Here is a 68,972-nt window from a genome sequence, read left to right as displayed (position 1 = left end):
CGAATGGGGGCCCCTCTTTGCAGCTGGGCTTGGCGGCCCCTCAACGTGCCTGGGCCCTGCCCCATGGACTTTTTCTTTCGAGGTGCCTTTGGGTGTCTGGCAGCCATGACTTTCTGTTGGGCTGCCTTTCTGGCCAGCTTCCTGCTGCAACGGTCCCGGAGCCCTCTCCCCAAGCTCTGCAGGCCTGGTCTGAGAGTGTCAGATGCATGTGGCTGATCGCCGGGGTGCACATGGCTGTTTTGCTGGTGTCTGGAGGCGCTGGGTTTGGCCGGGACATGGCCGAGAGCTCCCTGTCGGGCCATCGGGTAGCAGAGGTGACAGCTCTGTGGGTTCGCCTGTTGGCCAGATATGTGAGGACCACGGGCCGCAACGGAGCTGACTCCATGCCTTGTAAGCTGCCCCTTCCGGGATCTGCAGGGGAGAACACAGCCAGAGGGGAGGCAGAGCAGCTGTCTGCAGAAGATCCCTCCAGGCCGCCTGGGGCAGCGGCCGGCTTCCCGATGTCCCAGGAACCAGCAGACCCCTCCCAGAAAAATGCATCCCCCACAGTCCCTCTCCACCTGCAGGACCCATTCTGGCTGCCCTCGGGCCCCAGAATACAACCCCTGTGGGGCTGCTGGGCACAGGGATGTTTCTCTGGGGGCACCTGCAGCCCACTGGCCGCTCTGCACCGTCCTGGCACACAGGGAAGCGTGTGAGTGTGTGTTGCTCACAGGGCGGGGGGAGAGGGGGACCAGGCAGGCTAAGGGGCCTGAGGGCAGCAGCCCCGGCGGGGGACCCTTTCATAGCACGAGGGTGGGGGGAAGGCAGGGGGAGGAAGGGCAGGGGGTGGGGAGGCTCACCCCACCCATGGCAGGGGGAGAGCCTTGGAGGGGACCAGACTTCTCACCTCCCTTCTGTCACCTCCGGTCACCCCACAAAGCCAGGGCACCAGGGCCTGCAGACGTCCTGGGGACAGGAGTGGGGGCAACAGATGCTTCCTGAGCTAATGAGTTTGACCTCTGGCCCCGGCTCCGGCCTGATGAGGGGTCACCCTAGGAGGGGCTTTTTATCGGCTCCATGCGAACGTCCATTATTCCTGACTGTTTGGAGCCAGACACGGCCCAGAGGGGCAGGGGCGGGGGAAGCCCCGTCCCAGCCCACACCAGGGGCTGATAGATTAGCAAGGCCACGGCCCACTCCCAGCAGGCAGGCGGGGCGCAGGGAAGCATGGTGGCCGCCCCTGCGGATGCTGCCCGTGAGTCGGGAGAGGGACCCAGGTGGAGGCGGGAGCCCGGCCTCAGGGAGGAGAAGTGACTCGCCCAAGTCACACAGCGGACAGGGGCTGCGCCTGCCCCCGCCTCCTCCGGCCTTGCCCCCACAGCCTGGTGTCCCCACACCCGGGAAGAAAACCCGGGCTGTGCTGTCGAGACCCGCCTTAAGACCCCTCTCTCACCTCTGAGCCTGGGAGCTGGGAGTTCCCGGAATTTGCTTCCAAGGCGTCTGTTCCTGAGGCCCACGGGGAACTTGGGAGCAAAGGCCTGAGCCCTCACCCCACCGTGACCCTCGCCGGGGGTTTCGAGGTATCTGAGCAAACTTCTGCTTCTGCAAATTCCCCGGCAAAGGAGGGACGTGGGGTTTTCCTGGCTGGAATGATGCGCTCGGCGGCGGAGGTGGCCCTGCCTGCCTGGTGGGGCTGCCGTGGAGGGCATGGCAGGGCCGCAGGGGCGCGGTCCGGGTGGAGCCGGAGCCTGCCTTGGGCTCGCAGCAGTGCTTGGACACAGAGAGGGGACGGGGAGTCTCTCTGGAGCAGCTGAGAGCCAACGACAGGCCACAGGAGGACGCTGGGGTCCACCTGCCTTTGAGCCGTCCCCACCCTGGCCAGCGGCCCAGCCCTTCCTGGCCCAAGTCCTGGAATTGGACTCACAGTGGCTTCGACCCCTTGGCTGGGTCCTGGACCCCGTCAGCACCTTGCTCACCCCGGGTCCCTGTCCATCACTAGGGAGTGGGGGTCTCCACACGTCAGCGGCTTGCTCACCCCAGGTCCCTGTCTTCCCTACAGAGTGGGGGTCTCCACACGTCCCCCGGGGGTCTGGCACCTCAAGTGTAAGCACCCCCTGTAATCCGGCCCCTCCCACACCTGCGCACAGCCCCAGCTGCTCCTGCACCCTCGTGGCGCCCGTTCCTGTCCCCTCCCCAGCTGAGGTGGGTCCCGGGCTTGTCCGGAGGCCCTGGGCACCTGTGGCCGGACTGTGAGGGCTGCAGGCTCGGAGTCCAGCTGTCAGGGACCCTGGTGAAGTATGAGCTGGTTTTTCTTTTCTGAGGAGCTGGCCAGGGCTGGTTGACCAGGGGAGGAAGGCCTGAGTGCTGCTCTGTGGGACCTGCAGCTGGGGGCGTTCGGTTCTCTCACGGGGAGGGAGCCAGGTGGGGCCCTCCTGGGGGCTGGATGAAGGCGCCGATCCCACTTCCTGATTTGCCTGGAAAACACCCTTGGAATCCGCTTGGCCAGCAGCCGAGCTACCTCTGCAAGGAGCTTCCTTCCGATTCCAGCGTGATGGGTCCACCCGGCCCACCCAGGCACACAGGCGGGATCCCTGGGGCAACGTCTGTAGTCCCTGAGAAGCTACGCGGCGTCTCCCTATCGGGATGGCCAGACGGAGCTGGGACGGGCTGAGGACCCAGGTGCCCGAGGCCAGGACACGCTGGTTCCTGCTTCCTGGGGGACGACAGTGCGGCTGGGGGAGCCTCCACCTGAGGGAGCCTGGGTCTGACGGGTGCCAAGTCTCACATAGGCACAGAGGCTCAGGTTCAGGCCGCCGCCTGGGCCTGGTGGGCGGGCTGCCTGGAGAGTCTTGGGCCCTGGCCCAAGCGCGGGCAGAGAGAGGGCTAGGTGTGGTGGGGCTGCCGGGGGCTGCAGGCTGAGCGGCACCAGCTGAGGCTTGGTGGGGAGTGACTTAGAGCAGGCCACGCCCTCCCCTGTGCCTCAGTTTCCTGGTCCCCATGGGGTCCTTCCCGTCACAATGAGGGGAAGTCCCCGTCAACCAAGTCCATTCCCGACACAGGGGCCAGGAGTGGGGTGCGGTTGGAACCCGCCTCCAAGCTGGTGTCCTCGGCAGACCCCTTCCTGCTCCTCCGAGTCCCAGCACCTACGTCTGTGAAGTGGGCAGAGCCACTACTTCGGCCTCCCGGAGGGCAGCGACACGGGGCGGTGCCAGACCGGGGGGTTGGCCAGGGCACATGGGGCAGTGCCGGCCTAGGGAGGGGGGCAGGGGACATGGGGCAGTGCCGGCCTAGGGCGGGAGGCAGGGGACACGGGGCGGTGCTGGCCTGGGGGGGCCAGGGCAGTGATGTTACGCATATTGATTAGCAGGCAGAGAAGACCTGGCTGGGAGAACCCTGGGTCCAAGTCCCATCCCCACGATGCCAGGCTGGGGAGACCCTGCGGCAGCGGCCAGGCCTCTGTACCTCAGTTTCCCGTCTGTGAAAGGCGGGGGAAACATCTGGGCCAGGGCGGGAGAAACCATCTTGGGCACCACACCCACTCCCCCCTGTCCGTCAGGTCACAGCAAGATGCTGCAGGTTCCAGCAAGAAAGGCCTTTGCTGGTTGGAGTTACACTTACGGCCCCTCCAGAGAAGTCGGGGTCCGGGCTTCTGGCACCCGTGTGGCCGGCGTGGGCTTTGGCTCTGAGGTCTGCTGGACAGGTTTAGGAGGCGGTTGGATGTGTGTTCAGGCGGGAGCTGCCAGGCACGTTCTCTGCGCACGTCTATCCCCAGAGCACAGTCTCCCCGAGTCCCAGGGTCCTGGCTCCTCCTCCCGTTCTGGGTGCTGTCCCGTGGTCGGGTGGCCCTTGAGAGAGGCAGCCTAGGAGGAAGGTGCGTCTGGGACCCAACTGGGGTGGTCAGAAATCTCTAAGTCCCTGGAGCTAATCCCAGTCTCGTGGTCTGAGTCCTCCCGGCTCCACAGCGTAGGTTCTTCTAACCATGAGCAGAGGCTGAAAAGAGGACCTGACTTTCCCGAGCCTGGCCGTCCGGCCAGTCCACTCTGGCCACGGAAGCAGGAGGAGCGCCCTTGGGGTTCAGGCCCTCGAGGTACCCCATGTGTGATGAACCGTCACACTTGTGAAGTTGGAGTGGGAGAGCCCCAGCCCTGCCCTTTCAGGCGGGGTGACCCTAAACAATGGTTTGTTCCTCCATGCCTCAGTTTCCCTGTCTGGAAAGGAGGCGGCATCTACAATCTGAAAGGACTACGGGGATGTCAGCCGAGTCAGCTCCTGCCCAGGCTGGCCCCCACTGGCAGCCACACACATCACTGGGGGTCAGGGAGATGGTAATTCCTCAAGGCCTTCATGTTCTGGGGGTCCGGCTGCAGGCTCGGAGGAGGCAGTGCACGGCTGCCAGCCATTGTCGGTGGAGACGCGGCTCCGGCCTGACTACCACCACTGCCCCTTCTTTGCTCCCTGGCAGGGCCCCAGGAGACGAGCGGGCACCAACCGATAGGTGATGTTGTCCCATCACAGGTGGGGCTCAGCTGACAGCAGCTCCCAGCCCTGGACGCCTGATACCCCTGAGAAGGTCCCCTTTGCCCTGTCGTCACCATGGAGATGGCCACTGCCCAGCACAGAAGGAACCTGGGGAGGGGACAGCGAGGGCAGAGGGGGCAAGCCAAGGATGCAGCCAGTCCCCACACTGGGCCCTGCACCACGGTAGCTAACGGGACTGGTGTTTATGCCACCCCAGAAGATCCAGAATGTTTCCTCCTGTGCTTCCCAGAAACCTTACAGCTTGTTCTGTTTCGAAAACTGCACACAAGTCCAGGTGCACTGGCTCACACCCGTAACCCAGCACTTCAGGAGGCCAAGGTGGGCGGATTGCCTGAGGTCAGGAGTTCGAGACCGGTCTGGCCAACACAGTGAACCACCCCTGTCTCTACTGAAAATACAAAAATTAGCCAGGCGTGGTGGCGGGCGCCTGTAGTCCCAGCTACTCAGGAGGCTGAGGCAGAAGAACTGCTTGAACCTGGGAGGCAGAGCTTGCGGTGAGCCGAGATCACACCACTGCACTCCAGCCTGGGCAACAGAGCAAGACTCCGTCTAAAAAAAAAAAAAAACTACACATGAGTAGCCGGTTAGAAAACGTCCCTGCAGGGCAGCGAGCTTTCTTTCCTCTTGGAAGCCAGAGGCTTTGACTCTTCCTGGCTGCAATACGATCTCCTCAAGGTACTGCTGGGGTCAGCCGTCGCCTGCTGAGGCTCGGGCTGGAGCCCCGTGCTGCCTGGGTGTTCACAGAGCTCCAGCTCCACCACGATGCTGAGACCAGGCAATGTGGCCGGCCAGTGTCTCCACGAACTCTCAAAATGCAAAAAAAAAACAAAAAACAAAAAACAAAAAACAAAAAATACGGCGGCATCCATCGTCCCTCAGTATCCGTTTCAGACCCAGGAGGACACCAGGGTCCACAGGTGCTGAGGTCCCCGACTTGGAGGGTGCTGAAGTCCCTGGTGTGGAAGGTGCTGAGGTCCCCACTGCAGTGGGTGCTGAGGTCCCTGCTATGAAGGGTGCTGAGGTCCCTGGTGTGGAGGGTGCGACTGCGCGTGCAACTGGCACTTTGCATCATCTGTGGACCGTGATGCCAGGCACACATGCAGACGCCGTTTTCACACTGTGTGGCTTGGGAAACAGCAACAATAAAAATGTCTGTCCGTGTTCAGCACAGACGCAGCCATCCACCAAAAGATATATTTTCCATCTGAGGTTGGTGGAATCCCCAAAAGTGGAACCCATGGACGCGGCCGACCGGCTGTATCACGCAGCCATAAAAGGGAAAGACGTACGGACACCCCCGGATGAGTCCTGGAAACAGGGCACGCGGTGACATGAGCCAGACACAAAAGGACGCACATGGCGCCTCCATTTACACGACAGGTGCAGAGCAGGGAAGTCCGGAGACGGAACGGAGCCTGCTGGTTGGTGGGGGCTGGGGAGGGGTGGGAGTGACTGGTGGTTGGGGGGACTGTCTTTGTGGTGATAAAAATGTTCTGAAAGCAACTGTGAAGACGTTTGCACAGCCCCACGAATACGGCAAAGGCCCCTCCAGCTGCGTGCTTCCGTGGCTGGGCGGCGTGCTGTGTGCATCACATCTCAACAGAGCTGCTGTTTGAAGAATGTGAGCGTCTCATTCATGATTTTTATATTGATGGCACATCGCCATGATAACATTGTGGATAAATTGGGCGAAGTGAAATATTAGCATGAACTTGAATTTCACGTCTTCTATTTCATCCTCTTCGGTGTGGACACCAGAACATTCGCAGTTGCCCGTGGAGCTCGGATTCGTGGCTGGAGTTCTGTTCCCGGAGCTGCTCCAGGCCCTGACAGCGCTCAGGCAATGTGGGGGCGCTCCCTCGTTGCCGTGGTGACAGGCCCCCGCCCCACAGGCTGCCAGCGCCACTCCCAGGCTGGAGTCTGTCTGCAAGGCAGTGGTAAGGGGGTCCTGCCCAGCGGGCCAAGGACGCAGCTGGTCCCCACGCCAGGTCCCCTGCACCGCGGCAGCTAACGGGGCCGGTGCAGCCCACGTGCGGCAGTGGGGCGGCTTCTGTTCTGCTTGCTGGGTGCACGGATGGGCCCTGCCGCCTGCCGGGGTCCTCACCCCAGCGTGCCTGTGGACGTCAGCGTGTTCGGAAGCGGGGCCTTCGCAGGTGTAATTGGTAGCATTAAGGTCATATTGGCTGAGAGTGGGCGTGGATCCAGTGACTGGGTCCTTAGGAGGAGAGGAGGTGACACAGGTCCAGGGAGGCCAAGCACTGATGCAGGCAGAGACTAGAGCGAGGCAGCTACCAGCCAGGACCGCCCAGGACAGTGGCAGCCGCCAGAAACCAGGAGAGGCAGGAGGACCCCTAAGGAACCTCGCAGGACGCACAGCCCGGCCGACGCTGTGGCTTTGATTCCAGCCTCCGGAGCTGGGAGAGCAGGGATTTGTGTGGTTTGAGGTCACCCAGTGTGTGGTTAAGAGAGGAATGCGCTTCTGCCTGGAGATGCTGCCCGGGTACGGCTGGAACAGCCTCTCAGGCCACGCACCGCCCTCCATCCCGACCCCTGGAGCTCACTAATCCCGAACCATGTGGCACGGCTCTCTGCACCCGCACACCCTGAGTGACCCACCGGCCCGGGGACCTGCTGCACGGTCTCATCTCCCACCTGACCACGGCGGTTCTGGGAGGCCCAGGCACCTGCCCAAAGCCACCCACCGGGGAGAGGGGGCTGGGGGCTGAGCCAGATGCAGCCTGTGTCAGGGAAAACCCATCCTCAGACACGCTCAAAATCCTCGGCGCGAGATCACAGAAAATCTCCCTTTTGTTCACATTCTGGGAACGCATTACAGTGAACTCGGATGCAAATTTATTTCAGATATCAACGCCTGCCTCAGGGAACAGTTGTTCTTGCGCTATTTTTTCCCCCGTGGGCTGTGAGTTCTGGAAGTTTCCAAATGACAGTGACAACAGTGACGGTGGTGGGAGCAGGGAGGGTGGCGTGCTTCCGTCCGTAAGCACACGCAGGCCAGGCACTGCTGACCACATCACCGTAGTCAATGACTTCCTTCTCACGGCGGCTGGCGTTCTATTTGCTATTAAATATAATTATTATAATAATTATTAAATACAAGAATGTCAGCTATTATATTCTTTTACGGATGGGCAAGGTGAGGACGTTGGACCAGGCCCTTCCCGAAAGCCAGAGACCCTGGCCTGCTCTCGGGGGAGGAGGGAGGGGGGGCTGGTTGGTCTGGGGCCCCGCTGGCCAGAGCAGGCCCGGCCACTGGACACTGGGTGGCAGAGGTGGGTGCGGTGCTGCCGAGGGTCTCCGGGGGTCCGGCGGGCCCCACCTCCCACAGGAGCAGCAGGTGCCTCCATCCCACAATGGAAACGATGGAGAATTTCCACGGGTGAAAGGAGAAAACGAAGCCCTTCTGTGGCTGCTTGGGTCCTGTTGGGAGTTTGGTTTCTCTGTACTGGTATTTTGCTTCCCATGAAGTCCCATCCCCGGCCCGGCTCCTGTGAATGGAGCTGCGGTGATCGCGGTGTCTGTGTCGGCCTTCAGCTCCTCAGGGCACACGCCCACACGTATGAAGATTCTACGTGGCTGCCTGAGGAACTCCACACGGGTCCCACAGCGGTTGCACCGTTTCCCCGGAGCCGTGCCCCCCAACCCTGGCTGGGGACCCCTACCCCACCCTCCACACTCTCCTGCTTGGATGGAAGCTCTGGCCCCTCCAGGGATGCCCCACCGAGCTCCTCTCACAGCAACCACGGAGCAAGAGTGGGAGGGCCTAGGGGCCCCTGAGAGGCCGCTGGACACCGTATCCAAGACCCTGCCCAGGGACCAGCTCATCTGAGGCGAGGCTGAGAAGCTGGTGCGGCTGGTGGGAGCAGGGGCTGGGACTGAGCCACGGGCACCTGGGACCTGCCGGAAGGCTCAGCTTCCTGACAGTAGGGCGGGGATGTGGACTGTGCCCATGGGGGCAGCCAAGGAGGATGGAGGGGAACCCGCCCTGAACTCAGTGCTGCCAGCCCCGCTCCCGCCATTTCCGCACGTTCCCGTCGAGGCGGGCGGCTGGTTTGCAGAGCCTCCCACCTGGGAGAGGCGGCCCCTCGACCGTCTGCCCGACAGAAAACAGATGGCCCCTCTTCCTGCAGAGCCTGGGACCGGGGTCCTGGGATGCTCTGTGCGGGTGCGGGGGCCCAGGACCACGTTCCAGCATGCACTGCTGCTTCCTCTCAGCCCACTGCTGTGGAGCCCCGGGAGGACGTCTGCAGCCTGCCGCCTGCCAGACGCAGCCCCTGCCCCAGCCCACCCGGACGGGCCTCTGGAGGCCTCGGCCCCCTTCCCCAGAGTGGAACCCCGGCCCTACCCATCCTCTTCTCACCACTGGGAGGGTGGACCTGGCTGTTTCCGGTCACCACCGAGGCTGCCGGTCACCAGGGAGACCGACTCCGGACTCTGGTTCACTGTCCCCAGACTCTTCTGGCCGCCCCCTCTGGGGCCTGCAGCTGCCTCCCCAACCTCCTGCCGCTGAGTGTTGCTGCTGGGACCCCAGGACCCACCCCGCCCCCTCCCTGCTCCCTTCCCCGGGCACCGCTCAATCCTCAAGCCCCCACTGGGGGCTCCCTGCTGCTGGGCTCCACGGGGAGTGAGGCTGTGGGGCTGCGGGTGTCCTGCCCACTCTCCCCCTACCCTGGGCTTAGCAGCCCACTGCCCGCCAGGTGCCTCGACTCCAGTCCAGCCTTAGGACCCCAGGCGACTGCCTCCCCCCAGCCTGTGCACCCAGGCCCAGGAGACACTGCCCATTCTCCCGATGTGGCCCACGGCGGGCCGACTCGAGGCCTCGGGGCTCCAGCTCTCCCTGGGTGCTGCGTTGAGCCCCCAACATCCACATCCACACAAAACCTTAGAACACGGCCTAGGCGGGGTCTTCGCAGACGTAATCAAGCTAGGGGCACGCATGCAGGGTCAGGGTGGCCCCAACTCCAAGGACCTGTCTCTATAAGAAAAGGAGAGAGACCGGGCGTGGTGGCTCACGCCTGTAATCCCAGCTCTTTGGGAGGCTGAGGCGGGCGGATCACGAGGTCAGGGGATCAAGACCAGCCTGACCAACATGGTGAAATTCTGTCTCTACTAAAATAGAAAAAATTATCCGGGCATGGTGGCGGGTGCCTGTAGTGCCAGTTACTCAGGAGGCTGAGGCAGGAGAATGGCGTGAACCCAGGAAGCGGAGTTTGCAGTGAGCCGAGATCACACCACTGCCCTCCAGCCTGGGCGACAGAGCAAGACTCCGTCCCAAAAAATAATAAAGAAGAAGAGGAGAGAGAGACAGGCAGAGGCCGGCCGAGGACCCTGGGGTGATGAGCACGAGCCTGGCACGCAGGCAGCGCCTAAAGCTGGGAGCCGCAGGAGGCTTCGGAGCAGCACTTGATTTGGGGTTTCCGGACCCCAGTGCGGAGAGAGAATGCATTTCTGGCATCTCAAGGCGTCCTGTCGTGGGGTGTGGTCCCTGCAGCCCCAGGACAGATGCATGGTCCAGCTCCAGCCACTTCAGCTCCGGGTCAGTCCCCAAGGCCGGCCCTGTGCACGGACGCAGCCGGGCACAGCCCACTGGGCTTGAATGTGCGTCACGCCACAGCTGGGATCTTCCATGTGCACGAGTTCCTGCATCTGTAAAATGGGGATGGGGGAGGGGCCCAGACTGAGGCCACAGGAGGGCTCAGGGCTGCTGCCCACACTGGCTGTCGTCTCTCGCCGCAGACCCCACCCCCGCCGTGTCCGTGAGGCCTCCGAGGGAGCCTGTCCTTGAGCACAGCCAGCTCCAGGCCCCTGGCTCCTCCCGGCCTGAGCACCCTGCCATGAGGCCCCCGACAGCCCGCTCCCTGGCGGCCGCTGCGCCTCCTGTTTAAATTGCCGCCTGGTCGGGTTCCCACTGCCTCCCCCGCCCCCCGTGGCTCCCCTCCGGCTTGGCGAGGCGGGCGCCCTCCTGGTTCTGGGCTCTCTTTCCAGTGGGCGTGGGCCGGCTGGAAAATGACCTCAGAGGGTGGGGCGGCTGGCAGGCCTGGGGAGCTCAGGGGTCCTGAGGGTGGGTTCTCACACCACAGGCTCTGTGCCTGGCATCCTCAGGGATCTGTGTTGTGGGGGTACCCGAGTGCCCGGCTCATCACAAGGTCCCAGCGTCGCCACTGCCCAGTGCTGCTTGTGCCTGGCCCTGCTGCCCGGCATGGGTCTGTCTGAAGGGCATGAGCCAGGGCTGGCAGTGGGCTCTGCTCCCACCACCTGGACCCGAGAGCTGGCTGGAGGGTGCCTGGGGCTGCCCACCTTGCAGGCCACACTGGCAGGACTCAGCCAGGGCCTGGGTGTGAGGGCTTCACCCAATGGGACTCAGCGAGGGTGTCTGTGATCCCTTCAGCCAGATGGACAGTGGGCTCAGAGGCTGTGATCCCACTGTCAGGTGGGAGCCAGTGGCTTCCCGGTAACAGGATAACAATATTGGTAACAGTGGCCTCTGAGGCAGGGACCCGCCAGGTAACTGCTCCTCCCCAAGGTCTGTAGACCGGGGAAGCTGGGGGTCCCTGATGGGGGCTCAGAGGAGGGGTGAGGCCTCCGTCCATCATGGCCATTGGAGGGCGAGACTGGTCACCTGGCAGAGTCTGGGACACTGTTCCTTGTCAGGTGGGAGCCAAGGCTGGAGCCCTGATGCTGCTGAGACAATTTCAGGGGGTCTCTGCCTCCCCCACCCTAGTGTCCCACAGAGCCCACCTCTCTGGGCACTGCCCGGGCTGAGCAGGGCAGGGAGGGGAGTTGCCGTCTTGGGTGCCAGCCAGGTGCTGGGCTCAGGTGCAGCTTCCAGGCTCTGCCTCCACCAGTTACTACCTCCACCATACAGATAGGGAAACTGAGGCTCAGAGAGGTCAGGTGCCCAGCCTCGGCTACCCAACGCAGTGCTTGGTGGGCAGTGTGGGGCTGACCACCTACCCTGGACTGTGGGCACAGCGGCCCCCACGTCGGCTGCCGGGACTGCACAGGCTGTGGTGGACCTCAGGGTGGCAAACATGCCCAGGCGGGGGCCTACACCCCCAGATTGAGGCAGTGGCTCCCTGGGGTGGCTGCCGCCCATCCCGGCGGTTCTGGGATTGTGGACGCATCGCCCCAGCCCTGCCTGTCTCCTGTCTTCACGTGGCCTTCTCTGCGTCTGCGTCTTTCCCACTGTTGTCTCTTACAAGGTCACCGTATAAGGATTTGGGGCCCACCCAGTCCAGGGTGGTCTCATCTAGTTATCTTTAACGTACTCACATCGGCAAAGACCCTTTCCCCAAATAACGCTACCTTCACAGTTTCTGGATGATGCGCCTTTTGGGGGCCACCCTTCAGCCCAGGGCCACCGGGCACAGAGGCAGGGCCCTGGGATGACCTCTAGCTGATGGAAACTAGACTCCACCCTGAGTTTCCAGATGGGCTGGACTGCTGCCCTTCATCCTCAGCATCGGGGGATGGAGACGGCTGCCCCAACCTCCAAATCCTTGCCAGGAAGAGGCCAGAGCCAGCATCTTGGTTACACGGGATGTGCCCTGTAGAACCACCCCCAGGTCCAAGGGCAGGGCCAGGGTGACTCCTCCCCTGACCACTCTAGTGACGGACAAGGACCGGCTTGCTCCCAGGCTGGGGGTTCTGCCCCAAGACAGTCCCACATCCCAGGGGTTTGAAAGGAGTTGAAGACTTTTGCCCTCCTAGACACCATCTCCCAGGCCTTGTGAACTGTTGATCAACCCACCCATCCATCTACTCATCCATCCACCAGTCCATCCATCTATCCATCCATCCATGCATCTATCCATCCATCCATCCATCCATCCATCCATCCATCCACCCACCCACCCATCCATTCATCCACCTATCCATCCATTAATCCATCCACCTATCCATCCATCCACTCATCCATCCACCTATCCATCCATCTGTCCATCTGTCCATTCATCCAATGTCCATCCATTAATCCATCCACCAGTCCATCCATCCATCCACTCATCCATCCACCTGTCCATCCACCTATCCATCCATCCATTCGTCCACCCACCAGTCCATCCATCCATCCATTCATCCATCATCCATTCATCCAACTATCTATCCTTTCATCCATCCATCCATCCATCCATCCATCCATCCATCCATCCGTCCATCCATCCATCCATCCACTCATCCATCCACCTGTCCATCCATCTATCCATCTGTCCATTCATCCACCTATCCATCCATTAATTCATCCACCAGTCCATCCATCCATCCACTCATCCATCCACCAGTCCATCCATCCATCTACTCATCTATCCACTTGTCCATCCATCTATCCATCCATCCATTTGTCCACCCACCAATCCATCCATCCATCCATCCATTCATCCTTCTATCCATCCATCCACCCACCAGCCCATCCATCCACCCATCCACCCATCCATCCATCTGTCCATTTGTCCATCTGTCCATCCCTTCACATGTTTGACTTTGGTAAGCAATGAATGGGAGGGGAGGGGAGGGGAGTCTCAGTCATGCCCCGGCCCCTCACAGTCCACCCTCCTCCCAGGGCCTTGGCCTCTCTGCCGGCACCAGGCAGGCAGCCCAGCCTGCAGCTGTGAGCTCTGGGTGGGAGACTGGACCCACTGGCTCCTGCCACTGCAGCTGAAAAGCATTTCCAGTTTATAGCAAGCTAATTACTCAGCCCTCCTTTGGATGGGGAAGGTTCAGGGAGGGAAGACATGACTGCTGGTCCAAGTGGATTCAGACGCCAGAGGACAGGCTTTTGGATGGGAGTACTGGGGTGTGTGGAGGTGGCTGGGCCAGGGTGGGGGGTTTCAAGGTGGGGTGGCTCCCCTGTGCCTGCAACGTCCTAGCTTGGGGCTCTGCTGGGGCCTGAGGGCACAGTGCCAGCCTGGGTGGCGAGGGGATGGGCTTGGCTGAGATGCTGGCCCACATGGCCCAGCTGCCCAAGCCCTGGAAGCCAGTGTGGGGCTGGGCAGAGGAGGGGCAGAATCTCTGGGGAGGGGAAGGACAGGTGGAGTCCTGGGGCTGCCTGGTCCCAAGCAGACACTTCCTGGGGTGCAGTGACCGACACCCTCTGAGCCTGTCTTGGCCTCTCTTCCAAGTCTCATGGGGCTGGCAGGGTTGGGGGTCCAAGGCTGTTGAGCATAGAAGTGACCTTCGGGTGTCTGGAGGGGCCAGTCTGGGGACTGTGAGGAATGGGGAGCCAGAGGCTACTGCCAGGCATTGAAACCATGTCTTAGGAAGGCCCCTGGGTTCTGGAGGGCCAGGGGAGGGAGGGGACACATGGTCAGCCTTAGGCCAGTTCAGCACCAGCCACATAGCATCTCTCACACTCCCAACCTCCCCGGAGGTGCAGGTGGGGAAGCTGAGGCTTGGCGCCATGCAGGTGGGAAGTGGTGGAGCCCACCTTCTCAGCTGGCCTATGCCACTGCTGTGGACAGAAGCCATTGAGGAGGCGGAGGTGACGGGTCTGGCCAGAACCCTGTCCTGAGGCCCCCACAGCCACCAGCCCAGGGTGCCACTGAGCAGGGCCGTGGCCTACGTCCCATCTTCCCTGCGTGGGCCTCAGCGGACAACGGGGCCCTGTCAGGAGCTGGGTGAGTGGGCAGGAGGGGAGGGGAAGAGCCTGGGGGGTCGAGGACCCCACGGCCACCATCATTAACCCCCCAAGGCCAGTTGTGGAGGCAGGGAGGGCACGCTGGCCACAGCGAAGGCGGGTCTGCACTTGGCTCTTACTGCCTGTGCTGCTGGCGTGGAGACTTCCTTTACTTTCTTTACTGCCCCCACCCCAAGAGCGTCTGTATTTATTAGGTGCCTCCTGTGTGCCTGGCTGCCTGGCGGGGCCTCCACGTATGGGATTGCTTTGAAGTCCTGGGACTGGGGCCTCGGTCACTGCCCCTGCACCAGGGCACCAAGGCCTGGCGGGAAGAGGCCCCAGGGGAGCACAGTGGGACTCCCCAGGAGCTCTGTCAGCCTGAGGTGCCCTCGAGTCACCAGAAGGGCCTGGGAGCTGGTGCACGGAGCCCAGCCAGCTTCCTCGCCGCTCCCTCCTCCCCTGCAAACGAGCTTCTGGCACTGAGGCCTTGCCGGGGGTCTGACCCTTCGTGGGGCCCCACGGGGCCGAGCGGGACGTGAGTTTTCCCGTCACCGTCCCTGCGTGTGGCTGCTCCTCTGGGGGTCTGGGAGTGGGGAGGGACCCAGGAAGCCCTTCTTCCTCCCCCTCCAGGCTGAGGGACCCCCGAAGGAGGGGTTCCCCAGGGAGGGGCGTGAGGGACCCCCGCCCGGGGGAGCTTGGCGCCGTACCCTGTCCTGGATGTGGGTTTCTGTGGTTTCTGTCCCTGAGAGGCCTTGCTGGAGGCTCCAACTTCAGCTCCAGAGACCCCCAGATGGGGATTCCCCCACTGCACCCTTCCAGGGCAATGAACTGCATCTGAACTGCACCCAGGAGCGGCCCACGCGGTCCCATGTCCCTGTGGTCCAGCGCTCCCGTGGGGCCCTGCTTGCCGTCGCCCCAGTAGGGTGCTGCCCACACTGGCTCCGCCCTGATCGGTCCCTTGCTCCTCAGGGGACTCTCCCTGTGTGTGCTGTGGGCAGCCCGGGGGCAGTGTGACCTCTGGCCCAGGGTGTCCTACCTGGGGTTCTGTCAGGGAGCCCCTTCCCCGACCCAGGAACCTCAAAGCTTAGGGGAGACACTCTAGCTGGGACGGGGCTGCCACTCCCCAGGGGCCAGGAGCCCCGTGTGTGGGTCCAGCAGCCTAGGCAGAGGTGGGCAGAGCCATGCGGGGAAATGGCCCCATGGCCGTGACTCATCTCAGTGCTCGGCAGCTCCTGAGCCTGTAACCCCTGCCCCCCACCCCCGTGTCCAGGAGCTGGGTCTTCAGCACGCTGGTGATTAGAAGGGCCCACTCCCTCCTCGACCACTCCAAGGTAACACCCACCACCTCCCAGCCAGGATGATCCCGGAATCCTGGAGTCGCCCAAATCAGGAGGGAGCCAGGAATCCCAATGCATGGGGTGGAGGGGGGTGCCCGGGGCTGTTCGTGGGGGGCAGGGTGGAGGGGGGTGCCCGGGGCTGCTCGTGGGGGACAGGAGGAGCCTGCGGCTGGGACGGCATCTGCCTGGAGACCGCCAGCCCTCCTGTGCTGCTTTGGGGATCCGGGAGATTATGTACAGTTGTTTGTGGTTACTCTTTGGTAATTGCCAGTTGCGGCTGTGGCAGAAAGAAGCCAAAGTCAGAGGCAGGCACAGATCCTGAGCCAGTAGCACCAGGAGGGTCCCGGTCCCGGTCAGGCCTGGTCCCATGAGGCGGGTAACTACTGTGAGGGGGATCGGCCCCTGCCTCCTGCTCCAGGGGAAGCCAGCAGCCATGTTGGGAGGACCCAGACAGCGCCGTGGAGGGGCCACGTGTGGGAGCCACACGTAGGGGCTGAGACCTCCTGACTCCCAGCACTGATGGAAGAGGGCAAGCTGGACCCCAGGCAGGCCTCCCCCAGCCCCAGTCCAGCCTTCAGGTGACCTCGGCCCTGGCTGATGCTTGACGGCAACGTCCCCCTAAGCCACTCCGCCCAGCCGAGCCCCTCTCAATTCTCACCCCTCAGAAGCCGTGTGAGACAGTGAGGTCTTCAACTGTTTAAAGCAGCTGCATTTGGGAGCACCCAAAACAAAATATCACAGACAGGGCAGCTCACACAGCAGACATCGCCCCCCTCACTGCACTGGAGCCGGTGAACCACGGTGGGCTTCTCCCGCCGTCTCTTCCTGGTTTGCAGACGGCGCCTTCCCAGGTCCCCACAGGCCTCTCCTCTGCGTGCGCGTCTCCAACCCTCCACTCCCTGGAAGGCCACTGTGAGGCTTCATCAGGTCCCCTGGAAGACGTCGTTGTAACAGAATTGTGCCTGTAACGGCCCGTCCTTAATACAGTCACATGTGGAGTTGCCGGGGGCTGGGACCTCTGGGGAGACACACTCAGCCCATAGCAGCAGGGGAGGCCAGTGCTCCCACCACCCTGCCTTCTGCTCCGGCCCTGGCTCCTGGGGGCGTCTTTCCGTGCCGCCTCACATCACCGGCCGCTCCTTCAGGGACACGCCACATCTGCTTGACCCGTTGCCCGTCACACGTAGTGTTCTTTCATTTACTCAACCAAGGGTGAGGGCACTTCCCTAAAAGGCTGCCCTGCTCGGACCCTGGCATTGTCGTGCGTGACGATGTCCTGGTTGCCCGAGAGCTTCCAGGCGGCTTCTCGGGGGAGTTGCTCTGCAGTCCATGCCAGGGTTCTCCCAGGACCCTGTCCTCGGGGGTGCTGGGCATTGAAGCAGCCTCAGTCAGAATCTACTCCTGGCCCCGCAGCACAGGCAGTTCGCACAGTGCCCGGTGTCTGGCGTCCAGGGCCAGAAGGGCCACTCGGTCCTCATGATCCGCTTGTGAATTCCACTCACTCACCCGTTCACACAGGCACTCATTTACAGAGCCCCCAGGGCTACACTGCACCACGCACGGCTCTGAGCCCCCTCGGCTCTGCCGCACAGGCTTGCTTCTTGGTGTGAATTACAACCTAGTCCTCTGAGAGTCCCTCAGGATTTTCCAGATAAAGGGCTTCCAGCCAAATGACCCAGGGAAACACAGGTTACGCAGCAGCAGCCGGACCTGTCCTGGCTGATAAGTCCTGGCGCAGGACTTATCAGAGCCTTGAGTGTTCGAATGGGCACCGGGTGGATTCAGGGGGAGGCAGAGCCGTGGGCTGCTTGGGAATGTCTGTTCTCTGTGTGTATCAAGCCGGGTTGAGGGGGTGGCACCATCTCTGCTGCTGAACGAGGGGCAGGCAGGTGCCCCAGACCACTTCCTTGTTGCTTCCTGAAGCCTGTGCCTCCAGCCCAGCCCTGTGTGGAGAGAAGGAACCAGCCCACCCTGGCTGCATCCCTGGGGCAGGCCTGGTCCTGCCTAGGTCTCAGTTTCCCCCTCTGAACCAGGGGCTGGGACTTTCTCTAGGACCCCTCCCCCTGCCACTCTGTCTTCACTGGCGGGAAACGGGTGCCATCCCCAGCTAGCGTCCCCTCAGTCCCCGCCCCCAGGCAGTCACACGCACACACACGCAGAGACACACAGGTGGACACACACACACACACGCTGACTGCCCCGGCTCCAGGCTCCGTCCATCCAGGGGCCCTGAAACTGCCTGGGGTCTGTCCCAGTCTTCCCAGCCCTGCCCACGCTCAGGGCTCTGCTGGGTCCCAGAACTTCGTGAAACTCTCCAGATACCCTGCTCCCTGCCCCTAAAACTCCAAGGTGGGGCCATGTCCAGGTTCCCCCACCACGGGCTGCTGAAGCATCTGCGGCTGGCACCTCCCTTTCCAAACGGGGAAACTGAGGCGGGGCCAAGTGATGTTCCCCCGTGTCAGGACCAGAGCGCAGCAGAGCTGGCACTCCAACTAGGCTGACTGCGAGTTTGGTGTCCCAAACCTCATGGAGCCCTGGGCAGCCCACACCCTCGCAGGCTGGACCCTCCGGGAAGCGGCTCTCCCACCTGGTGAGACACTCACCTGTGAGGACCCCGGGCCTTCCTCACTCTCAGTTCTCATGGCAGCCCGGAGATAAGGTTCAGAAAGGTTACGCAGCTCAGCCAAAGTCACGCAGCTGGTCCGGCGCTTCTCACAAAAGCCGATTTCATTAACTGAGTGTGGTGAAGCCTCCATCTTTGAGTCTCAAGGGCAAAAGAAAAAAAAAAAAAAAAGTTGAGGAAGGAAGAGGCGACCTGTGCCTGGGAGCCGGCCTTGGGGCCCTGAGAGGTGGAGCCAGCCCCACTCCACAGCTTCCAGGGAGGGCAGTGGATGTGCCGGGGTCTCCTGGGGCCCAGAGGCCCAGAGACTGGATACGTCCTTCAGAGTTCAGCCAGGCCTGAGTTGCCACCAGCCTGGCCCCACCGAGGCCCCAGCGTACAATTAGGGAAGCGGGGCTTTGGCTGCAGGACCACAGAGCCCCAGTAGGAGCCCCCACCTGGCGCAGTGAACCGAGGACAACGTCGGGGCTGCCTGAGTGCCAGCACCCCTGTCCCCAAGCTGGGGTGCCCCTCACCCCACACGAAGGAGCGAGTGTGGCCCCGCTCCAGCCCTGTGCCTGCACGAGTCTCTGCCCTGTCCCCAGTCATGCCCTGCTTCTGGGACTCTCCTCTGCCCAGACCCTCAGCTCCCATGTCCTCCCCAGACCCCCAGCTCACACCTCTTCCCAGACCCCCAGTTTCCACGTACTCTCCAGACCCCCAGCTCCCACCTCCTCCCTGAGACCCCCAGCTCACACCTTCTTCCCTCGAGACTCCCAGCTCCCACCTCCTCCCCAGACCCCCAACTCCTACCTTCCCCCAAGACCTCCCAAGCTCCCACTTTTCCCCAAGGGTCCGTCTCCCATTATCACTGGCTCCTCATCCTCCGAGGCCTTCTTTTCTGGGCTTTCTCCCTGCTCCCCACCCCCTGGCAGCCTGGGAGCTCCAGCAGGGAAGGGCAGGGCCTGGGATACCTCTGCCCTGGGCGCCAGGCCTGGGGCACACTTGCTTTACTGACCACCCTAGGATCACTTGGGCCTAGGATTTTGAGGCCAGCCTGGTAACATAGGGAGACCCCATCTCTACCAACAACAACAACAAAAATTAGTCAGGCATGACTAGTCCTAGCTACTCAGTAGGCTGGGGCAGGAGAATCCCTTGAATCCAGGAGGCAGAGGTTGCAGTGAGCCAAGATGGCACCATTGCACTCCAGCCTGGTGAACAAGAGTGAAACTCCGTGTGTGCTTGGTGTGAGGTAGGGATCTAGCTCTATGTATATGTGATGGACAGAAAGTCATCCCATGGTGTGGTCACTGTGGGATCTGTCCCCTCCTCCACCAAGTCCCAGTGCACCAACTGCCCCATCTGCCTGGTCCATTACTGAACTCTCTGTTCTGTTCCATCAACTCAAATCAACCTACAAAAATGGCTATAATCAGCCTGGGTATGCGTGACCCCAAAACAGATGGTTAATTCCCTGAAAAGAATTGAGCGCCAGATGTGGGGGATCATGTAACCTGAAGGCTGCTTCTCTACTTTCAGTTTTGGCCAGGGTGGGGGTTCTGATAATCACTCATTAGCTGCTTTGCGGGCAGACACTCACTGTGCGCCTCCAGGGTTTCAGGCACCGGGATGGACCAAATTGGGTGGAGCTTAGGAGAGGTACACACTGGAAGGCGGGGAGGGATTGGCAATGCGGCAGAAACACACGCCAGGTCATTTTTGTGAGGGGCAGGTACTACTGAGAAAACCACATGATGTAGGCAGAGGTGGCTGTCAGGGAGGGCGTCTTCGAGGACGTGGTCTTTTTGTCTGGTCTGATGGACGAGAGGGGGTTCACTAGCAAAGATCTGGGGTGGAGAAATTGCAGGAAGAGCAACTAAAACGGCCCTGCAGCAGGAATGGGCAGTGCGTGGACACTGCCAGTGGGACTGGAGCTGGGAGGGAGGTGGGGACTGTGGAGAAGCAGGCAGGGCCGGCCCACCAAGCAGAAAGGCTTCAGGGGTGGGGCGGGTGGCGTGGACACTAGGGACCTCCCCACGTGGCTGCCTCGAGCCAGAGCACTGTGGGGAGGACCCTCCCTTCTGCATTGCCGGTGCCACAGTGTGAGGAAGGTTTATCCACCCAAGCCCAGGCCGGCCTCACTGCCGCCTCCCTGCCCTCTCACGGCCGGCCCGTCCCCATCCCACCCCTTCCCAGGGCCACTCCAGCTCCAGAGCCTGCAGCTGCCCAGTCAGCCCTTGTGGGTCAGGCCCTGGCCCAGGCCACGTTTGCCCCCACGGGCCCAGGACACCTGGCCCTTGCCTCCATGGAAGGTCCAATCCTCTGCCCGCCCCTCTGCCAGCAGAGCCTTTCACAGAACTGGAGGACACTGGGCTGAGCTGCCTGGAGGGGCTGCAGCTCACAGCCTTAGGGGACGTGCAGAGCTGGCTCGGCACAAAACAGGATGTGCCTGATGCTGAGTTCTCAAAACTGCGTGTGAGCATGGGCAGCTGAGAGCAGCAGGAGGACTGGGGCCATGCAGGGAGGCAGTCAGGGACCCCTCGGGTCAGCCTTAGGGGCCGTGCAGGGAGGCGGTCAGGGACAAACGATGGCTTGGTACCCTCTATGGCCTGAAGCTGGCCAGCAGGGAGCTCTGGGAAGCTGTCCACAGACCTGGGGGAGCCCTGCCCTAAGTGGACAGCAGGGTCCCCGCCAGGCCCAGCTCCCACCTCTCCCAGGCCTGGGCACAGTGGGCCATTGGCCACTTCAGCCACTTTGCTGCGGTCCAGGCAGGCGGGGAGTCTCAGCGCCCCAGCAGGGCATCAGGGCGTACGGGAGGCGGTGCTGGCTGTGAGTGGGGCCCTGGGCCGGCGGCAGCAGGGGCGCCGGTTTTCTCGGCATTAAGCCTGGCTCCGCTCTGCCGGCTGTGGAATTCCTGGTCTGATCCGTCTCCAGATTGGCCCTGAAAGAAACTGGGGGAGAATCAATTTGTGCCACGTTCTAGCAGCACGGCCTCATCATGACAGATGCCAGGCAACCACGGGCAGGGAGCCCCCGGCCCGGCCCCGACCCTCCTGCTGGGACCCTTGGGCTCCTCACTCCCCTGCCCCACCCCCTTCCCGCCCCCACGCCCTGGCTGGCCTGCTGGCGCCTGGGAAGGAGGAGAGGGGGTTGCCGCTTGCCGGGAGTCACACGGCGCTGCCCAGGCAGAAGCTCGGCGGGGTCTCCTGGCGGCACTCGCACGCGGGAGCTCATCCTGCCCGATGCGGCCCAGAAACGAGAGTGTCCCGAGCACAGGGATACCGGCACAGGGCCACCTGGGGAGCCGAGGTGGGGCCAGGACAGCTCCGGGTCTCTTCCTCTCTTGGCCTCCTTGCTCCAAGGCTCCTCTGGGAGCCCAGGGAGGAGAGGGAGAGGCCTCAGGAGGGCTTCCTGGAGGAGGTGGCCCTGAGCTGGTGCTGGAGGAAGCCTCACCTGGCCCGGAGCCTGGCTCCAGCATCAGTCAATTACACGCCCCCTTCCAGCGCCCAGCGGCGTCAGGCACTGCCTCTGGCTCCGAGAGGGGTGCCCGAACGTCATGCTGGGCTGAGTGTTCTGTCACCTACAACTGCTTCCCCTAACACCGGCTTGCCTGAGCCCCCAGGAGGCCCCACAGCTGGCATGGTGCTCACGGCCCCTAGTGGAGCTGCCAGCCCCAGGTGGCCTCTTCAGCCTCTCAGGCCCAGGGGTGGGTGGAGCCAGGAGGGGCCTGAAGGGGCAGGGTTCACTTTCAGAGCCAAGGCTTCCGGCCTCTCCAGGCTGCTGGGCTGTGGGTGCTGTGCGTAGACCCTGCCCTGCCGGGCAGCTGGGAGGCACAGAAGCCTCTGCGGGGAGGGACAGAGGGTGCTGGACGGGCCAAGGCGTCCACACTGCAGGCAAGGGCTGGTCCTCAGCCTCCCCATCTGCTAAGTGGGGCCCGTTGGGCTCTGGTCAGCCTCCCAAGGCTCCTCACCACCTGCCTGGATTGCTCTGCTCAGAATGGAAAGTGAGGGCCACAGCCCGGAGCCAGGGGCTGCAGCCTGAAGACGCCTGTGCTGCCCGCTCAGCCCTGCCCGCTTGGCCGTGCCCGTGGCTAGGGCTGCAGCTTCACAGCTGTGCTGACGGGCCCCGCCCACTGTGGGTTTCAGGTCCAGGCCTGGCCTCACCCACATGTGGCAGCCCAGCGGCCTGGGGAGTGGCTGGGAACTCACACAGGGCCAGAGAGGAGCCGCCACGGCCAGCACTGGGTCCAGAGCGCTGCTGGCCGGCCCTCCGCAGACACAGGCCTCGCTCTACCCTGGCCCTGTGCCCCTGTAGGCACCGCGCTGCCGAAGGCTGGGCCGCAGCCGCCATGGTGATTTCACATCCACCCTGCTCTGGGGTCCCGGGGAGTGCCGGACCCAGCCAAGCTACATTCTGACACAGACCCCATGGTTGGGCCGAGTTTCTGTCGCCTCCTGATGACAGGAGACACGGGACACGACACTGACTGGGAGCCTCTTGCCCAGGGGAGCGGCTGCACAAGCCCCGAAGCCCAGGCCGGGTGGGGAGGGAGGGGCACGGCCTGCCCTCCAGGCGTTCCCGGTCTGCTGGGGTCGTGGGAGGAGTGTCCTGGCCCTGGGCCCCATCGTGAATGAAAGGGGTCCAGGGTCTGGTTGCCGGGGCTGTCCAGCCAGCTGTCCGTACCTAACACTGCTGCAGGGAGGGGACCTGGGGACTTGGCATCTGCCTCTACATGTGTTCCCAGCCGGCAAGCGGGGTAGGGGGCTGGGTGGGAGCCAAGCCGGGTTCCCCACCTTCGCCAGAGCGGGCTGCCCAGGGCCTGGGCGGCTGCCCTGTACCACTCGAGGTGGGGTGGGGTGGGTCCCGGGCAGGGGCCGGAAGAGGGGCCGCTTGGGCCCAGCTAGCTGAGGAGGGCAGCTCAGGGAGGGCTGGGCGGCCCAGGGGAGCTGGGGGGCAGGCGGGTGCCGGGCGTGATTCCAGTTTGTGACTGGGCTTTGAGAGGAGTGACCGTGAAGGGATGGCCCTTGTTATCCTCTCAGCGGCGGACAGGTTCTGCCACCTGCTCTTGGCCACAGATGGGGAGACTGAGGCACACAGAAGGGCTGTCAGCGGCACGAGGCTGCGGGCGGCCAGTGGTGTGGAGGTTACCCAGGAGTCGTCCAGCACAGGGGGCTGGCGGGTCCAGCACCGGCCTTCAGGCTGCCCCGGCGTGGGCTCTCCCGCTCCCGCCTGGCTCTTGGGCCCCTGGTCTGGCTCTTCCTGCTTCCTCCACCTCCGGGAAGCTGCCAGGATTGCTGTGCTCTGAACCAGCCCTCCGTGCCCAGCCCAGCCACTGCTCAGCCACCGCGATGCCACATCCGGGTGCGGCTAGGCCCTGGCTTGCGGCCAGCGGTGGGCGGGGGCCGCCTCACCACAGCTGTCCAGGCTGCAGCCCCCAGCCACGGCGGAGCAGGCGGGGCTGGGACCGGAGAATAGGCGCCTTCATGTTGCAGCCCCTGGCTCTGGACTGCGCCTGGGCCCCACCCTGGCCCCCGTGCTCCCCCCACCGTGCCCGCGGTGCCCTCCTCCGCCTGCGCGGCTGGTGGCAGGGCCTCCCCGTGTGGGACCGGGCAGCCACCTGCTGCCCACAGCTACAGCCGCACAATGGGCCCTTGTGAGCCGGCGGGCAGCGGGTGGCGGGCAGCGCCTCACGGCCCACCCCGGGCTCAGAGCCCCGCTGTGTGAGGCGGCTGCCCTGGCTGAGGAGCACGGAGCCAGCCAGGCTGGCCCCACCCACCCTTGGCCACAGGGTCGCTGGCTGCTGCCCCCAGCCTCTGTGGTTCCTGCCCCGGCCTCCCCTTGGGAGACGGTGGTCTGCCTGCCTGAGGGTGGGGGTTTTCCAGAGTAGGAGTTCCGAGCCAGAGACCACCTCCCCAGGGTGTCTCTGGCAGCCTGAAGCTGAGTGGTGGCTGGTCTGGGGGCCCAGGAGCCACCATCTCCTCCAGGCCTCCACGTGACCAGGGTGTGGCAGGAAGTTCGTTGCAAATGCCCAAGCTGTCCCAGGCATTGTCCTACTCCAGAGAGAACTGAGCTGCCCCAGAGCTGGACAGGAGAGATGGGCCTCTTTCCCGGGGGAGCTCAGTGCATCGGGAGGCCTCTCCGTGGGACGGCAAAGGCATAGAGAAGCCAAACTGAGCAGTGGGACAGGCAGGAGAGCCAAGTGCCTGGATCCAGCCGTGCCTGAAGCCATCTCTCACATTCATGACTTTGATTTTTAAAATTCATTTTATTATTATTATTATTATTATTTTGAGATGGGGTCTCTCTCTGTTGCCCAGGCTACAGTGCAGTGGTACGATCATAGCTCACTGCAGCCTCAGACTTCCAGGCTCAAGCCATCTTCCTGCCTCAGCCCTCCAAGGAGCTGGGAATACAGGCACACGCTACCGATCCTGGCTTTTTTTGGTACAGACGGGGTTTCCCTATGTTGCCTAGGCTGATCTTGAATTCCTGGGCTCAAATGATCCTCCCAAAGTGCTGGGATGACGGACGTAAGCCATGGCCCCGACCCGTGGATTTTAGTTGAATCGGGGACACTGGTGTTTCTGTGGTTCGCCTCAGAGGCCCTCGAGGTTTTGTGTGGATCCCGGGTGGGAGGTGCTCAGGCAGAGCTCAGAGGTGACCTTCCCACCCCCGTTCCTGGGGCGCCCAGGCTTGTGTGGCATAGGCCCAGCCTCGGGGCTCTCTAGCCTGGCAGAGTCCCTGTCCACTGTGGGGCCGCCCAGGCAGCCGGCTCCTCCACGGGGACCAAAGACAGTGCCCTCCCCCGTCAGGGCAGTGTGTCCAGTCTGTGCCAGGGCTAGGAGCTCCTGGAAGACACCTTGAAGCAGCGGGACCTGCCGGGGTGTCTGGGCAGGGGTTTGCCCCACGTCCAGCTCTCCCGCACACGGTTCTTGACCCCGAGGCCCCAGCTGACCATGGCCTCACAGGCTCCAAGGATGGCTCCAGGGCAGCTGGGGGAGGAGCCACACAGAGCTCTCCCACCCCACCCTCCTCCCTCTGTCTCTTGCTGCACCTTGAACCCTCAGTAGCAGAGGTGGCTCAGGGACGATTCCAGCTGGGCGTTTCCTTCAAGGGGAAGGTGGGAACACTCACCCCTAAGTCGGGGGTGCCTGGGGTCCTGTGCAGGGCGGGACCCCACCTGTGGATGGTGACACAGGCCCCAGGACCCAGGTCCCTTTGGTGAGTGGAGGGCAGATCCCTGAGCTCAGGGGTGCAGTTCTGCTAGTAGGGGTCCCTGGAGAGCAGCTCCTGTCCTGTCCCGCTTAAAAACCATGCCCCCAGCCGGGTCCCATCCAGGGCAGGAGAGCAGCCCAGCCCTGCCTCCCCAGCTGCGCTCCCTCCCGGCCGTTCCAGGCGCACTCCGAGTCCCCAGGGCCTGTGCAAACCAAGGACCTCCTCGAGCTGTAGCCGGTGCAGCTGTAAGCACACGTAGGGGGAGGGGCCGGGCGGCAGATGAGGCCGAGTCACTCTCGGGGTGGGCTGGGCGTGGCTGGGCCAGGGGGCGGGCTGGGGCCACAGGGTGCTGCTGCCCCTCTGCCTGGGAACCTGCATCTGGGGCTGAGGGGTGGGGCAGCACTGCTGGACACAGGGCTGGTGCCCCAGGTGGGCCGTGGGCGCAGGCAGTGCCAAGACTGGACGGGGCCTGCATGTGGACACTTCCTGAACACATGCGTCCGGCCCTGGACTGCGGGGCCGGGTCAGAACGGGGACCCTGAGGAGCCAGGAGCCCACCCCCACCCCCGGGGCTCAGCAGTCCCAGGCTCCTCTGGGGCGGTTACCCTCGGTCCGCACGGCCTGGGGCTCGGTTTTCAGGGCAGGCTGCAGCTGCTGCTGTCTTACGGGACAAAGGGGGCAGCTCCATTGTGCTCCCCAATGAACCCTCACCCCTGGGAGAGTCAACAGAGCCAGAGATGCCCGGCCACCCTGCCCTGCTCTGCCGCCTGCCACACCGCTGCCAGGCTGGGTCCTCCGAACGTGCTGGGGCCCAGAAGTCCCACCATGCCCTCTGCCTGCCTCTCGGAGCCTCTGCTCAGCCTTGGGGACCTGGGCAGGGGCAAGGCCGGGCGATCCGGGGCTGCTCAGCAGGGGGGAGAGAGAGACACTGAGGGTCCCAGGATCAGCGCAGGGCCCAGTGTCCAGAATGTGACTTACAGGGTCACCGCCAGGCTACACGAAGTGAAGGACCCCCGCCCTGGAGGTCACAGAGCCAGCGCTGCGGGGCGGCCCTGGCTGCTGGTCTCAGGACCCACTTGGATGGTGCTTGGCCAGCATGGAGCTGGGCTGGCAGGTGGGGGACACTGAGACAGGGAGAGTCCCACCCCGGGCCCCTCAGGCCCGTGAAGGCCACACCCTGGCCCGCCCCTCCTGCCCTGCTTGGCTTGCGACCCCCACAGACCTGCCCTGTGGACCTGGGCCAGGTCCAGCCCCAGGGGCTGCTGGGAGGCACTGCGGTCAGAGGGGCGGGGGCTCTGGCGCTTGTCTGCAGGTCTCCGGCCACCTCAAGTGACAAGAAGGGGGGTCAGTGAGGACATGACCAGTGGCTGCCCCCACTCTAACGGGCTGGCCTCGCTGCCTCTTCGTCTCTGCCTGGCCCAGCACACCAGCTCTGGGAGTGGCCACCCTGCAGCCCATGTGTGTGGGGCCCTGTCGTGCCCTGAGCTGCTGGTGCAGCCTCGCCTGGGTGCCGTGCTGGGCCCCTGTCCCCATCCTGCAGGGAGGAAGCACAGCTGGGGGAGTGGCCCCTCGAGGGCCCCTGGGAGCTGAGATCCTGCCCCTGGAAGCAGCCCTGGGGAGGCTCCCTGCTGAAGCTGCTGCTGAAGAGTGACAGGCCTGCCCAGCGCCGAGGGAGGCCCGGGGCTCTCAGAGGGAGTGCACGGCAGGGCAGGGCCATGATTCTCGGTGACAGCCGGGCTGCCATGGGCTGAACCCCTGCTATCTATGGGCCTGTGGACAGGTGCTCAGCTCCCTGGGCCTCAGTTTCCTCACCTAAGGAATGGGACGGGCAGACCTACGCCCCTGGGGTTGGTGCAGAGAACAGGACAGTGCCTCCGAGCAGCACCTCCAATGCTGTCTGGGGCCTGGGAATGCACCAGGACTCATAAATAAACATCAGCTCTCAGCACCTCGCCCTCTACGAGGGGAAGGCCAGAAACGTCCCATTTAGAGATAAGGCGAGTCCATGAGCAGCAGACAGTCGGTGCTTAACAAGTGCTGGCTCTTCTTCAGAGCGTTAGGGTGCCAGCGCTGGCCAGAGTGAGCCTCGCTGACCAGGTGGCTGTGGCAGCCAGCGGAGGTCAGCCCCCGAGGAGGGTGGGACACCTGCGGGGCCGGCGTAGGCTCAGGCTTTGTCTGGGAGTGCCCTGCCCCGAGCACTAGCCTGGACGCCTGAGCTGAGTCTCAGACAGGCGTTTCGGGGCCGACCAGGCCGGAGCAGCCGCCATCCCCAGGCAGCTGAGCCCAGCGGCGAGGGCTGGTAGAACGATCTAGCCGAAATGCTGATCTTAATAGCAAAACCACTTCTTTCCAGGGAAAAAACACGATCCTCAGCCAGCCGGCGTATACACATGGGGCCTGAAAAAGAAGAGAATTCCGGAGACACATACGGCCCCGTGCGTCGCCGCCTCGGCCCGGCTGCTAAGTTATTAAACTCCTGCGCAGGGAAAAGCGATAAAATAAACATTCACCTCTCCCGTCGCTCTCAGAAGTGAAAGGTTCCCGAGATGGGAAACGCAGGTGGCTTGCAGAACGCTCCATCCACATAAAATCATCAGATGCTTGAAGACCCTGGGAGAAATGGGCTGGGATGAATCACCTGCTCAGAGCCACTTAGCACTTCGCAGGGGCTGCGAAGCCCTGGGGTCGGCAAGGTGTCCGTCGCTGGAGCAGGGGTGGCTGATGGATCTGGTGCGGGGCGGGCGGGAGGAGCCACAGACTCGGATGCAGCAGACTCGGTGGGGACCACCGATTCACGTCTGGCCTGGGGCTCTGTCCCCGGGAACAGGAGGGGATCAGGCTGGGGAAGCTGGGGAGGGGGTTTCTCCCTTCTCTTTCCCGGCTGCCAGGCCGTCAATGGGAGACACAGGTCTTGGGGACCGGGACCTGCAACCCCTTCTGATCCCAGCATCTGAGATTGGCCTGGTGCCGGCTCTGAGGTCCCTGAGCAACCTCAGCTCGGGCTGGCTGTGGAGGACCTTTGAGGGTTGCCTGGCAAGCCCTTCTCCTTCTCAGCTGGCCATGGCACACAGGACCCCACTCCTCCACATGCCCAGGGTAGGCATCACTCATCGAGCCCCGCACTCCCCCAACGCTTTGCATCAGGGCCGTCCAGGCAGCTGCAGGTGATCTGGTGACTCTGGCCTGAGAGACGCGCAGACCCACCCCCTTCAGTGCCTCAACCACCCGGCCGATGGGTGGCCCTGCCCCAGGAGGAGCAGGCGTCTTCCTGCTTCCCCAGAGCTCCCTCTCCAGGCCCTGCAGCCACCTCTCGGAAGTGCTGCCCTCCCCACAGCTGGGAGCAGTACCGACCCCCTCTTCGCTCTCCTGGGGAGACACCTCTCTGCACCGGAGGTCAGCCCCCGGGGCCTGGGTGTGGGAGTGGGCATTTTGATGTTGGGGGTGCAGAGGTCGCGGCCCCATTAGCTTCTCTCGCTCTGGGATGAGAGCATGAATAAGGCCTGTTGGGCCCCCAGACCCTGACACCCCCAGGCCCAACACCTCCCCGGAGGCCCCACCCATTCTCCTCTTTTCCTTTTCTCACGAGAACCCTTTCACCCTTATCCTGCATGACCTCATTTTAGCTGATTAAATTTGCAAAAAAAGGCTGGGCTCAGTGGCTCACACCTGTAACCCCAGCACTTTGGGAGGCTGAGGCGGGCAGATCACCTGAGGTCAGAAATTCAAGACCAGTCTGGCAAACATGGGAAAACCCTGTCTCTGCTAAAAATACAAAAAATAGCCAGGTGAGGTGGCGGGCGCCTGTAGTCCCAGCTACTCAGGAGGCTGAGGGGGGAGAATCGCTTGAACCTGGGAGGCGGAGGTTGCGGTGAGCTGAGATCACGCCACTGCACTCCAGCCAGGGCAATGGAGCGAGACTCCATCTCAAAAAATAAATACATAAGCAAATAAATAAATGAATAAATAAATAAATAAATAAATAAATTTGCAAAGACGCCATCTCCGTGTAAGATCACACGCTGAGGCTGCAGGTAGATGTGAATCTGGGAGACACTGTTCAGCCCAGGAAAGGCACCGACAGTAGCAGGGCAGCTACCCTGAACACCCAACCTGACTGGCACTCACCCTGGCAGGTCCCCCGGGGGCCCGGCCCCTCCACCGTGCAGCGGGGGCTCCAGCTACTTCCCTGGAGAGTCCCTGACCTGAGCTCTCCTGCGCCAGGGTCTAGTCAGGGTGGGGGCTGACTCCGTCCCTGGAGCAGGTACACTGGGCCCTGGTAGCAGGCTAGGGACGGTTCCGGGGCCAGAGGAGGACTCGGGGGCTGCAGGCAGTGATGGGTCCAGTAGGCAGCGGGGGGGCAGGGCAGGGGAGGGGGTGTCGAGGCCCGTAAGCAGGAGGACACAGGAGGGAGGACGTGGTACCCACAGCTGGGGTGGAGGAGGGAGGGGGTCCACAAGGTAGGTCCCTGGTGTGGAGCCTCAGGTGACCTCCGCTGTGGCCATCGACTGCTGGGAAGTTGGTCAGCCTCACAGCGTGGCGTGGAGTTGGGCCGGGCAGGGCTAGACACCCGCCAGGGGCACCCCAACTGCAGGTAGGATACCAGAAGCTGGCCTGGGGTGCAGCTGTCGCCCGGCTTACACAGGATCACCAATGGCTGCCGTGGCTCAGGCGTCCCTCTCCTGCCACGGCTGGGGACAGTCACACAGGCTTTCGGGTCAGTGAGGACACTCCAGCGGGTGTCGGAGCCTGGAGGGAGGGGAGTGGCGTCAGGCAGGCCCCCACCGAGCCTGGACGGTGGGGCAGGTGGAAGAAGGGCATGTGCCCGGCTGTGCACTGTGGGTCTGGTGAGCGTGGCCGAGGGGCACAGCTGCTCTTGTTCAGGGCTGCCATGAGTGCTCAGCCCGCCTGGCCACAGGCCGGTCACCAGGGACCTGGCATTTGCTACCCACAGGCCTGAGGACCCCAACCGCAATCCCAGCCCAGGCCCTGAAAAGTTGGGCAGAGGAGGGCAGGAGGCCCCCGTGTCCCTGAGACCCATCCTTGGCAGGCTGGGCTGGGCTGTGGGGGACACACCTGCTCTAGGGGATGTGGGAGGGGGGCGCTTCCGGGCCTGCAGCTGTTGGCCCCGAGGACAGACGCAGCCTCCCCGGCAACAGCTGGGCCGGAGGCTCGGGAGCCAAGAGAGACCAGAGCCCAGGCTGGCCCGGCCCCCACCAGGGATCAGTTACCTCGGCTACAGATGCCAGAGTGGGGTACTCACAGGGGGTGAGCACCAGGCTGGGGTGGGCCAGGGCTGCAGTGCTCTCCCACCCAGGCTTGGCCACAGGATGAGCCAGCCCCCACCTCTGTCCGCTCAGCACTCTGCAGGGACTGCTGTCTTGCTGAGTGCTGGACGCTGACCCCAGGATGTCACCGTCTGAGGCTGCCCAGGCCCTCCCCTCGGAATCCCTGCTTAGTGACCATGGCCACCCCAGCCCCTCCCACCGACCCCAGGCAGAGCACAGGGCCCCACCTACACCCAGCAGGTGCAGACTGGGCAGGGCAGGGTCCCAGGAGGGTGCATGCTTGGGGAGCCCCAGCACCCAGACAGTGGGGGGCCAGGGAAGAGCCGCCCTCCTGGGCACAGCGCAGTTTCCGCAGACCCCTTGCTGGCTTTGCCTCAGCACTGAGGGCCCAGCAGCACACAGTAGGTGCTCAGCAAATGCCAGGGGGCGAGGGTAAGCGAGCACCCACATGGGGAAGCACTGACTGCGGTTTCGCCGCCTGCCTTGGGTTCAGAGAGTTGAGCCAGCACCCCCACCTAGGCCCTGGATGGGCGGCAACCACTGCCTCTCTGTTTCTGGGGCTCTGACTCCCAGCATCCAGCAGCCAGGGACCCGGCCTCCCCCAAGGCCTGGGAGCAGCTGAGCGGCCAGGTGTCAAGTGGCAAACCCAGCCCAGCGCTGGGTGCCGGCCTGGAGGGCCCCTGTGGCAGCTGACCCCGCCCCTCCTGGTACTGCCCACCCTCCTGGCCTGCCCAGGCTGCCACTGGCCTGAGGGTCCCAGTGAGGACGAGCTGGAGGTGGACACTGAGGGGGCTGACAGGCCTGGGGCAGGCTGGCTGGGGCAGGGGGTCCAGGGCAGGCTGGCCAGCACAGGGGGGCCAGGGCAGAGAGGGCCAGGGCAGGGGGGCTGGGCCCGTCCAGTGGCCACCTGCCTTTGGAAGGATGACACCCCACTTTCTCCCCTGCCTGAGGAGGTGGGGTGAGGGTCAGACCCCAGCACCCATGTCTCTATTTCTCTTTTCCCTGAAAAGCCTGCAGACCCTCATCTGAATTGCTTTGGCAGAGCCCAGGTGGGATGCCCCCCAGCCCACACACACACAAAGGGCCGAGATGGCGCTGCCTGGCATGTGGGCAGCCCTAGTGTCTCCAGGCTGGGGTGCTGTGCGCCTGCCCACCTGGCCACAGTCCCCAACAGCCGGTTCAGCAAAGGACAGGCAGACCCTATGGGCCAAGGACACACTGGCCTGGCCGGTGCGGGGCCACGGGGACGGCTTGCCAGGATTTGGGGATTTGGAGCCAGCTGCTACGGCAGGTGTGGCTGGCCCGGCCAGGCAAGTCCCACTGCCGGGAGGGTCACCCACCAGCTGCTGGAGGGTGTGGGGCAGCCGGGCTGGCCACTCGCTGGCAGCAAAGCCAGCAGAGGGTGGGTAGGGCTGTGGGGAAGTGGGAGGGTCCCAGTCACACCCCCAGGGTCCAGCTTCCCTGGGCCCTGCAGCCAGGCCAGGAAGGTCAGCTGGGCCGGTTCTGGGCCCTGGGTCTTATCGTGGAAACCAGGGGTTTCAATCTGGGTGTGAGAAAGACCTCGCCACAGGGCAGGAGGGGCCCTGCATTGAACCCCCCACCCCGTCCTCGGGCTTGAGCCGGGCAGGACTGGACGCCACACACCGGCGCTGCTGGGAGCCTTGGTAGCTGCACGTGTGCCCCCCAGTGGCCAGCGCCGGCCGTGCCCCGCCTGATTCCGCAGGGCCTGATGCACAGTCCTGGGACTTAGGGAGCCGAGGCCAGGGGTGGGGCTGCCCGGTGGTGTGGTCCTCTCAGAAGGCAGGATCAGAGGGCAGTGCTGAAAGTCTCCTGGGTCAGGAGCTGGTTTGCAGAGCTGAAGGGGAGGAGCGGGCAGGAGGTTGCCTGTGGCTGTGGTCCCGAAAATCAGGCCCTGCCGACGGTCTCTGAGGGCCAGCTGGGGAGGGAAGGGCCCACACGGTGTGTTCACAGCAGGTCCCCGGGGTGCTCGGGCTCAGCCCTTCTGGGGACAGGGGGAGATGGAGCCGAGGGGCGGAGGGGCAGCCTGCCTCGTGGTGGTGGAAGAGCCACTGGGAGCACCCCGGCTTTGGTGAGGCTGCACCCCCAGCGTTAACAGCCATGCCCCAGCGTGCCAAGTACAAGCTACTCTCCATGGGCCCCAGCCTGTTGCAGGAACACTCAGCTCCAGGCTGGGAACGGACAGTCAGGGCTGCTATAGGGGCTATGGCCTTGTGGGGTGAGGGTTTGTCAGGGGTGCTGGGGCTGCTGTCAGGAGGCCAGGCCCCATCTGAGAGCCCGGTCATGGGACTCAAGGCCAGAGGGTGGCCAAGCTGAAGGTTGCCTGCCTTGGGGGGGCCCTGGCCCCAAACCCATCTACCTGGGGGGCAGAACTGGGGCATGTCCCCAAGGGCAGACAGAGAAGTGACCTGGTAAGGGCAGTCCTGTGTCGCTCCTCCTCTCCCATCCATGCCACGCACACCCCAATGAAACAGGAAATTTTCCTTGACCCCTTTGTGGGCCTGGTGACAGGGGTGTCTCACGTACTCAGCCCATAGCTCTCAACCCCTCGAGGCGGTAGGAGCACACAGGTGGGCGGGTGCAGGAGCTGGAGCGAACACTTTCGGGCACAGCAGGAGCAGAACTCCATGAAGTCCTGTGGCAGTGTCTAGGGCAGAGCCTGTGACGCTTGAAGCCTCACAGGGCATGTGCTACGGTGCTTTTAGCTTTGCTGTCTGAGGATGTCTGGAGTTTAACAGCTCAGCGGACCCTCTGCCTTTTCTCGAGGGCAGAAGGTCACTGTGATGGCTTTCTGTATCCCAAGCTCTTGTCCAGCATCCAGGAAAATCAGGTTACATGGAGGAATTGAAGGATAGTAAATGCAAGGGATTTTAAGGCCGATGGAGGGAGGGGGAGCTGGCGGGGGGAGGAAGGATCCGGTGATGGAAGAGGCTCTCAGAGGGAGGGGGAGCTGGAGAGGGGGTGGAGGGGGAAGCTGATGATCCCTTGCAGTCCTGCTGTCGCTAACCAGACTCCTCTCCAAAGTTCCGCCATCGAACTATTCCTGAGGTCACGCTGCACCTCTCTGACGTCAAACCGCCGTCTCCGACACCCTGCTGTTTGTCCTCTCCTCCCCTTCTCTGCCCTCTGCCAGTAAAGTCAGGGGTTTTTATGGGTGCAGGAGGGGGGCAGGGCAGGGCAGGGGTGGTTTTGGAAAAGGCAGCATTGGAGCAGGAAAACCGGAAGGTGTGTTCTCACTCAGGGCTGTGCTTCCAGGCTTGAGGGTGGGACATCCCCAGGAACGCCATCTTTTTCTGCCTAGAATTTCTCTGTCTCCTGCCCCTATCACTGAGGGCCCCTGAGGCTGACAGTACCCATCCCCAAAGAAGGGCTGGCCTGGGCAGGGCTGCCAGGGTGGGGCCTGCCAATCCGGGGGTCCCCAAGGAACAGATTCGGGCCTGGGGGCAGGCCCACGGCAGGGCTTTCCTGGCAATGCCTGGCGGAGTGGGCAGGGGACGTCATTGTGACCCTGTATTGCTGGTGACACCAGGCTCAGAGTGGTTGACCGACAAGCCGAGGCCGCACCACAGAGCTGCTGGGAGCCGGTGCCTGCCAGGCCATGGGGACGCGGGACCCCAGCTCTCGCCCCAGCCCCAGTTCAGGACCCACTGGCTTCAGAGCTGCCCACCAAGCCTGACCTCACGCAGGCACCACTTTGCCCACCAGATGGCGCCAGAGGCCGACGGTGCCGACATCACGGTTCAGATGCAGAGACGGTCCGGTGGGGGCTGCCGCAAACCCTCCCTGGTGTGTCCAGGTCTGTCCTCGAGGGTCCCCAGGGCCAGGGCCTGGCTGGGGAGAGACCCAGGTGTGGTGGAGCTGGGGCGTCCGGCGCTGGGCAGTGAGCAGTCTGTGCCTGGGGACCCCGGTGGCACCCTGCCGGGTGGCAGAGAGCCTGGTCCCCTCCAGGAGCCCCCGCTTTCTGAGGTGGCCCTAAGCCCCTGCTGCTGTCCCTTCTGCCCCATGCCCCATCCCCCTGTTTAGTTCCCCCGACGGGGTCCGGGCAAGGACGAAGCAGGGTTCCCCCCATCCTGGAGCTGGGAGGAGGGAGTGGGGGCATCACCTGGCGTGGGGTCCAGGCAGATTCAGTTCACAGGCAACATGGGTCCCAGGGTGAGGACCCCCAGGGGGCCGGTCAGAGGGTGCTCAGAGCCCATGGAGAGAGGCCTGGTCGGAGAGGCTTTGCCAGCAGACCCTCCCTTCCCACACCTGGAGTCCCGGCTCCCATCAGTCCCCACTTCCTGCTCGGTGTCCGGCCTCTACCTGCCCCTGGCCAACGCTGCTATTTGTCTCTTCAGCCAAAGATCCCATGTCCACGTGACAAGATCATGACAGGAGCTGTGGAGGGTCCCAGGGAGGCCGGCGCTGGGCTTGAACTTGCCCCGTGAAGGCCCCGAGTCCCCGGCTGCCACATCCTGACTGCTTCGTGTGAAGGGAAGGGGGTCACAGCCACGCCCCAAGAGAGGGGGCTGCTGGCTCCCCCACCCCCACCCTCCTGTCCACCCCAACCTGCCTGGGACACCCCACTTGGAGTTGGCTGGGGGCCTCAGCCCAGTCGCCCAAGCTGCGTCCTGCCCCAGGAAACCCCCACAGGCCCCAACCAGTGCCCACTGGAGTCCCCAGGACATTCCAGCAGCGGGAAGTGGGCGCAGGAGGCTTTGTGCCTGCGCCTCGTCTGTGAGCTTCAGGAGCCTCTTTGTACACTTCACAGGGCTGGAGGGCTTTTGTGTTTCAGACGGAGTCCTGCTCTGTCACCCAGGCTGGAGTGCAGTGCTGCGATCTTGGTTCACTGCAATCTCCACCTCCCAGGTTCAAGAGACTCTCCTGCCTCAGCCTCCCAAGTAGCTGGGATTACAGGCGCCCACCAACACACCCGGCTAATTTTTGTGTTTTCAGTAGAGATGGGGTTTCACCATGTTGGTCAGGCTGGTCTTGAACTTCTGACCCAAGCAATGTGCCTACCTCAGCCTCCCAGAGTGCTGGATTACAGGCGTGAGCCACTGCACCGGGCCTGCTGTTTTTTGAGACAAGGCCTTGCTCTGTCCCCCAGGCTGGAGTGCAATGGTACCATCACATCTCACAGCAATCTCAAACTTCTGGGCTCAAGCAATCCTCCCACCTCAGCCTCCCCAGTAGCTGGGACTGCAGGTGTGTGCCACCATGGCCCACTAATTTTTTAATTTTTTGTAGAGATCAGGGTCTCGCTATGTTGTCCAGGCTGGTCTCTTGAACTCCTGACCTCAAGCAATCCTCCCACCTTGGCCTCCCAGAAAGTCCTGGGATTACAGGCATGAGCCACTGTGCTCAGCCTAGGGTTAGAGGGTTTTTTTTTTTTTTTTTTTTATATGTTGGGGGTATCCCAACTTCCCCCCACCCCCTTTCTCGGGAACTGAGTCTCGATTCGTTTTTCCAATATTCTGAGCAGGGATTGGAGAGTATCTTCAATGTGAAAACACTGATCTTTCTGCAGCTTAGCCTCAGTCTCTTACCCGCTTCTACACAGAGAGGCATCATCTGGGTGACTTCCTCAGGGCTGTCTTCTAACTCCCGTATTCTCTTTTGGCCACATCTAATCTGCTCTTGAAGCCATCAGTTAGGTTTTTATACCAACAGCCACATTCCTTGTGTTAAACATCCTGCGTGGTTGTTTTTCAAATCTGCTGGCTCCTTTTCATGCTATCATATTGTTTTTCATTTCTACTTTTATCTCCTTAGTCCTTTTAAACTCATGTATAGTCTTTTTTTTTTTTTTTTTGACAGAGTCTTACTCTGTGGCCCAGGCTGGAGTACAGTGACATGATCTTGGCTCACTGCAACCTCTGCCTCCCAGGTTCAAGCCACTCTCCTGCCTCAGCTTCCCAAGTAGCTGGGACTACAGGCGCCCACCACCATGTCCCGCTAATTTTTTGTATTTTTAGCAGAGACGGGGTTTCACCTTGTTGGCCAGGCTGGTCTTGAACTCCTGACCTCAAGTGATCTGCCCTCCTCGGCCTCCCAAAGTGCTAGGATTACAGGCATGAGCCACCGCGCCTTGTCTATCTCTTTTAATTGTTCTGTTATTATTTCTGGTTCTTAAGATACTATTGACCAGGTGCAGTGGCTCACATCCATAATCTTAGAACTCTGGGAGACCAAGGCAGGTGGACTGCTTGAGCCCAGGAGTTGGAGACCAGCCTAGGCAACCTGGTGAGACTCTCTCTACAAAAAAACAAAAAAAGTTTATTGGACTTGGTGGCACCGCCTATAGTCCCAGCTACTTGGGAGGCTGAGGCAGGAGGATAACTTGGGCCTAGGAGTCCGAGGCTGCAGTGAGCTATGGTTGTGCCACTGTACTCCAGCCTGGGTGACAGAGCAAGACTTCATCTCTTTAAAAAAAATAAAATGAAACATTAAAAATTAAAAGATGCTGCCGTGTCTGCCAGTCCCTTGGGGTGTGAGCTCATCATTGCGGGCCATTTCTTTGATGGAGCCCCAGCCCCAGGGGGACGCATCCTCACGGAGGGTGCACGTTTGCCTTTGCTGGACCCTGGGTGGCCTCTATGTCCTGGTGTAGCAGGACGAGCCGCAGACAAAACTCCTCAGACACTGGATTAAAGAAGGAAGAGGTATTTTATTTGGCCGGGAGCATCTTCAGACTCGCATCTTAAGAGCTGAGCTTTCCGAAAAAGAAATCCTTTGCCTTTTTAAAGGCTTACAACTTTAAGGGGTCCACGTGAAAGCGTCGTGATAAACCGAGCAAGCGTGGGAAACGTTACTGGGGCCTACATGCATCAGCTAACAGAACAGAAAGTTTTACAAGGCTTTTTTTTTTTTTCATACAGTGTCTGGGATTTACAGATAACACAAGTAGTTTAGGTTGGGGTTGATGTTATTATTATTACTTTTTTTAACTCCTAGGGCCGGGTGGTGGTGCCAAGGTTGTCTGACTGTTTATGTTACTTTTGTTTCTTTCTCTCTTTCCTCCTGTCTTGTGAACTAGGCAAGCTGGGGGGAGGAGGGCAGCAGGAGTAGTAGTGGTCTCCTTCCTTACTGGAACCAGATTCCATATCCCCCACCCCGCCCGCTGGCTGCCAGCGGTGCCCCATCCGTGCCCTGGTGAGAGAGGCAGCGCCCCGGGGGTACAGGCCCAGGCGTCAGCATTGGGTCTGAACCCCAGCCTGGCCCCGGTCAGCTGCATGGCTGAGGGTGGGTGGGGGTTGCCCCTGCCTGGAGACCCCGCCTCCTCACCTGTAGCCTCACCTCCCTCACAGGTGTCAGGAGGGCCACGTGGGAAAGCAGGCGTCGTAGACCTAAAAGGCTCAGCAGAAATGCCGGTTCTCCTTGCTGCCATTACTGCATTTATCCAGCAGCCCCGCACCACAACCCAAGGTCTAGAAGATCCTACGCCTCAGGCAGGGCTGAACAGGACAGACCTCGAAGAGTGGGTCCCCAGATCGGACCGCCAACGACCAGGCCCGATTCGCACCTCCAGTCGGTCAGTGCCTTGGCAAGGCAGGAGCGGGCGAAACTCCCGGCTGTCCCAGGGAGCGGGCAGACGATGACTGATCCACACCCATGCACAGGGAGGGGGTGCGACAAGGCCCATGGCTTTCTGTGCAAGAATCGGCCAGTGTCCTCTGGGGCCCGGGATGAGGTTTTAGCACCCACTCCCGCTACCAGGGCTCAGGAAGGAGGGCCGGGGAGCCTCCATCTGGTGCTGCCGGTGGCCACTCAGACCCAGCACGGGGGGTTGGCAGGTCCTGGGCAAATGTGGTGATACCACTGGGAGAGCGGTCAGCAGCTGCCCCTGGCCCCGCCGTCCCTCATGAAGTTATAGATGGCGGCTCTTCAACGTCTCCAGAAATGGCGGAGAAGCTCCCAGAGCTGACGTGCAAATGAATCTTTCCTCAGGCTCGGACCACACCATTCTGCTGGGACCAAGCACAGGCCTGGCCCTCTGCTGCCCTCTGGGCCTGGCTCTGCTGAGAGGAGGAAGCCGAGCTCTTGGGAGGGGGTCTCGGGCCCTCTCCATGGAGCCCAGCAACCCGGCAGGTGGGGGTGTGCATCACCCCTCCCCCAGGGCTCCATCTCCGCAGCAATCAGCTGCCTCTCCCTCCCCTGGGGCCCCCAGCTGGTCCTCATGGAGGGGTGGGTGGGACTGAGGCCTGAGCCCCAGGGGGAGCTGGCTGGTGAGCCGTGTAGCCCAGTGGCCACTGCGGCCAGCGGGGGAGGCTGAATCCCCTGCCCCAGCACTCAGAGGCTGGTGGAGTGGGTTGAATTGAGCCCCTCCAAAAACGTATGTTGAAGTCCTGACCCCGGGTGCCTGCGAGCACCGGAAATGGGGTCTTTGCGAATGATGGAGTTAAGATGAGGTCAGACGGGGTGGGTCCCAAATGCAATGACCGGCACCTTATAAGGAGGCTGCCGACAACAGGGAGAAGTCGGCCGTGTGACGTCGGCGGCAGAGACTGGAGAGAGGCAGCGGCGAGCCCGGGAACGCCACAGGTGGCTGGCAGTGCAGGGCGCAAGGGCCCGCCCCTGGAGGCTTCAGAGGGCCTTCAGAGGCCCCGCAGACCCCCTGATCTCGGGCTTGCCGCCCTAAGGCTGCAGGAGCTGCGTTTCTGTGGCTTTAGCTCCCAGTTCGTGGGTCTTTGTTATGGCAGCCCCGGCAGACTCACACAGGTGGCGACTGCGGACAGGCCCCCTGACCTCCGGGCCGCAGTTTCCCCACCAGCCCCTGCCATGGGGTAAATGGGTCTGGGATGGTGCTTAGGCCGGGGAGCTGCACCAGCTGCCTGCTGTCCTTGCTGTGGCTGACGGGGTAGTGCCGGCTGCAGCTCCGGGCCTGGCTCCTTGAGGTCTCACACCCTTCCTGGCACCCATTGCTGGGCTCTCGGGGCCTCTGGTCACCCGTGGGTGCTGATTGAGTTGGGACCAACACTGATCACGCTTTCAGAGGCTGCGGCCCCACGTGTGCGGCTAAGGGGTGACTCGGGGTCGGCCGGGCCCAGAGCTGATCCCAGGCGAGGAACAGCAGCAGCAATGGTGTTAGCGTCCACCCCGTCCCTCCCAGGGCCTGGCCGTGGGGGCCAGGGGGATGTGTCTGTGGCCTCTGTGGCCTGTGTGGAGGTCAGCACCCAGTGGTGTGACAGCTGGGTCCCTGTGTCATCTGCCTACAGCCAGTGTGTCCTCGTGGGGCAGCGAGGTGACCGGGTCTCTGTTGGGTGCCCCTGGAAGGCTCAGAGGCAAGGATCTTCAGGCAGAGAGTTTGGGGGTGGTCCCAGGAAACGCCCGTCATCGAGGGGGTGCTATGAAGCGAAGGGGTGGGTGCCAGTGGGCAGTAGTAAGCAGGTCACCGCTGTGGGCAGACGCACTCTGTCCCCTGGAGCCCCCAGGCCGCAGCACTCTGGAGCTGTCCCCACCATGGGGAAGTGGCTGGGCTGTGGTGACTGCACCCCGGGGCATCGACTCCCCACACTCCCGGCTGTTCCCACGCCCAGGCCAGGCCTCCTGTGGTCAGAGACGGCCGGAGTCACAGGGGTTGTAGGAAGTGGCCGCAGGCACGGTCAGGGGCAGGCGGCATCTGCTTCGAGGGCCCGCGCGTGGCTTCCCTGCCCCTGCCAGCCTCTGCCGTGTGGGTCCCGGGAAATTGGCACTTGATTCCATGGGCAGACCTGGGCTCCGGTGCACTGGATTCTGTAATGCTGCTGTGGCCGTGGGAGGTGCTGTGGGCAGGGCTGACCCTGGGGCCTCGCTGGTTCCTCCCCGCCTGATGGCAGAGAAGGGAAGTGCTGAGGGTGTGAGGGGGTCAGTAGGGGAAGGGGGTGCAATGGGGTGGCCAGGAACAGAGACCCCACCCCCCCAAAGCACACACACTGGCTGCGTCTGAGGGGAAAGGAGCCCAGGGAGGTGGACGGGGTGGGCAGGGGTTGCCTGTTGCTGGCCTGGACGCCTGGGGGGCATCTTGCTGTCCTTGGGGCTGGCAGACTCTGGACCCCCAAAGCTCACGGCGCCAAACATGACCCCCCACACCAGGCGGCAGCGGCTAGAACTGTGAGGGGAGGCAGCGGCTGCCCAGATGGGGGGTGCTTGTCCTTTGACGAGGAGTTTGCAGCTCATTCAAGTCCCCCACCTGGGTCCCTGGTGAGGCATCTGGGGTCCAGCCTGGCAGGGGCCCTGAGTTTGTGTCTGTGGGGGTGTGGCCTCTGGGGAGGGACAGACCCTGGTGGGCACTGGTCACAGCTGAGCTGGCGTCAGGGCCACAGCCTTCACTTGGTTCAGGTCCCGGTTTCCATACGTCACCCAGCGCCGTGCTCCTCCGCCAAGGCAGAGCCACGCCCCACCTGCGCGGTCATGCTGACTTATCACTGACTCTTCTCGAGTGAGACGAATTCTCTCCAAATGCCATTAGGCTTTCAGCTTCCAAATGAAATGAAATGGCTGATGAATCGCTCAATCTCCACATATTAGAAAAGATGTACCTATTTGCATCCGATGAGCAAAATGCACTTTTTTATTGATTTAAAAGTTGACTGAGGCGAACAAATCACGGAAAATGGCTCCTTTTTCATTTCCCTCCGAGGAGCAAATTAAACAACTTAAAAGAGCTTTGAATGAGTCAACAACAAAACGCCCCTAAATGTGGAAATGTGAAGTGCAAGCATCTCAGCCTCGCTCTCGATGCTCACCGAGGACACAGCCTGCCTCCCGCCCTGGGAAGCTGGGGGCTGTGGAGGACCCCGGCCTTGTGGACATCCAGCCGCATCCCAAAGTCTTCAGGGGGAGAGGGGGTCCTCAGCAAACCTGTCTGGATTAGCCAAGATGAAGGGCTTCAGGAGTCAACAGAGATGGAACTGCCAGGCGCGGTGGCTCAAGCCTGCCATCCCAACACTTTGGGAGGATCACTTGAGCCCAAGAGTTCAAGGCCAGCCTGGGCCACACAGGGAGACCCCCATCTCTAAAAATATTTTTTAAAATTAGCCAGGTCTGATGGCACCTGTAGTCCCAGCTACTCGGGAGGCTGAGGTGGGAGGATGGCTTGAGCCCAGGCGTTAGAGGCTGCAGCGAGCTATGATCCTGCCACTGCATTCCAGCAACAGGTGAGAGAGATCCTGTCTAAAAAATACCTCACAACAACAGAGGGAGGGAGGGAGGAGCCTGCACCGGCTGAACTATTTTAGCGTCCTGGGGCTGCTGTAACGCAGGCTTACAACGTCAGAAATTTATTCTCTCCCAGTTCCGGACGCCACAAGTCCAAAATCAAGGTGTGGGCAGCGCGCAGCACTCTCCGTCTGGAGGTCCTGGGAGGATCCCTCCGTCTTCCAGCTCTGGGGGCTCCACACCCCTGCTGCGGCGGCGGCTCCAGCCACTGCCTGTGTCTTCACAGGGCCTGCTCTGTGCCTCTGTCTCTGCTCTGCTCTGCTCTACTCTTCACGGAGGAACACCAGTGATAGACTTGGGACCCAGCCTCAGTCCAGGGTAACCTCACCCCAAGATCCTTCATTGCATCTGCAAAGCCCCTATTTCCAAGGAAAGTTGCATTCGGAGGTTCTGGGTGGACATGAATTTTGGGGGCAGGACACTGGCCAGCCCAGTGCCAGGAGCCGCCGTGGGCCGGGCCCTTTGACTCTTGCAAGCCCAGGACGGCTACAGAGCTCCAAGGAGGAGGGCTTCCTAGAGGAGGTGGCCCAGCTCGTCAGAAAACCAGCACGTCTTCCCCTTGGGTTCTGGGACCAGCACTTTCAACGACAAATCCTTTTGGGCCAGGCTGACCCCGGCTGAGACTCTGCGGCGCGCCATGTCGGGCCTGGGGCGGAGGTGAGACGGGCCGCGCAGCACCTCCAGGCTTGGATACGTCCTTCCTCCAAAGGGTGGAGGCCCCACAGGCCCCCACACGGTGAGTGCAGGTCGGGGGTGGGCCGTGGGGTTGCGGCCTGCAATGTTCTCGGGCGGGCACGGGGCTGGGGGCAGCCGAGAGGCGCTGCAGTGGTGAGCGGAGAAGCAGCTGGGGGGTCTCCTTCAGCGCTAGGGAGAAATGGGTGATGCAGCCTGCGAGAGGCGTGGGGGGCCTGGAGCGCGCCCCGGGGCGAAGGCTGCGCGCGCTCGGACTCCAGCTCGGCGCCTGCAAGAGGCTGCGCTGCGCTGCCGGGGAGGGTCGGGGGCTCCCGGGGGTTGGCGGATGAAGAGCGGGGGGCGGTGTAAGGCAGCGAATCCACCGCGGAGGCGGGAACGGCAGGCGGTGCGATTTCCACCGGGACCTTTGCCATAGAAACCCCGGGTTTCTGAGGGGCCGGAGGCGCCGGAGACATGTCCGCGGAACGGCGCGAACCTGCGGCCGCAGCGGCGGGTGCGGATGGAGATGGGCCGCCCGAGCGGACGCTGCGTGGGCTGTTTCCCGGGCTTGGTTCCCGTAGCGGGGTCGGCCCCTCGCCCCTGCAGTTGGCAGACTTGATGCGGAGCCCGAGGGTGGCTGTTGGCCTGGGGCGGGGACGGGCCCTAGAGATCGGGGGTCCCACCGGCTGGGCTTGGGGAGCCCACTTGGCCGTCTCTGATTGGTCCGGAGTTGCAGGTGGGGCCGCCTCAGGAAGCTGCTGCACCTGCGGGAGGTCGGACGGTGCTGGGGGGACGCTGTGGTTTGACTTCTGGGGCTGGGGGCTGCACCGGTGGGTCGGGGTCTGTCTGGGTTGGGGTCCGCGGCCGCGTGGCGTCTGGCTTGGGGTCTGCCTGGCTTGGGGGTCCTCAGCCACATGCAATTTGGGTCAGGGTCGGGGTCTGCAGCTGCGTGGTGTCCGGCTCTCATGGCCCCTGTGCCTGGACTTCGCTCTCCAGCCATTTCCTCTGCATGTTTCCCTGGAAAAGGACCTGGGATTCAGGGTGGTGGAGGTGGACACCCTCCAAAACCTGCCAGCCCTGGTCTGTGATGCCTGGCTGGAGGGGCCACAGCCACGCCGGCTCCCAGCCTCTTCCCAGACACCCTGGCCCCTGGATGCAGCGTCCACCATGGGGCGTGTCGTCCCTGAGCACCCCACACACCCGCTCCTGGGCATCCTCCTGGGTGGTGGTGTGGTGTGGCTCTGCATCCCTACCCAAACCTTATGTGGAAATGGAGTCTGCAGTGTGGTGCTGGGGCCTGGTGGGGAGTGACTGGGTATCAGGGGCGGATTTCTCGTGACTGGCTTGGCCCCATCCCTCCTGGTGCTCTCCTCGAGATGGTGAGTGGCCGTTTAAATGTGTCCGGCACCTGCTCTGTCTCTCTTGTTCCCGCTCTTGCCATGCAAGACGCCTGTTCCCGCTTCTGCCTTCCAGCACATTTGGAAGCTTCCTGGAGCCTCTCCAGAAACAGAAGCAGCTATGTCTTCCATACAGCCTGCAAAGCCTGAGCCAATTAAACTCTTTTCTCTATAAATTACCCAGTCTCGGTTTTTGTTTGTTTGTTTTTTTGGTGGGGGGTGGGGATGGACAGCATCTCGCTCTGTCGCCCAGGCTGGAGTGCAATGGCGCGATCTCTGCTCAGTGCACCCTCTGCCTCCCAGGTTGAAGCGATTCTCCTGCCTCAGCCTCCTGAGTAGCTAGGATTACAGGCATCCACCACCACACCTGGCTAATTTTTATATTTTTAGTAGAGACAGGGTTTTACCACGTTGGCCAGGCTGGTCTCGAACTCCTGACTTCATGATCCCCCCACCCCGGCTTCCCACAGTGCCGGGATCACGGGCGTCAGCCACCGCGCCTGGTCGCGGGTATTTTCCAGCAGTGCAAGGAGAGACCAGCACACCTGGTGAACGCTCCTGACGTCAGTAACTGAGGCGCACCTGGGGGTGCCTCTGCGGCAGACACACCTGAAGGTGGTTGGGGTTCCCAGCAAGGGAATCTGGGAGGAGCCAACCGGAGACTCAAGTCCTCTCGATGAGGAACATCTGAACCCTGGCCGGCCTGTGGAACCCGGGCCATGCTGAGGATTGAGACCCTTTGTTTTGGGCTCAGTGGAGGCTGTGGGTGGAGATTGTTGGGGGAGGGTGCTAAGTGAAAACGCCATAGGATGGGCGTGCTTCTTGCAGTGGTTGTGGTTGTGGTTTTTGCAGTGGTTGTGGTTTTGTGGTGGTTGTGGTTTTTGCGGTGGTTGTGATTGTGGGTTTTGCAGTGGTTGTGGTTTTTGAGATGGTTGTGGTTTTGCAGTGGTTGTGATTGTGTTTTTTGCACTGATTGTAGTTCTCCTGCCCCGCCTACTGCCACTGGACCCTCTCCCCTGTGTGTAGCCTCCAATAGGACCCCATGTCTGGATCCTGGCTCTGGGTCTCCTCTGGCCTCATGAGATTTGTGCTGTCCCCAGTGGAGCCAACAGGGGTTCGGCACCCGGCTCCCTCCGTCTCTGGATGAGTCGGCAGCTGCTCCTGTGCAGGAACGCCCACAGCCTTTGGCATCACACGGGGTCTGAATCCTGGCTGTGACCCCTCCCCCAGTGACCTCCTGCGGGACTGATGGCCAGAGAGGGGGCCTGTTGGGCCTACACCGCCCCTCCCGCCATCAGCCACCCTGAGTTCTGGGCAGGAGTCCCCTGGCCTCGGTCCCACCCACCCAGAAGGATCCAGTGAGGTGATGCCCGCCTGGGATGCTGCAGAGGTCAAGCCCAGCACCGTGAGGCTTAGTGGCTGCTGGGAGCCATGGCAACCGGATGGTGGCTGGATGGACTCCGCAGGGACGGTCCTCGGACCCCTCTCCAGGGACCCCACCCTACCTGTGACCTGTCCCACGGCACCTGTACGGTGACACCCTCTTTGCTGTCCGTATGGCTATGAGGGCTGCGCTTTGCATGTCCATTCCCGAGTCCCAGCCCTACAGTAGCGCTGGGCTCACTTGGCCCCTCTGTGGACGCTGCCTCTGTGGACGCCGCCACTGCGAACGCCGCCGCTGTCTGTACGGTAGGATGTTAATAGTCTCTGCGTCATGTGGCTGTTAATTTTGGAAGCTCGCCCCCTTCCTCCTCCCCCACTACGGTCCTGCCTTCACACCCCATTGCCTGAGTCAGCGTCCACAGCTGTACCGGATGCTGGGTTTGGCCCCAGCTGAAGGGCTGGTGTCCTGCATGCAGGTGGGGGCCTGGTCATGGGGCTGTGCCATCTGTGTGAACGGCCCCGGCTGCTTCCCCCTGCCCTGCCCAGGCTGAGTCCATAGCCCCAGAGAGCAGTGCCCTGAGAGCTGCCTGGCATACCCCGGGAAGAGGATGAATCTCGCCTTATGGGAGCTTTTGGCAGGAGTGGGGCTGCCTGGTGACCACGTGAAGCACCTCCCAGGATGAACCAGGACGCTGCCAATGCTGAGGCTGGGTCAGGACTCCCAGGGCCTCATGGTCTGGGATGAGGCGGGTTCCAGCTGGGCTGTGGCAGGGACCAGGAGGTACCTGCATCTGCCCTGATCTCCCTCCTCACACCGCAGAGCCCCTCCACTGACTGACAGCAGGGTGTCCTGGGTGGGACCCGGCCTGAGCATCCAGAAACTCAGCTCCAAGCCAAGAGTTTTACCCTCTCTGAGCCTCAGTTTCCCCGTTTTCAAATGCAGATGCCCAGGAGAGCAGGACCCACCCCACAGCTGGGCCTATCAGAGTGCTGGCGCAGGCCTGAGGCCTCTCCTGGGTGGCACAACCCGCTGCCCTAGCCCAGGTGGGACCGGGGGGGTCCCCATGACCCCCCAGGAGTGTGGGGGTCTCGTGGGGGGGGGTCTCTCACCAGCTCCAGACGCCAAGTTTCCAGGGCATATTCACTCCAATTCCTCATCCTCACCTTCCCCCAAGTGCAGGCCTGGCTGTGGCCGCTCCCTGGGGCTGGGAGGGGGCAGGTCTTTGGTACCTGCTCTGTCCCTGGCACCTGGACCAGTGCCCAGCGCAGTGACGTCCCTTGAGCCCGTGTGAGGTGAGGGCGTCAGCACTGCCCCCGCCTCCCATCCTGAAGGCTGGGGTAGCCTGGGAAGCTGCATTTTAATGAGTGCCCCATTTTAACAGAGTGTCCACTGAAGCCTGAGGCCACGGCCAGGAGGGTCAGCACCCCCAGGGCCCCAGGGGCGGGGCTCAGGCCCCTGCAGAAGGCCCCATCCTTGAAACCCTTCGAGGGTCTCCCTGCTTCTCGCTGGACTCGGGGCCACGCTTTGCCCTTGGCAGCTGCAGCCTACACCTCACTCCAGACGCCTTAGTGGGAAGCCTCTGCTGCCGGGTCCCCAGGCTGGAGTCTGCAGGACTTCGGGGCACCCCGTGCTCTTGGGGACGCTCTGAGGTGGCTCCCTGAGGAGCTCAGACAGCAGGACACCCTCCCAGCCCGGTCCCGGCGACACATGCCTGCAGCACCTGCACCAGTGTCTTTCTTCTCCTGTCAGGAGGCTGGTGACCTGCTGTGCTGCCCCAGTGGGGGCTGACCTCTGACTTCCCATCCGGCGGGCTGTGCTGCACCAGCCAGGGCCGGGAGGTGCACGTGGACCTGTGTTTATTGGAATCCTGCTGTGATCAGACCCGGGGATGATGTTGAGACCCGCCAGGCCCCGGTGGCCTCCTGTGAGCCTCCGCAGGCTGTTGGGGGCAGCAGGCGGTGGAACAAGTGTGGGGCGACTGGGGCTTCCCGGAGGAAGGGTGGCTCGAGCTGCCGGAGGAGTTACCTGCAGAAAGGGAGGTGGGGTGCACTGGGCAGGGGGGCAGCCAGGGCAAAGGCCTGGTGCTCAGAGGGTCACGGGGGCAGGGGAGCCCTTCGGAGGAGCGGAGGGAGGGCCCTGTTGGCTGCAGGACAGAACGCCCCACACTCCTCCTGGCCACCACCCCCAGGGCCTGGCCCAGTCCGGGGACTAAGAAGAGAGGCCTCTGGGGTGTTCCAGGTGAGCTGGAGTCAGCCTCTGTCGCTTTTGAATAATTACAGGGGAGCCTGAGCACAGTGACCACGCGTCTGCCTGATGTGGGAGGGGCACGGGCTTTGTGTCCGGGAGCTGCTGGCCTCAGCCTCAGGAAACGGGGTGTCATGGGCGGTGGGATAGGTCACAGCTAGGGTGGGGTCCCTGGAGAGGGGTCTGAGGACCATCCCTGCAGAGTCCATCCAGCCACCATGCGGTTGCCATGGCTCCCAGCAGTCACTAATCCTCACGGTGCTGGGCTTGACCTCTGCAGCGTCCCAGGCAGGCATCACCTCATATGATCCTCCTGGGGTGGATGGGATTGAGGCCAGGGGACTCCTGCCCAGAACTCAGGGTGACTGATGGCAGAAGGGGCAGCACGGGGCCGACAGGTCCCTTCTCTGGCCATCAGGCCCCCAGGAGGGCCCAGATGCTTGGGGGTGGAGGGTGTCCCGGCTTGATGTTGGGGATGTGAGTAAATCCAGCACCTGCCCACCCGCAGGGCTGAGCTCCCACTGGGTGCTGGGCCCTGACTCTCACACCGGACCCTGCACCCCTGGGGTGCCCAGCGATTCCAGAACAGTGGGACCCCAGAGGCTTCTCAGGGAGCCCCAGAACATGATGGATGGGGGCCCAGGTACAAGATGGCGGGAGCTGGAGGAACGCAGCCGGGAGCTGAGGCAAGAACTGCGAGGATGGCGGGAGGAGGCTGAGGGGAGGGGCAACAGATGAGATGGGGGAGGAGTTGGGGTCACAAAGAGGTTCTCAGAGGATCTGCCTCGGGGAGCTACTGCTGGCGGGGGTGGGGGGATGGAGCTCAGGTACCTCCAGAGGGGATGGAAAGGCTTATGGGACGGATTCTGGCAGGGGCCCTGGGCCCAGCCTGCAGCCTCCCCTGAGGGCCTGGCCATGGCCGCAGGCTGGGCAGGAGGGGAGGGGAACTTGGGGCTGGGTGCCGAGGTCCTCTAAGCACTCTTGCCTGATGATAAACGCAATACGTCCTCCTTGTAGAACATGTAGAAACACTGAAGAACTTAAAGGAGCAAACATGGTCCCGGTACCCCGCCTTCCATGGGAGCTGCTGGTGCCTCTTCAACATGAGCCTGCCCAGTGGGAGCTGACCCCACCTGTGAGCAGACGGCAGGCGGCTGTTCCCACCTCCCCTCAGAGAGGGGCCCGGGCCTTCAGAGTTCTGCTGTCACCTGGGGCACCTCACTTCAGTCAGTGGCGGGGCTCCCTGGGTCGGGGCGGGGCACGGGAGGGGGCTGGGGGACCTCCTGGAGGGAGAATGTTCCGTGATCCCCAGCCTCCGTGCTCAGCCGTGATCCCCAGCCTCCATGCTCAGCTGTATGAGGCACTCAGTCCCGCTTGTTACAATCCACGGCGCTCACGGGAGGCTCCACCGACTGGGGGATCAGCATCCCGGGAGCTTGTCATGAATGCAGATTCCCAGGCCCTGACTGGGGAGTCGGGGGCCCAGCTCAAGGCCCAGGAATCTGCTTTGAGGACCCAGGTGACTCCGCTGCCTGCTTGAGAACCCCACCTTAGGTGAGGGACCCATGGATTCATTTCAGTGGAAATAAAAGTAACAACTTAGTGGGTACCTTTAGACTATATTTAAATATGTGTAGGATCCACGAATAAGCCATGGCTAAAACCCAAATGGAGTGTCCTGGAAATCCCACGACCACAGACCCCCTCTCCCTGGGTCTGCCTGCTGCCCCCACAGCCTCCACCCACCCACTTCTCTCCGCAATCCCAGCCCACCGCTCAGAGACGCCTGCAGAGCCCCAGACCCTCTCCCCTTGAGCAAGGACCCTCCAGCCTCTTGAGACTCTCCAGGAAGGCCCCACTGACCGCCTGCTAGCGGCAGGACCCCCACCCCAAGCTGGGGTCTGCCAACGAGCAGACAGCAAGAAAATAGGGTGGGGGCGCAGACGATCGTGGGGTCACTGCCAGTGGGACCAGGGCTGTGGGCAAGTCCGCGAGGGTTCCGGGAGGCCAGACGTGGGAGCCGGGAGTGGGGCAGGTGAAGCGGCCCCGCCCCGCCCCGCCCCCACCCGACACTGGCCCCGCCTCGCCCCCTCCAGCCGGTGCCCGAGAGCCCGGAGCCAGCGCCGCGCGGACATCGGGGCTCCCCCGGTCAGAGGGCGCCGCCGCCCAGGTGAGTGCCGCCCGCCCCTGTCCCCTTCCCGCGCGGGCGCCCCCCGGCCCTCTGCTGTTGTCCCCGCTGGGGGTCTCACCCTGTGTGCGCAGCCCCAGCCCGGGGTCCTGCCGTGCGCCCCCAGCTTGCTGCGTGCACTGTCTCCCGAGCGCCCTGCGCACACCCGCGGGGCTCTCCTGCTGCCGCCCGCCGGGGGTCTCTCCTCTCCGGTTCCATCCACTCCCAGCAGCTGCAGCCCTCCCATCTCCTGCCCCGCCCGCCACAACTCACCATCCCCAGGCGGCCGGTCTGCCAGGGTCAGCCCAGAAGCCATAGGGGACCCAGAGTGCCCCGCTCTGCCCACCGTGCCGCTCCCGGCCTCACCTCCCCACGACGGGGGCCACAGCGGGGCTGGCCCCTGGAGCTGGAGGAGGGTGGGTAGGGCTGGGGAGGGCTCGGAGCCTGGGGCTGGAGGTTGGGAGTGGCGCTCAAGCCACAAGGAGCCACTGGGCCACAGAAGGAGAGTCCCAGGGTGCCCATGGCATCCAGCGAGGGGAGGATCCACAATTTGGGTACCCGGGGAGGCAACTAGTGCCTGCGCCCAGCTGGGTCGGTGAGCTCCTGGAGGGCAGCAGGCAGAGGCCAGCGCCCAGGGGCCCTGTGACATGGCACCCACGGATGGGTTCCCTGAGACCCAGGACTAGGGAGGCTGCGGTGCCGTTCCGCCCACTGCCAACACAGCCCCCTCCTGTCCAAGGCACCGCGTGTGCCTGGAATCCTCCTGGTGTCTTCACCCTCCCCAGAAAAGAGAACATGCTCCTGGGGTGTGTGCCCTTGGTCTTCCACCCCCACCCCAGACTCACCCACGTGCCCGACCCACTGTCCGCGGCCTGCCAGCCTGCTTGGGGCCCTCTGGAGGGCGAGACTGGAGTGCATGCTGACAGAAGCTGGGGATGGTTCCATCGCGGCTGCGTTCTTTCTGAAGGGAGCGATTCTGCGAGATGTGGGTGGGGACTGCCAGAGCCTCCTGGGCAGAAACTGGTCGATGGCCCAGCATCGATTTCCAGGTCGAGACCCAGTGGGGCTCTAAGGAGGTACCTGGTGTGGAGGGTGGCCTGAGAAGCACTCGCAGGACCCCTGCTGCTGCTGCTCCAGGCTGACCCACACCTGCCTCGGTTTCCCCATCCTGGGGAGGGTATATGCCCCTGGCCACAGGCTGCCACAGGGACAGATGGCATGTATGTGGGGGATAGGCGGTGCCATTGGCTGCACTCATAGAGCTGGACCCCAAGGGGGAAGGGGCCTGCCACCAGCCTACCCTTACAACAGAGGAAACAGGTCAGAATGCTTGTCCCGGGAGCACAGGCTTGGCTCAGGGGCCTTTGGAGGGGCTGGAGCCTGTAGTCTTAGCTAGGGTGTCCCCCCACGTTTGCTCCCACCCAGCACATATTGAAGGAGCCCGGGGGGGGGGGATCTGCAGCCTCTCCAGGATGGGGCGTGGGCCCCAGCCGTGCGAGCCACTGCCTCCCTGAGTGGCAGGTTCCGCAGCGCCTCAAGCTGCAGCTGCATCGCTGCCCCCCGTGAAGGACCCAGCTCCCCAACCTCATGCTGGGCTAGCCTGCAAGGGGTTGGCTGGCACAGGCTAGACCTCCGCCTAGTCATGGAGGACTTGGCGCTGAGGCCCCATCTCTGATCCCAGGCCTCTGTGAAGACTCTGCCCCCTTCTCCGAAGAGCCAGGTGGCCTACTGGATGCTGGGGAGATGCTGGGCTGCTTAGGGCAGCTTGTGGGAGCAATCATTGAGCACCCAGTGTATGCCTGACACTACACGCAGCACCCTGCACACAGAAGCTCACTCAGTTGCATCTGCTTAGCGACCCTACAGTTTGCAGGAGCTGCCTAGAAGCTGGGCTCAGAGAAGCCCGTGACTCACCCCAGACTACGCAGCCCATGTGGAGGGTGGGCAGGGGCTGGAGTCTCTCCCAGTGCCATGTCAGGCTACATGCTGGCTGAGCAGATCCCTTCCTGGCCGAGGGCTCCTAACACTGCCCCCACCGGTGAATCCCACTGCCCACAAGGGACAGGGCAACCAGGACAGTTTCCCGGTGAGTGCATAATTCTGTGATTCAGAAGATTACTGCTTCCAAATAATGGCTCTTGCAGAATTATGTTCCAAGAGTCAGGTACAGCAATAATGGTCTATTTTTGTTCTTTGCTGCTCTGAAGTCTAACTCTGGAGTTGGAGCACTGCGGGCCGCAGAGCAGCGGACCTGGCAGCCTGTGGAGCCCCTCGCTGGGCTCTGGGCATGGGAGTGGCCTTGGAGGAGCCCTGAGTGCCTCCTCTGAAGCTATGAAGCTATGAAGCTACAAAGACAGGGGTTTGATTTTAGCTGCTTGGGAGGCTGAGGCAGGAGGATCGCTTGAGCACAGGAGGTCGAGGCTGCAGTGAGCTGTGATCACACCACTGCACTCCAGGTTGGGCAACAGAGCGAGACCCCATCTCAAAAACAAAAAATCAAACAGGCATTTGGGAACCACATGTGCTGGGGACCCAGGGCCTGTGTAGGAGAGGAACCAGAGCCCGGCAGCCGCCCTCTCCCTGCCCCACTATCCGCGGCTCCTCTGTCCCCTCCACCTGACCTCCTTGGTATGGAGGAATGGGCCGGAAGTGCCTCCCCTGGGAGGGCTGCAGCTCAGAGGCCTCTGCAGCTGGGTCGCTGTCCTGTCCGCCTGGACTCCCACGCAGCCCGCGGGCTGTCTCCAGACCACTATCCTGGAATGCTCCACAGGCAGCCAGAGGAAGCTGCAAACACGGTGTGATGGTTTTCTGTGCTGGTCCCCGGGGAGCGAGAGCCACAGGCCCACTGCTGCCTATGGGAGCTCGCTTGCCAGGAGGCCCCTGTCTGAGTCTCCCAGGAGAGGCCTTGATCCGGGTCAGGAACAGATGCGGCTGGAGGCTCCAGCCCAACCCCAGCCCAGGAGCATCTGCAGCAGCAGCTCCAGCAAAACAGAAAATGACTTCCCTCCTGGCTGGGCAGTGCTCCACTGGGTTGGGGTTCTAGGGTGACAGTGCCTTCTCTCCCTCTGCCTCCCTCTCCCCTCTCCCTCCCCCTCCCCCCTCCCTTCCCCCCCCCCCCCCCCTCCCCTCTCTCTCTTCCTCCCTCTAACACCCTGTCTTTCTCCCTCCCTCCCCGCCACCTCTCATCTCCCACCCCCCAGGGTCTGCATGGAGGCCCCTGCTCCGTTCCTGCTAAGGATTCTGCTGCCTGTGGGAATCCATCCTGTCTGTCTGGCTGGCGTCTCTCAGGGCTGCCCCTGCCCAGATGCCGCCGCTTGTCAGAAAGGCTCTTTCATTCCTTTATGCTGCACGGGGCAGGTGCGCTCAGAGACGGGACCCTGTCGCCAGTCTGGGGGAGCCCAACCAAGCTCCCCCTCTGCCGGCACCCTGCTCCAGCGAACCTTTCAACCCTCTTCCCATTCACCAATTCTCTCTTCAGCACTGTCCACACGGGAGTTGGTTCTGACCACTTTTGTAGTGTTTTTTCTTCCACCTAAATGATTGTATTTTTTACATCCAAGATTTGTAATTTTTAAAAATAGATGCCTGCTCATTTTGCTTCTTAGACAGAAGCCAAATATATTTCCTAACATTTTATCCATGCCTTCTCTGTGGATCCTGCACGGGTTTAAACATAGCCTAAGTGTACCTGTTAGCTTGTTATTTTTATCTCCCCTGAGATGAATCCACAGGACCACTGGCGCTGTTGGTTTTCTGAGTCGTATTTTTTAGTGTGTTTATGCCACGTGAGCTTGGGGATGTTGGTTTCTAGGTCTGTTGGGGACAGAGGGTTTTCTCTCTGTGTCTGTCAGCCTTGTGTTCTGGGCTCCCCTGTCCCCAGCTCTCCTTTCCTTGTCTAGCAGATTTCAGTGGCCTTGGCCCAGCCCCACAGCCCCCAACCGGGACTGTGGCCTTTCCTGGCAGCTGCTGGGGTTGTCTTGTGCTCTGAGGTGCCTCGGGGGTCATGGCCGGTCAGCTGAGCAGGCCCAGGGTTCCAGACGGCACACGCTGGGGTCACCACGGCCGGCTCTACCCCTTCTCAGGCCAGGGTCCCCCAGGGATGGGCCTGGCCGTGGTCTGGATCCTGGGGGCACTTTGCTTCTCTACTGGCCACCCCCAGAGCCACACAGCTCCAGGGTCAACCCGAACGTCCGGCCTTCCTCCGCCCCACTTGTCAGGGGAGGCATTGATCTTATTTTTGAGACAGGGTTTTGCTCTGTTCCCCAGGCTGGCGTGCAGTGATGCAATCGCAGCTCACTGCAGCGTTGACCTCCTGGGCTCAAATGATCCTCCCGACTCAGCCTCCCCAGTGACTGGGACTACAGGTGCCTGCCACCACACTTGGCTAATTTTTGTATTTTTTGTAGAGATGGGGTCTCACCATGTTGCCCAGGCTGGTCTTGAACTCCTCACCTCAGGTGATCCACCTGTCACGGCCTCCCACAGCGCTGGGGTGACAGGTCTGAGCCACCGCACTCAGCCAGAGTATCATTTTTATGAATTATTTCAAACATGCAGAAAAATACAAAAACAATGTACGAGGTACACACGTGCCCATGGCCTTGAACCCACAGATGTCACCATTCCCAGTCCACCCTTCTCCTGGCTGAAACTTTCCCTCCCTCCCCTGCCCCAGGTCTCCCCTGTTCTCTCTCTGGGCCATGTTGGGGGGGTTCCAGGGCCTGGGAGGGGGCTCAAAGTTCCAATGGGACTGGGCAGTGTCAGGCAGCTGGAGCCCCCAGATGCTGTGCCTCTAACCCGCCCACGCCCCCCACCGCGGCTTCTCCCCCACAGCCCCCATCCCCAGTCCCCCCTCCTTTGCCCTGTGCAACTCCGGGGACTCCGTGTGACTGCTCTGTCTGGTTTGTGTGTTTGCTTCTCTGCAGCCGCTCTGTGGGGAGGGGCGGTGTCTGCCTGGCCCTGTGCTGTGCCCCTGCCTGGGTTTAGAGATGTCTGTCATTGCTGTGGGGGTGACGGTCCCTGTGCTGGCCTGGCGAGAGGCCCAGGGGCCGATGGGCAGGGTCCACCGCGGTGAAAGCCCCTCAAGGCTGCGGTGGCAGCACCCCATCCAGCCACTTCTTGGGTCAACCTAGCCAGGCGCCATTCATCCCAGGCGGGCAGGGGGCCATTTGCCAGCCCCGTCTCTCTCCACTGCCGCCTCTCCCTGTGTGTCCCGGGAGGTGCCGCCCGCTGGGCCTCGGCCCCTTACCTGGGAGACCAGGGCAGCAGCTCCCCAGGGCAGGCTCCGAGGGGCTTCGGGGAGACGCAGGTGCTGGCCTCAGACCCCAGGATGCTGCAGCCAGGCCAGGCGCCATCTGGGTGCAGGGGCGGCCACAGGGCAGCCGTCGCCGTATCGACAGCGGCCGTCCGTCTGGGTTCCCAGGGCCACCTGCCCACTGTTCCTTCCTCTCCTGGCTTGTTTTCCAAACAATTTACTTAATGTGATTCCCGGCCGAGCTGAACATGACTAATCGTGTTTACTGGGTGATCCCGCGCCTCCCGGCAGGCGGGGCTGGGGCCGGGCTGGGGCCCCGGAGGAAGGAATGCCTGCATGTGCCGGTTCAGGGACTCACCACCCCGGCGTCCTCCCTTCTTCTCTTGCAGAGCCCGACGTGCCCCCGGGCTGCCGCCATGGAACCCCTGTTCCCAGCTTCCACGCCCAGCTGGAACGCCTCCTCCCCGGGGGCTGCCTCCGGAGGCTTTGACAACAGGACGCTGGTGGAGCCAGCGCCCTCGGCGGGGGCCCGGGCAGTTCTGGTGCCCGTGCTGTACCTGCTGGTGTGTGCGGCCGGGCTGGGCGGGAACACACTGGTCATCTACGTGGTGCTGCGCTTTGCCAAGATGAAGACGGTCACCAACATCTACATCCTCAACCTGGCAGTGGCCGACGTCCTCTACATGCTGGGGCTGCCCTTCCTGGCCACGCAGAACGCCGCGTCCTTCTGGCCCTTCGGCCCCGTCCTGTGCCGCCTGGTCATGACGCTGGACGGCATCAACCAGTTCACCAGCGTCTTCTGCCTGACGGTCATGAGTGTGGACCGCTACCTGGCCGTGGTGCACCCGCTGAGCTCCGCCCGCTGGCGCCGCCCGCGTGTGGCCAAGCTGGCGAGCGCCGCGGCCTGGGCCCTGTCTCTGTGCATGTCACTGCCGCTCCTGGTGTTCGCAGACGTACAGGAGGGCGGCACCTGCAACGCCAGCTGGCCGGAGCCCGTGGGGCTGTGGGGCGCCGTCTTCGTCATCTACACAGCGGTGCTGGGCTTTTTCGGGCCTCTGCTTGTCATCTGCCTGTGCTACCTGCTCATCGTGGTGAAGGTGAGGGCGGCGGGCGTGCGCGTGGGCTGCGTGCGGCGGCGCTCGGAGCGGAAGGTGACACGCATGGTGTTGGTGGTGGTGCTGGTGTTTGCGGGATGCTGGCTGCCCTTCTTCACCGTCAACATCGTCAACCTGGCCGTGGCGCTGCCCCAGGAGCCCGCCTCCACTGGCCTCTACTTCTTCGTGGTCATCCTCTCCTACGCCAATAGCTGTGCCAACCCCGTCCTCTACGGCTTTCTCTCTGACAACTTCCGCCAGAGCTTCCAGAAGGTTCTGTGCCTCCGCAAGGGCTCTGGTGCCCAGGACGCTGACGTCATGGAGCCGCGGCCAGATAGGAGCCGGCAGCAGCAGGAGGCCATGCCGCCCGCGCACGGCGCCGAAGCCAATGGGCTTATGCAGACCAGCAAGCTGTGAGGGCCCCGGGGGGGATGGGCGGCCCCGTGTCACCCCCAGGTGCACTGTAGTGACCCCCACCCGTGACCTGCCAGTCAGGATGCTGCCCGGCGGTGGTGCGAGGACAGAGCTGGCTGAGGCCAGGCTGGGGTGGACACAGGGCAGAAGGCGCCCCACAGTGACCCCGACCCACTCCAGCCGTCTGCCACATGGCGGGGCTCCCGGGAAGTGGGGGGCTCGGCCGTGCCTTGAAAGTGCTCAGGGCTGCCTCACCCTCCGTCCGGCCCCGGCCCATGCCGGCTTTCCCTCCGGGGAGCGACTTTTCCAGAAGGCCAGCCAGGCAAGAGGGTCTTCCTGACTGCAGGGACTGACCTGCCCGGCCTGCCAGTTACTGTGCCCTCGGGTCAGCTCCGAGCCACCTGGTTCACGTCTGGGGCTGCTCTGCTAAATTAAAAGCACCCGAAAGCGCTTGGCGCAGGTCCCCTGGAGTCCCTGGCTGCAGCCCCAGCGCCTCGCTTGCCCTGCACTGTGTGGACTCTGGGGACGCGGATGTAAGGGGAGTGTGACTGGGCAGCGACCGGTCAGCCAGGGTCATGCCTGTCCTGGGGACCCTACCCTGCTGCCTGACACCCCCCACAGGATGCTGCGGGCGGCAGTTGCTGTCTCAGAGAGGGGAGCGGGGGCCTTGGGTGCTGGCCCAGCCAGGGGCAAGGTGGGGGGGGCGGCCGGTGCAGAGGAGAGCCGGGGGCTGAGGTTGGGGTGGAGGCTCCGGCCCTCCAGGCTTCTGGGGGTGCAGGTGGCTGCGCTGTGCTGGGATTGGCTCAGTCTGGAGGGGTCCAGTGCGGATTGTGCCTGGGGGCACTAGGGAGAGGGGCTCCTGCTGGAGGAGGACCTGAGAGTCGGGGACTGGTGAGGACGGGGAGCCTGCAGCCGTCTCTTCTGCTTTGGGACGGGGACTCCGGCCCAGGAGAGGGAACGGGGGCAGGAGAGATGACAGTCATCCAGGCGCAGTGGGGAGCTGCTCCCCAGGCTACAGCAGACAGCGCTGCTGAGAGACGGCGGACGCATGGGTGACGCAAATAGCAGGCCTCGGGAATCCCGCCACCCCCCACCTAGAATTGTCCCACCTCCCTCACCCCAAACACCAGCTTCTCCTGGTGCCCCAGGCCCAGGATGTGGGCCCAGAGAGACTTGCTGGGGTCTCTGGGGCACCTTGGCCTCACTCTGAGGCTGGAAGGAGAAGGACCAGGGTGCGGCATCCCTCGGCCCCAGGGACCCCACTGCCCTGCCCAGCACTGGCCCCGACCCGTGCTCCCGCCGTCTGCTCCAAGCAGGACCTCGTCCTCCTGGAGGGTGCACGGTGCGGCTGAGGGGGCGTAGATCCTGGCTGGAGAAAGGCCCAGGCTGAGGCAGGCCTGGGAAGCATCTGAGCGATGAGGACACGTATGTTTGACAACTGCTCCCCTGAATACACGCGAGGATAAGTGTTTGATTCTTTCCTGAGCAAATATTGTCCCTGGAGCTGAACGCAGCCAGCACAGACCAGAGTGAGTGGAGCCTGGGGTCCCCCGAGGCCCGACACAGGGCCCAGCCCCCAGCCCCAGCCCCAGCCCCAGCGCCGCTGAGCCAGACAAGGCCAGGGTGGGAGCAGCCAAATGCCCAGCAGGAAGCAGGAGGCGTGGAATTAGTGAAGAGGGTGAAAAGTGATGGAAGCTGCCTGAGGTCTTAGGCTGGAGCTGCCCCTCACAGCTTCTCGACAGCTCTCGGCGGGGCAGGGTGGGCTTCTGCAGGGGATCCACAAAGCTCTGCCTCTTGAGTCACCAAAGAGGGGTGCAGCGAGGGTGCAGTGGGGGAAACCGAGGCCCATTCATACCGCAGCACTCCCCCCCGACCTGCCTCCCCAGGGATTTGGGTGCCATGTTCATCGGCTCAGAAGGCTTTGGGGACTGAGCAGATGGCTCGGAAATCCCTGCCGAGATCAATTTCTCCAATTGATTTGACGCCGGGCGCTCTCCCCACAGGGCCGGCAGCCACGCGGGGCTGACAGAGGCGCCAGTGCCCTCCCTCCTGGGTGAAGATGCCCTTGATCCCCAGCCCATTTGGCCCGGCCGCAAGCCTTGGGCCACCCCGCTCTCTGCCTCATCCAGCCTGAAGCCCCCAGGACCCCAGTTCCTGTCCATCCCAGGACCCAGCGTCGCGGCCCTGCTGAGCTCCCCAGTCTCGTCCCAGCCACACCCACCTTCGGTCACAGCCTTGTCCCTGTCAGGTGCACACCGTACCCGCAAACCAAACCTGCCGTGCACAGCCTCCTCTTCCCGTACCCCAGGACCCTGCTATGCTGACCCTCTGGGGACAGTGGGCTCGTGATGGCGGCCCCACAGCTGGGCCCGGGACTTACTGACCCTGACCGCCTGGGCTGGCTGAGCCCTGAACACGTGTCTCCATTGGACAGACCCATCTGCAGGACACCAGCAGGGGGCTGGGTCGTGGGATCCAGGCTGAGCTGGAACAGCATTTCAGGCAGAGGGAACAGCCTATGGGAAGGCTCAGAGGCAAAGGGGCACGGGGGGTTAGCTGTGGGGGTCAAGTCAGAGAGAGGAACAGATTCAGGTCCCCCAAGTTCTGCCCCACGCTGCCCCAGGGAAGGACCCAGCTGCACTCACTCCAGCTTGAGAGAGGAGACTGGATGAGAGGCGGGAAGAGGCACATGCAGGGAGTGCGTGGAGGCTGTGAGTCGTCCAGTAGAACACATAGCAGCCTGGCCCAGGGCCGGGGCCCCAGGGGTGCTCACGAGGCAGAGGCAGCCCCTGGCCAGGCCTGGAGAAGGGAGCACATGGGACGACAAGACCTCGGGGTCTGATGGCCTCAGTGGGCTGAGAGGGCTGAGGATGTCTGGGGAGGTCCCAGGCAGCCCATGGACCAGCCTGGGCAGAGCCAGGGGAAAGGGGACAAAGCCTGAATGCCCCCAGGGCACCAGCATGAAAGGCCCACTGGGGTCAGGTGAGGGTCTGGAAGGAGCAGGGACCCTGGGCCCGTACCTCCTCACCTCTTGGGGCAGTGGGGGCCTGTGGGTGGCAGGGGCCGCAGAGCCGAGACCCCTTCCAGGCCACCGAGAACCCGGTGGGGGGCACGGTGCGGAGCAAACATCCTGGGCGGGGCGGCTTCCCGGCTTGTGCACATCACTGGGTTTTATTGGCTCATGGGCTCCAGCGACTCCAGTGACCTTGCTCAGGAAACGTGCCCGGGGCAGGACGAGGAGGGCGGGAGGGATTTGTTTGCCTGGCAGAGCGGGTGTGGGGAAGGCGGGGCGAAGGTGAAGCAGCCCCCTCAGGCACGGGGCGGTGTCATTAGCCCCACAGTGAGGGAAACGGCAGGCAGACCCTCGTCCCAGCCCACCCCCATCCGTAGGGGCGCCCTGGGGCAGGACGTGGGGGTCTGTGGAGGGACCTGGGAGGCCTCCTGGGGAGGGAAGGGGGCAGAGGCGACCGTCAGCCATGGGGTCCCCAGAAGCAGCCACTGGCCCAGGGCCCTGGGGAAGCCGTTTCCTCCCACCAGACGAGACCTCGAGAGCGTGCGTGAGGTGGGATGTGGAGCGAGACCAGCTGTGGGATCTCAGAGAGGCAGGCTGGGGGAAGGCTGCCCCTAGGATGGACCCCTCTGCCCATCCAAGGCCAGGTATTGGCAGCATGACCAACCCCATGGGTGCAGCAGAGGCTGGTGCTGGCCACACTGGAGACCCTGCAGCCATCTCAGACTCTGCACTCCCGTGGGTAGCAGGAGCTGCCCAGGGCCCCGGCAGGCTGTTAGGTGGAGTCAACCTCCTGGGTTCGTTCTCCTCTGTCCCCACACCCCATCTTGGCCACAGCAGCCCCTGCCTCTGGCTACGTCTCCCTCCTTACTCCTAACCCCACGTCCACTTCCAGCCCCATTTTATCCCAAACACAAATCTGTTCATGTTCCTCTGCTGTTCACGGGCCTCTGTGGTTCCTGCTCCTCAACCCATGCTTCCCAGGGCCCTGGCGCTGTCCTGGGAAACGGGCGTCATCACATAGTGTGGCTTGGGGAGGGCTCACGAGGACACCATCGGGGCCAGGTGCAGGGGTTCACGCCTATAATCCCAACAACTGCTGAGGCTGAGGCAGGCAGATAGCTTGAGCTCAGGGGTTTGAGGCCAGCCTGGGCAACATAGGAAGACCCCATCTCTACACAATCTACAAAAATGAGCTAGTGGTGGAGGTGCATGCCTGTCATCTCAGGTACTGCCTGAGGCAGGAGGATTGCCTGAGCCTGGGAGGCGGAGGCTTCAGTGAGCTCTGATCGTGCCACTGCATTGCAGCAAGACGCTGTCTCAAAGGAAAAAAAAGGCCTTTTGTGAAGTGAGGGGGTGCAGTGCCCTGGCTGACACCTTGCCTTTATCAGCCTCAAGGTGCAAGGTTTGGGGCAGGGTCATCAGAACCCGGAGATGAAACGGATGGGAGAGGAGAGGTTACTTGTGGAGCAGAGACAGGGCCCGCTGGGCTCCCCGGTTCTCCCTCCCGGGGCCCGCTGGCTCCCTGGTTCTCCCTCCCTGGGCCTGCTGGGCTCCCCTGTGGCCAAACGCAGCTGGAAGCTGTTGGTTTCTGTTTATAGTGGTCGGCAACTCATGTAGAGCAGTGGGATTGGTGAGCACCTGTCCCCTTGCATGGATGGACCACGTTTGGTTTTTCCATTTGTCATCAATGGGCAGCTGGGCTGTGTCCACAGTCTGAATCCACTCCTGCTGCTGTCATAGACTACCCCACCTCTTAGTTCCGTCACAGTGACCATCAGCCTTAGCATAGGAATTTTGGGGACACATTCCGACCACAGCACCTACCTTCTGGCCACAGTGAATAATGCTGCTGTGAACATGGGTGTACATCTCACAGTCCCACATAGTTTTGTTGGTGGTGGTTGTGTGATTGTGTGTGGCAGGATCTTGCTCTGTTGCCCAGGCTGGAGTGCAGTGGCGCAATCTCGGCTCACTGCAACCTCTGCCTCCCAGGTTCAAGTGATTCTCCTGCCTCAGCCTCCCGAGTAGCTGGGATTACAGGCTCCCACCACCACACCTGGCTAATTTTTGTATTTTTGGTAGAGACAGGGTTTCGCCATGTTGGCCAGGCTGGTCTCGAACTCCTGACCTCAGGTGATCCACCCTCCTCGGCCTCTGAAAATGCTGGGACTACAGGCGTGAGCCACCGCACCTGGCCTACCCCACCTCTTAATACCATCACAGTGACCATCAGCTTCAGCACAGGAATTCCGGGGGCACATTCTCACCACAGCAGCTACCTTCTGGCTACGGTGAGTAATTCTCTTGTGAACATGGGAGTACATCCCACAGTCCCACATGGCTTTTGGTGGCGGTTTTGTGTGTGTGCATGTGTGGGGGGCAGAGTCTCGCTCTGTCACCCAGGCTGGAGTACAGTGGCGTGATCTCAGCTCACGGCAACCTCTGCCTCTCGTGTTCAGGCAATTCTCCTGCCTCAGAGGTGGTAATCCTCAGTAGCTGGGATTACAGGCGCCCACCACCACACCCAGCTAATTTTTGTATTTTTAATAGAGACGGGGTTTCACTATGTTGGCCAGGCTGGTCTCAAACTCCTGATCTCAAGTGATCCACCTGCCTTGGCCTCCCAAAGTGCTGGGATGACAGGCGTGAGCCATTGTGTCCAGCTGGTCCCACATGTGTCTAAACATTGTATGGCTGAAAATTCTTTCATTCAACTGAAATTTGTCTTATCACATTACATGAATTTTTTTTCTATTTTTGAGATGGAATTTTGCTCTTGTTGCCTAGGCTGGAGTGCAATGGTGCGATCTCAGCTCACTGCAACCTCTGCCTCCCGGGTTCAGGCACTTCTCCTATCTCAGCCTCCTAAGTAGCTGGGATTAGAGACATGTGCCACCACGCCTGGTTAATTTTGTATTTTTGTAGTAGAGACAGAGTTTCTCCAAGTTGGTCAGGCTGGTCTTGAACTCACAACCTCAGGTGATCAGCCCGCCTCAGTCTCACAAAGTGCTGGGATTACAGGCGACATAAATTTCAAATGAAAAATACCCCTCCTTGGGGGCCGGGCGCGGTGGCTCAAGCCTGTAATCCCAGCACTTTGGGAGGCCGAGACGGGCAGATCACAAGGTCAGGAGATCGAGACCATCCTGGCTAACACGGTGAAACCCCGTCTCTACTAAAAAAATACAAAAAAACTAGCCGGGCGAGGTGGTGGGTGTCTGTAGTCCCAGCTTCTCAGGAGGCTGAGGCAGGAGAATGGCGTAAACCCGGGAGGCGGAGCTTGCAGTGAGCTGAGATCCGGCCACTGCACTCCAGCCTGGGCGACAGAGCGAGACCCCGGCCCAAAAAAAAAAAAAAAAAAAAAAAACAGAAAAAGAAAAATACCCCTCCTTGTGGCTGCCTCTGCCTTCCTGGTATATTTCCTGGTATATGAGGCGCTCTCTTGTTCTTCAGGAGTGAGGAGCTCTGGCAGTCCTGTCTGCTTGGTGGCCACTGTGTCATGGTATCTAACAGGGAAAGTGTCCACCCAACACTGAGCTGAGTTTAAATTGTTTAGAATTCTATCCATTCTTCCAGGTTCTCTTCAACATTGCTTTTACAAAATTTTAAAAAATGGAATTTGGGCCAGCATGGTGGCTCATGCCTACAATCGCAGCACTTTGGGAGGCCAAGACTGGAGGATCAGTTGAGCCCAGGAGTTTAAAACCAGCGTGGGCAACATGGCAAAACCCCATCCCTACAACAACAACAACAAAAAATTAAAAATTAGTCAAGTGTGGTGGCACACACCTGCAGTCCCAGCGACTTGAGAGGCTGGGGTGGGAAGACAGCTTGAGCCCGGGAGTTCAAAGCTGCAATGAGTGACTGCGTCACCGCACATCACCCTGGGTGACAGAACAAGACCTTGTCTCAAAAAAAAAAAAAGGAATTTTTACAGAAATGTTCATAGTAGCATTATCTATAATCCATAAGAGCCAAAAAGTAGAAATGACCCAGGTGTCCATCAGCCAACAATGGATAAATGTGGTCCATTCACAGGACAGAATATTACTTGCGTGATTCCATTTCCATGAAAAGCCCCACAACACGGCCGTTCACAGACACAGAGAGGAACAGTGGCTGCCAGGGGGTGGACGGGGGAGTAGGGAGTGACTGCTGAGGGGTGTACATTTCTTTTGGGGGGACGGAACCGTTTGGGAACTAGACAGAGGTGACGGCTGAATATGTAGTGCCATGCACCTGTTCACTCTCAAATGCTCAATTCTATGTAGTATGAATTTCACCTAAACATTTAAAATTGGATTTTTACTGGAATTCCACTAAACGGATAAAGTCACATGGGATAAGCTGCCTCCCAGCCCAGTGCTCACCCAGAATGTCATAGAGATGTCCCCGCAGAAAGCCGAGATCCCCATTCCCTTTCTGTGCAGTTGACTCATGATCAAAGCCGGCGCGGGCCAGCCACAGGGATGCCCGGCGCGGCTCTGACGGGTCGCTGCTTTTCGTGTCTCTGGCCTCTACCAAGTGTCCCTCTTTCTGCTCCCACACGGCGCTGGCAGCATCCCTCAGGCGTTTATCACAGGCAGAGAATCGTGACCTTATCTTGTCTCACTTTCAGTTCTCAGTCATTGTTTTTTAAACAAATCAACCTGGAAGGTTGGCGGGATGCAGGTCCTGCTGTCTGAGGCTCTCGCAGGCGTCTCCCCACCCCGGCTCTCCCAGAACCCGGGTCGCCACTGGCGTTCATTAGACACCCCCGCCAGCTTCCAAGAGACCTGGCACCCCTGCCCGCCTGACCCCTGCTCAGGCTTCTTAACATCAGCGGCTGCAACTGCCCACAGGCCATGGCGACGCCTGTGCTGGGAGGTCCAGCCTGTCCCTCGGAATGGGTGCCTGGCCTCGGGCCTGCTGTGGTCACGTCCAGGTTCTTGGCTGGATTTGGTGATGGGCACCTTCTGGGCTCCCTGGTGCAGAGGCCAGCGTCTTCCCGAGACTCTCTTCCTCAGGACCACCTGCCACCCTGGCAGCACAGGCTCTCTGGAATCACACAGGCTGGAGACCCCGGGGCAGCTGGGCCAGGGCCAGGGAAGGGAATGGTCGTCTGGGATTCTGGGAGGCTTCCCCGGCGCAGAACAGGCAGCCTGCGAGAGTAGATGTCCTCCCCGGCCCTGGGGTGGTCCGGACACCTGGCTCCCATCTCCCAGCCAGCCCTGCTCTCTCACCGGGGCCAAGAACCTCTGCATGGCCAGCCAGGACCCCCCCCCCCAGCAGCCCATACCCCCCACCTCTGGTTCTTCAAGCACCTGCCACACTTGACCCCAACAGGCTCCTCCTGGGGATCCTCCCAAGCAGGAACCCCTGGAGTTGTGCAGTTGACACCCAGGGCTCGGCCCCAGTCCTCCAGGACACCCAGGGCTCGGCTCCAGTCCTCCCAGGTCCGGACACCCAGGGCTGGGCTCCAGGCAGTACCGACTTTGGACCTGCAAGCCCAGGGCCCCTCACAGCTGCTCCGGGGTCCCTGACAGAGGCCTTTGCACCCCCACTGCTGCACGGGACCTGAGGCCACAGGCAGAGCTAGCAGGGACACGGGCTCTGTGTGGGGTGGGTGGGACGTGGCTGCAGCCTGGCTCTACCCGCGTGGCACTGGGTGTCCTCACTTGGGAAGGGGCTGAGTGAGCACAAAGCTCCGCCAGCTCCCCAGAGTGCTGACCAGGCGCCCTGCTGCTGCAGCCGAGACCGGGCTGTTGGCTTCTCTCCTGGCCCCTCAGCACCACTGGCCCTCAGCAAGTGGGGTAGGGCTGGGGGTGTCCAGGTCGGGATGAGAGGCCTGGGATCTGCCAATCTTCCCTCAGCCCGCCCCTTCCTGTTCGGGCGCCTTTATCTCTAAGGCGGAAGCCTCTGTGCCGAGGCCCCATGAGTGCCTGGAGATGGCTCCGACCCCTGCCGGTTGCCAGGCGCCGCCGGTGTGTCCTGTATTCCAGCCAGGAGGGGACTCAGGCTCGGGGCGAAGTGCAGCCTAAGGCACCGCCTGCCTCAGTGTGGGGCGAAGGAGAGGGAAGGTTCCCAGTCCAGCCCCAGCGCCAGTGCCCCCCCTGTCCAGCAGGGCCAGGGTTCACCAGCCCCGGCCACCGGCCCCAGCTCCCCCCACCCGGTCCGTGGTTGTCACCACACCCAGGAGCCCTGCTACCACCCCCCACAGACACACAAGGTGGGACTTGAGTACGGGGCCGCTTGGGGGTGCTGCATGGCAGCCTGGCCCTAGCAACCGCCTCAGGGAAAAAGGTGGATGCTGGGGGACTTAGGAGGCAGCAGGCTTGGGCAGTGGGCGGGTGGCGCGGCCAGGACAGAGCCCATCTCCCTGCAGAGGGGCCATGTGTGCACAGCAAATGGGGGTCCCCGTAGACGCCCCTCCTCCTGTCCTGCGCTGTTGAGGGCCACGCTTGGTCCCCCGCCTGCCTGGGGAGTGGCTCCCAGCACACACACACGTGGGTTCTGCAGACTCTGGCCGGGCCTCGGTGCATCACCTCCCAACAGCAGGGCACTCTCTGTCCCAGGACAGGAGTGAGGCGAGGTGGAGAGGCGGGGGAGCCAGCTGGGGCTCCCAGGATGGCATTTCCCGAGGGTGGGCCTGGAAGGTCCGCAGTCTTCACACAAAAACGGTGGCTGTGGTGGAGATGGCCCCTAACCCCCATCTCCTGCCACCCTCGCCCCTCCTCCCCCGTTTCCTCTGCCTGACCCCTACTGCTGGTTGCCCCCAGGCCTGGTCCAGTGGCGGGTAGGGGGGACGACTGAGCAGTCTCTCAGGCTGGGGCCTCGTGGCGACAGGGAAGGTCACTGTTCTGGCTGCTTCCTCCCAGGCAGCGTGTGCTGCCAGATGGACAGACAAGGTCCCCCCGCCCTAGGGGCCGCAGCCCCTGCCCTCCTACCTCTCTCCTCAGCTGGCCCCACCCTGCGGGGTGCACCCTGATGTGGGGGACTATCCCCTCACAGACCCTCCCGGGGCAGGCTGTGGACCTAGATGCTCAGAAATTGGTCAGGACTAGTGGGGGCCCCTATGGGGAGGGCGTGGGGGTAGGGCAGGTCCTGAAGAGGGGGACGGGCGGGCTGGGCACTCCATGGGCCTGGACGTCCCAGGGTGGACAAGGATCTAGGGCCGTGGGGGCACCTGGGACCCTGCACCTGTTCCGGACCCTCACTCGCCCACTCTTGGTGCATCTGTGGGGGCTCTCATGCCCCTGCCCCGGGATGCTTTATGGAGGGCCTTGTGAGGGTTCCAGGCAGCATGGCTGAGCCCCGGTGACTGCTAACGCTGTTCCTGCCGGGGCCCAGTGGCCACGCTGCCGCAGATAGCACACCAAGGAGGAGGAGGCAGTGGGTGGGCGGCCGGGCTAGAGGGGCTAGGAAGAGGGGGAGGGAGGCCCAGGCCGAGTTGAGGTGGTTCCAGAGACGAGTGAGCACATGGCCGGGAGAGCTTCCGGGAGGGGCTGCAGCTGTTCCAGCTGGTGAGGGTAACAGAGGCTTCCAGTGACCATAGCTGGGCCAGACTCTTGCCTAGAGGGACCGACCCACCCACACTCCCAAACAGGGCCCTCTCTGCCTCCACAACTGCAGCCAGGCCGTGTGGACCCGACTTTCATCCCTGTCTGAGGTTCCCTCCGGCTCTGGTGCCCATCAGGGTCCAATCTTCCTCCAGCCCCCACCCATTCAGACAGATTGGGGACCCGTGAGCCCCCAAAACGGGCACCCCTGCGCTCAGCCACGTGTTTCCTGCCAAGGACAAGCCTCTGCCAGGCCAGCCCCACCCGCCGGCCACTGTGAGTGCTGGGTGCCCCAACACTGCCTGGGAGTTACCGTCTTCCTTCGACCCTTTTGGCCTCCCCTGGGTCCAGTCGCACCTGTCAGGTGCTTGGCAAATACCCAAAGTCGAATGAATATCTCCACAGCAGGGGTGCCTGGCACAGCTTTTATAAGCAGAATGGCCCCTCGGCGGTGAGGGCAAGTACCTGGGTGAGCAACCGGGCTCCCAACATCCCATGCGGAGGCACCCGGCCCCACCCACCGCATACTCAGCACCACAGGCCTCCGTCCACGTGGCTTCCTGTGTGCCAGCCCCTGTGAGGGCAGGTGCGGGTCAGACTTGCTCCCACCACACCCAGCACTCCACATAGCCCAGTCCCTGCACACAGTCGGTGCTCAACCAATCCCTGCACACAGTGCTCAACCAATCCCTGCACATAGTCGGCGCTCAACCAATCCCTGCACACAGTGCTCAACCAATCCCTGCACACAGTCGGCACTCAATCACTGCACACAGTAGTAGCTCAACCAATCCCTGCACACAGTTGGCGCTCAATCACTGCACAAGTCGGAGCTCAACCAATCAGTGCACACAGTCGGTGCTCAACCAATCACTGCACACAGTGGGCGCTCAACAAATCCCTGCACACAGTCGGCACTCAATCACTGCACACAGTCGGGGCTCAACCAATCCCTGCACACAGCGCTCAACCAATCACTGCACACAGTGGGCGCTCAACCAAACCCTGCACACAGTCGGGGCTCAACCAATCCCTGCACACAGCGCTCAACCAATCACTGCACACAGTGGGCGCTCAACCAAACCCTGCACACAGTCGGTGCTCAACCAATCCCTGCACACAGTCGGCACTCAATCACTGCACACAGTCGGCGCTCAACCAATCCTTGCACACAGTGCTCAACCAGTCCCTGCACACAGTCGGCGCTGAAGCTCTGCTGCCCCCCCCACCCCCCCAGCACACAGGCTGCGGGGCTCAGCCGCGGGGCCCCTCACCCGGCTACAGCTCGGCGGCCGGCTTGACCAGGTGGCCACTGAAGGTGATGTAGAGGTCTCCGTGCTCGCCGTAGATGGCGTTGTCCTGGTCGCGCTGGAACATGCGCACCCAGACGGCGTCGCCCGCGGCCAGCGGCAGCATCAGGCTCTGGGCCTGCATGACGCTGCGCTCGCTGGGCTGCGCGTAGAGCACGGCCGCGGGCCGCCGGTTCAGCATGATGTGCAGGTAGGTCTCCTTGTAGTTCCAGGTGTGCACGTTGAGGCTGAGGAAGTAGACGCCGGGCACCGTGCAGAGGAAGCGACCCGCGGCCAGGTCGAAGGCGCCGTCCAGGTTCACCAGCTCCGTGTCGAAGGGCACCGCCTGGAAGTCGTCGGAGCTGTGCAGGCCCTCGCGCCGGCCCACGGAGAAAGCCGCGTAGGCGCGCTGGCACGGGGCGCCCGGCGGCCCCACCTGCCCCTTCTGACCTTTCCGGCCCTGCAGGCCCCGGGCGCCCGGCGGCCCCTCCTTCCCGCTCCTGCCGGCACGACCTCGGACGCCGGCCTCGCCCTTCTCACCTGCAGGGAACAAGTGGAAGCCGCGGGTCGGGGCCGGGCTGGGCAGGCCTCCCCGATTCCAGGCACCCAGGCTGGGGCTCAAGGGTCACTGTAAGGACACAGTCTTTGCAAGTGATGGCCCCTGACCCAGCCTCCGTGTCCACTTTTGTAAGATGGGAGAAGCCATTCTCCAAAGGTGTGGC

General features: G+C 62.6%; 2 protein-coding genes and 1 pseudogene across 2 annotated transcripts in view; 1 reads left to right on the top strand and 2 right to left on the bottom strand.

Annotated features, from left to right (window-relative positions):
• Positions 1 to 42,058: 42,058 nt before the first annotated feature.
• On the bottom strand, positions 42,059 to 50,432 carry LOC111524108 (annotated as a pseudogene).
• A 4,804-nt stretch (positions 50,433 to 55,236) lies between these two features.
• SSTR5 (somatostatin receptor 5) lies at positions 55,237 to 57,876 on the top strand. Its single transcript, XM_023189297.1, has one exon. The coding sequence runs from the start codon at positions 55,319 to 55,321 to the stop codon at positions 56,411 to 56,413; it is 1,095 nt and encodes a 364-aa protein (XP_023045065.1). The 5' UTR covers positions 55,237 to 55,318; the 3' UTR covers positions 56,414 to 57,876.
• A 10,363-nt stretch (positions 57,877 to 68,239) lies between these two features.
• C1QTNF8 (C1q and TNF related 8) overlaps positions 68,240 to 68,972 on the bottom strand; it is a 1,408-nt gene continuing 675 nt past the window's right edge. The window contains exon 2 of the mRNA XM_023189127.1: positions 68,240 to 68,790. Within this exon, the coding sequence (XP_023044895.1) occupies positions 68,240 to 68,790 (551 nt within the window). The remainder of the gene's footprint in view (positions 68,791 to 68,972) is intronic.

The sequence above is a fragment of the Piliocolobus tephrosceles genome, chromosome 17 (genome assembly GCF_002776525.5).
Source record: "Piliocolobus tephrosceles isolate RC106 chromosome 17, ASM277652v3, whole genome shotgun sequence".
Taxonomy (NCBI): domain Eukaryota; kingdom Metazoa; phylum Chordata; class Mammalia; order Primates; family Cercopithecidae; genus Piliocolobus; species Piliocolobus tephrosceles.
Note: the sequence above shows the minus strand (reverse complement) of the source record. Positions and strands in the feature narration are given on the sequence as shown.

What these genes read in the sequence shown, in the direction of transcription:
- SSTR5 (XM_023189297.1), top strand. Translation starts at nt 55,319, where the DNA reads ATGGAACCCCTGTTCCCAGCTTCCACGCCCAGCTGGAACGCCTCCTCC.